The sequence below is a fragment of the Arachis stenosperma genome, chromosome 10, assembly GCF_014773155.1.
Source record: "Arachis stenosperma cultivar V10309 chromosome 10, arast.V10309.gnm1.PFL2, whole genome shotgun sequence".
Lineage (NCBI taxonomy): Eukaryota > Viridiplantae > Streptophyta > Magnoliopsida > Fabales > Fabaceae > Arachis > Arachis stenosperma.
Window position 1 is genome coordinate 28,845,977 of NC_080386.1, and position 72,089 is coordinate 28,918,065.

Here is a 72,089-nt window from a genome sequence, read left to right on the forward strand (position 1 = left end):
TATTCAAGAATCATCATACTTAACTAGGAGAATCAATAACACTATCTGGATTCTGAGTTCCTATAGAAGTCAATCATTCGGAATTTCAAAGGATAAAGTGAGATGCCAAAACTGTTCAGAGGCAAAAAGCTAAAAGCCCCGCTCATCTAATTAATACTGATCTTCATAGATGTTTTTGGAATTCATTGTATATTCTCTTCTTTTTATCTTATTTGATTTTCAGTTGCTTGAGGACAAGCAACAATTTAAGTTTGGTGTTGTGATGAGCGGATAATTTGTACACTTTTTGGCATTGTTTTTAGTATGTTTCTAGTAGGATTTAGTTAGTTTTTAGTATATTTTTATTAGTTTTTAGTTAAAATTCACTTTTCTGGACTTTACTATGAGTTTGTGTGTTTTTCTGTGATTTCAGGTATTTTCTGGCTGAAATTGAGGGACTTGAGCAAAAATCTGATTCAGAGGCTAAAAAGGACTGCAGATGCTGTTGGATTCTGACCTCCCTGCACTCGAAGTGGATTTTCTGGAGCTACAGAAGCCCAATTGGCGCGCTCTCAACTACGTTGGAAAGTAGACATCCTAGCCTTTCCAGCAATCTATAATAGTTCATACTTTGCCCAAGATTTGATGGCCCAAATCGGCGTTCCAAATCAGCTCAAAACTGCCCGGCGTTAAACGCCAGAACTGGCACAAGAATGGGAGTTAAACGCCCAAACTGGCATAAAAGCTGCCGTTTAACTCCAAGAAAAGTCTCTACACATGAAAGCTTCAATGCTCAGCCCAAGCACACACCAAGTGGGCCCGGAAGTGGATTTTTATGTCATTTACTCATCTTTGTAAACCCTAGGCTACTAGTTCTCTACAAATAGGACCTTTTACTATTGTATTTTCATCTTGGTAGCTATCTTTAGTCTTATGCTATCTTAGATCATTGGGAGGCTGGCCTGACGGCCATGCCTGAACCTTGTTCTTATGTATTTTCAACGGTGGAGTTTCTACACACCATAGATTAAGGTGTGGAGCTCTGCTGTACCTCGAGTATTAATGCAATTACTATTATTCTTCTATTCAATTCAACTCATTCTTGTTCTAAGATATCACTTGTTCCTCAACTTGATGAATGTGATGATCCGTGACACTCATCATCATTCTCACCTATGAACGTGTGCCTGACAACCACCTCCATTCTACCTTAGATTGAGTGGATATCTCTTGGATCCCTTAATCGGAATCTTCGTGGTATAAGCTAGAATTGATGGCGGCATTCAAGAGAATCCGGAAGGTCTAAACCTTGTCTGTGGTATTCTGAGTAGGATTCAAGGATTGAATGACTGTGACGAGCTTCAAACTCCTGAAGGCTGGGCGTTAGTGACAGACGCAAAAGAATCAATGGATTCTATTCCAACCTGATTGAGAACCGACAGATGATTAGCCGTGCCGTGACAGGGTACGTTGAACATTTTCACTGAGAGGACAGGATTGTAGCCACTGACAATGGTGATGCCCAACATACAGCTTGCCATGGAAAGGAGAAAGAAGGATTGGATGAAGACAGTAGGAAAGCAGAGAGATGGAAGGGACAAAGCATCTCCATTCGCTTGTCTGAAATTCTCACCAATGAATTACATAAGTATCTCTATCTTTATTTTATGTTTTATCCATAAATCATCCATAACCATTTGAATCTGCCTGACTGAGATTTACAAGGTGACCATAGCTTGCTTCATACCAACAATCTCCGTGGGATCGACCCTTACTCGCGTAAGGTTTATTACTTGGACAACCCAGTGCACTTGCTGGTTAGTTGTGCGAAGTTGTGATAAAGAGTTGAGATTACAATTGAACATACCATGTTGATGGCGCCATTGATGATCACAATTTTGTGCACCACCGAGCACTCATGAGACAGAGGTGCCAGCTGCTATGGTTACCTTCATCTGGTGTGTGATGATGGGTAAGGACCTATATCTACCCCGCTTCATTCGGCATTACATGGCCAGGGTCTATGTTAGGGGCACCCTCCCGTTTCCATTCCTGATTACTCAGTTGGGTCACCGAGCTGAGGTATCTTGGGAGGTTACTGATGAAAAGCCATCTGCCGCGGACTGCAGGAAGATCATCCCTCACAGTCGGAAATTTCAGGCTTTAGGCTACCGACCTCCGTTTCTCACTGACTCTGCTGAGGGAGCTACATCTTCAGCTGCTCATTCTGCTTCCACTGACCCAGCACCACCCACTGCACCTCCACCTGCTCCCGAGCCCATTTATCTTCTAGTGCACCGACTCTTTGACCGCTTAGACCAGATGGAGCACCGCCACCAGCAGCAATATGAAAAGTCTGAACGTTGCAACAGGTGACGTTATGAGAGGTCCGAGCGTCGCCACAAGCGACGCTATGAGCACCTCGAGCTGCTAATCCGATCCGGTGGTGACATCCCCTCCAAGCCAGACACACCATCAGACACATCTGAAGAGGAGGCGAGCAATCATAAGGAGGAGGTACCTACCCAGGCTGAGCAGGGAGGACCCGAGCACACTGTCCCACATCATGAGGAGCACCACCAGCTACAGACCGCTGATCCAGAGATTCCTCTACAGACAGAGCCTCCGCTTCAGCACACAGCTCCTCCTACACTCACAGAGACTGCAGACCTTCAGCCTACTACTGAGGCACCGGCAGCCCATCCTTCCAGAGATGACACTTCTTCACACCCAGTTTGAGTGAGCATTGATGAGCGGATAATTTGTACGCTTTTTGGCATTGTTTTTAGTATGTTTTTAGTATGATCTAGTTAGTTTTTAGTATATTTTTATTAGTTTTTAGTTAAAATTCACTTTTCTGGACTTTACTATGAGTTTGTGTGTTTTTCTGTGATTTCAGGTATTTTCTGGCTGAAATTGAGGGACCTGAGCAAAAATCTGATCCAGAGACTGAAAAGGACTGCAGATGCTGTTGGATTCTGACCTCCCTGCACTCGAAGTGGATTTTCTGGAGCTACAAAAGCCCAATTGGCGCGCTCTCAACGGCGTTGGAAAGTAGACATCCTGGGCTTTCCAACAATATATGATAGTCCATACTTTGCCCAAGATTTGATGGCCCAAACCGGCGTTCAAAGTCACCTTCAGATTTCCCAGCGTTAAACGCCGGAACTGGCACCTAAATGGGAGTTAAACGCCCAAACTGGCATAAAAGCTGGCGTTTAACTCCAAGAAGAGTCTCTACACGAAAATGCTTCATTGCTCAGCCCAAGCACACACCAAGTGGGCCCAGAAGTGGATTTTTATGTCATTTACTCATCTTTGTACACCTTAGGCTACTAGTTCTCTATATATAGGACCTTTTACTATTGTATTCTCATCTTCTAATATTTGGACATCTAGTTCTTAGATTATTGGGGGGGGCTGGCCTCATGGCCATGCCTAGACCTTGTTCTTATGTATTTTCAACGGTGGAGTTTCTACACACCATAGATTAAGGTGTGGAGCTCTGCTGTACCTCGAGTATTAATGCAATTACTATTGTTCTTCTATTCAATTCCGCTTGTTCTTTGTCCAAGATATCACTTGTTCTTCAACTTGATGAATGTGATGATCCGTGACACTCATCATCATTCTCACCTATGAACGTGTGACTGACAACCACCTCCGTTCTACCTTAGATTGGGTGAATATCTCTTGGATTCCTGATACACGATGCATGGTTGATCGCCTGACAACCGAGTGCTCGCCTGACAAACGAGCCAGCCATTCCGTGAGATCAGAGTCTTCGTGGTATAGGCAAGAACTGATGGCGGCATTCAAGAGAATCCGGAAGGTCTAACCTTGTCTGTGGTATTCTGAGTAGGATTCAATGATTGAATGACTGTGACGTGCTTCAAACTCCTGAGGGCGGGGCGTTAGTGACAGACGCAAAAGAATCACTGGATTCTATTCCGGCCTGATTGAGAACCGACAGATGGATAGCCGTGCCGTGACAGGGTGCGTTGAACATTTCCAATGAGAGGATGGGAGGTAGCCACTGACAACGGTGAAACCCTTGCATAAGCTTGCCATGGAAAGGAGTAAGAAGGATTGGATGAAGACAGTAGGAAAGCAGAGAGACGGAAGGGACAGCATCTTCATATGCTTATCTGAAGCTCTCACCAATGATATACATAAGTATCTCTATCTTTTTCTTTATGTTTTATTCATCATCTATATCCATTTGAGTCTGCCTGACTAAGATTTACAAGGTGACCATAGCTTGCTTCATACCAACAATCTCCGTGGGATCGACCCTTACTCGCGTAAGGTTTATTACTTGGACGACCCAGTGCACTTGCTGGTTAGTTGTGCAGAGTTGTGTAGTGATCACGATTTCGCGCACCAAGTTTTTGGCGCCGTTGCCGGGGATTGTTTTGAGTATGGACAACTGACGGTTTATCTTGTTGCTTAGATTAGGTATTTTACTTCAGAGTTCTTAAGAATAAATTCTAGTGTTTCATGATGATCTGTTGAAGTCTGGCTGGCTGAGAAGCCATGTCTAATCTTATTGGACCGAGGTTTCAACCTATCATCACAAGAGCTTGTTGATTTCTATCAATCCTGCTATTGGAGCAATGATCTGCTAAGGCTTGGCTGGCCATTGGCCATGTCTAGTGTTTTGGACCGAAGCTTTCTTTGAAAGCTTGGCTGGCTGTGAAGCCATGTCTAATTCCTGGACCGGAGTCTTAGACTAACATTGCAATGATTCCTGGAATCCAAATTGAGAATTCTGAAACCTTTATTTTCTATTTTCATATAATTTTCGAAAAAGCACAAAAAAAATTATAAAAATCATAAAAACCAAAAATATTTTAGGTTTCTTGTTTGAGTCTAGTGTCTGATTTTAAGTTTGGTGTCTTGCATGCATTGTTTAATTGATCTTGGTTCTATTTTCAAGTCAATAGTACAGGGAACTGAAGATTCAGAACATGCAGCAGAGGAATTACACAGAAAAAGCTGGGTGTTCAAAACGCCCAGTGAAGAAGGACAGACTGGCATTTAAACGCCAGCCAGGGTGCCTGGTTGGGCGTTTAACGCCCAAAAAGGTAGTGCATTGGGCGTTAAACGCCAGAATGTGCACCATTCTGGGCGTTTAACGCCAGGATGGCACAAGGGGGAGGATTTTGTTTTCAAAATCAATTTTTTTTTAAGTTTTCAAAGTTTTTCAAAATCAAATCATATCTTTTCAATCAAATGTTTTCAAAATCAATTTCTTTCCTTTTTCAAAGATACTTACTAACAATTAATGATTTGATTGAACATTTTAAGTATGTTGCCTTTTCTGTTGAGAAAGGTTTAATGTTTGAATCATATCTTTTCTTGTTAGGCAAGTCATTATTTTTTAAAATCAAATCTTTTTAAAATTGTTTTCAAATCATATCTTTTCAATCATATCTTTTTAAAAAAGCATAATTTTTTTTATCATATCTTTTTAATCACATATTTTTCAAAACAGTTTTTAATCATATCTTTTTTATTTCTAATTTCAAAATCTTTTTCAAAAAAATTACTTAATTTCTTTCCCACTCTTGATTTTCGAAAATCAATTAAAGTTTTTCAAAAATGTTTTCAAAATATTTCACTTGATTTTCGAAAATTTCTTCCTCTCTTCCCACATCCTTCTATTTATGGAGTACCACTCCTTCTCAATGCACAATTCGAACTCTATCTAATTAAGTTCGAATTCTTCTACCTCTTCTTTCTATTTTTCTGTTCCTCTGACACCTCAAGGAATCTCTATACTGTGACATAGAGGATTCCATATTTTCTTGTTCTCTTCTCTTTCATATGAGCAGGAACAAAGACAAAGGCATTCTTGTTAAAGCTGACCCTGAACCTGAAAGGACCTTAAAGCGAAAGCTAAGAGAAGCTAAGGCACAACTCTCTGTAGAGGACCTAACCGAATTCTTCAAAGAAGAAGAAACCATGGCAGCCGAAAACAACAACAATGCAAACAATGCAAGGAAGGTGCTGGGTGACTTTACTGCACCTACTCCCGACTTCTATGGGAGAAGCATCTCTATCCCTGCCATTGGAGCAAACAACTTTGAGCTTAAGCCTCAATTAGTTTCTCTAATGCAACAGAATTGCAAGTTCCATGGACTTCCATTGGAAGATCCTCATCAGTTCTTAGCTGAATTCTTGCAAATCTGTGACACTGTCAAGACTAATGGGGTTGACCCTGAGGTCTACAGACTTATGCTATTCCCTTTTGCTGTAAGAGACAGAGCTAGGACATGGTTGGACTCACAACCTAAAGAAAGCCTGGACTCATGGGAAAAGCTAGTCAATGCCTTCTTGGCAAAGTTCTTTCCACCTCAAAAATTGAGTAAGCTTAGAGTGGAAGTCCAAACCTTCAGACAGAAGGATGGAGAATCCCTCTATGAAGCTTGGGAAAGATACAAACAATTGATCAGAAAATGTCCATCTGACATGCTTTCTGAATGGAGCATCATAGGTATTTTCTATGATGGTCTCTCTGAACAATCCAAGATGTCTTTGGATAGCTCTGCTGGAGGATCTCTTCATCTGAAGAAGACGCCTACAGAAGCTCAAGAGCTAATTGAAATGGTTGCAAACAACCAATTCATGTACACTTCTGAAAGGAATCCTGTGAACAATGGGACAAGTCAGAAGAAAGGAGTTCTTGAGATTGATACTCTGAATGCCATTCTGGCTCAGAACAAGATATTGACTCAACAAGTCAATTTGATTTCTCAAAGTCTGTCTGGAATGCAAAATGCACCAAGCAGTACTAAGGATGCTTCATCTGAGGAAGAAGCTTATGATCCTGAGAACCCTTCAATGGAAGAGGTGAATTACCTGGGAGAACCCTATGGAAACACCTATAATTCTTCATGGAGAAATCATCCAAATTTCTCATGGAAGAATCAAGAGAGACCTCAACAAGGTTTCAATAACAATAATGGTGGAAGAAACAGGTTTAGCAATGGCAAGCCTTTTCCATCATCTTCTCAGCAACAGACAGAGAGTTCTAAGCAGAACACCTCTGACTTAGCAACCATGGTCTCTGATCTAATCAAAACCACTCAAAGTTTCATGACTGAAACAAGATCCTCCATTAGGAATTTGGAGGCACAAGTGGGACAGCTGAGCAAGAAAGTTACTGAACTCCCTCCTAGTACTCTCCCTAGCAATACAGAAGAAAATCCAAAAGGAGAGTGCAAGGCCATCAACATGGCCGAATTTGGAGAGGAGGGAGAGGAAGTGAACGCCACTGAGGAAGACCTCAATGGGCGTGCACTGACCTCCAATGAGTTCCCTAATGAGGAACCATGAGAATCTGAGGCTCAAAATGAGACCATAGAGATTCCATTGGACTTACTTCTGCCTTTCATGAGCTCTGATGAGTATTCTTCCTCTGAAGAGGATGAGTATGTCACTGAAGAGCAAGTTGCTAAATACCTTGGAGCAATCATGAAGCTAAATGACAAGTTATTTGGAAATGAGACTTGGGAGGATGAACCTCCTTTGCTCACCAAAGAACTGGATAACTTGTCTAGGCAGAAATTACCTCAAAAGAGACAAGATCCTGGGAAGTTTTCAATACCTTGTACCATAGGCACCATGACCTTCAAAAAGGCTCTGTGTGACTTAGGGTCAAGTGTAAACCTCATGCCCCTCTCTGTAATAGAGAAACTAGGGATCTTTGAGGTGCAAGCTGCAAGAATCTCACTAGAGATGGCAGACAATTCAAGAAAACAAGCTTATGGAGTTGTAGAGGATGTTCTGGTAAAAGTTGAAGACCATTACATCCCTACTGATTTCATAGTCCTAGAGACTGGGAAATGCATGGATGAATCTATCATCCTTGGCAGACCCTTCCTAGCCACAGCAAAGGCTGTGATTGATGTTGATGGAGGTGAACTGATCATTCAAGTGAATGAAGAATCCTTTGTGTTTAAGGCTCAAGGATACCCCTCTGTCACCATGGAGAGGAAGCATGAAGAGCTTCTCTCAAATCAGAGTCAAGCAGAGCCCCCACAGTCAAACTCTAAGTTTGGTGTTGGGAGGCCACAACCAAACTCTAAGTTTGGTGTTGGAGGTTCCAACTTTGCTCTGAGCATTTGTGAGGCTCCATGAGAGCCCTCTGTCAAGCTACTGACATTAAAGAAGCGCTTGTTGGGAGGCAACCCAATGTTATATTTTATCTACTTTCTTTTGTTATTTTATGTTTTTTGTAGGTTGATGATCATAAGAAGTCACAAAATCAATTGAAAAAGCAAAAACAGAATGAAAAACAGGAAGAAAAACAGCACACCCTGGAGGAAGAACCTACTGGCGTTTAAACGCCAGTAAGGCTAGCAGGTGGGCGTTTAACGCCCAGTCTGGCACCATTCTGGGCGTTTAACGCCAGAAAGGGGCACCAGACTGGCGTTAAACGCCAGGAAAGGGCAAGAACCTGGCGTTAAACGCCAGAAATGGGTACCAGCCCGGCGTTTAACGCCAGATTTGGCACAAAACGCAAATTTTCTTGCCACTTGGTGTAGGGATGACTTTTCCTTGACACCTCAGGATCTGTGGACCCCACAGGATCCCCACCAACCCCACCACTCTCTCTTCTTCTTCACCCATTCACCAATCACCTCAATACCTCTTCCTCAAAAAAAAAAAAAAACCTTCACCTATCAAATCCCATCTTTCTCTTCACCACTCACATCCATCCTTCATAAAACCCCACCTACCTCACCCTTCAAATTCAAACCACTTTCCTTCCCAAACCCACCCATACATGACCAAACCATGAGCCTCCCTCTCCTATATAAACCCTTCTTCTCCCCTTCATTTTTACACAACCTAAACACCACTTCTCCCCCTATTTGGCCGAAAACAAAGCCATTCCCTTCTTCCTCGTTTCTTCTTCTTCTACTCTCTTCTTTCTTCTTTTGCTCGAGGACGAGCAAACCTTTTAAGTTTGGTGTGGTAAAAGCATTGCTTTTTGTTTTTCCATAACCATTTATGGCATCCAAGGCCGGAGAAACCTCTAGAAAGAGGAAAGGGAAGGCAAAAGCTTCCACCTCCGAGTCATGGGAGATGGAGAAATTCATCTCAAGGGTGCATCAAGACCACTTCTATGAAGTTGTGGCCTTGAAGAAGGTGATCCCCGAGGTCCCTTTCTCACTCAAAAAGAGTGAATATCCGGAGATCCGACATGAGATTCGAAGAAGAGGTTGGGAAGTTCTCACCAACCCCATTCAACAAGTCGGAATCTTAATGGTTCAAGAGTTCTATGCCAATGCATGGATCACCAAGAACCATGATCAAAGTGTGAACCCGGATCCAAAGAATTGGCTTACTATGGTTCGGGGGAAATACTTGGATTTTAGTCCGGAAAATGTAAGGTTGGCATTCAACTTGCCCATGATGCAAGGAGATGAACATCCTTACACTAGAAGGGTCAACTTTAATCAAAGGTTGGACCAAGTCCTCACTGACATTTGTGAAGAGGGCGCCCAATGGAAGAGAGATTCAAGAGGGAAGCCGGTTCAATTAAGAAGGCATGACCTCAAGCCCGTGGCTAGAGGATGGTTGGAGTTTATTCAACGCTCAATCATTCCCACTAGTAACCGGTCCGAAGTTACTCTAGACCGGGCCATCATGATTCATAGCATCATGATTGGAGAAGAAGTGGAAGTTCATGAGGTTATAGCTCAAGAACTCTATAAGGTGGCGGACAAGTCCTCTACCTTGGCAAGGTTAGCCTTTCCTCACCTCATTTGTCACCTCTGTTATTCAGTTGGAGTTGACATAGAGGGAGACATCCCCATTGATGAGGACAAGCCCATTACTAAGAAGAGGATGGAGCAAACAAGAGACCCTTCTCATCATGAGATCCCTGAGATACCTCAAGGGATGCACTTTCCTCCACAAGACTATTGGGAGCAAATTAACACCTCCCTAGGAGAATTGAGTTCCAACATGGGACAACTAAGGGTGGAGCACCAAGAACATTCCATCCTCCTCCATGAAATTAGAGAAGATCAAAGAATCATGAGAGAGGAGCAACAAAGACAAGGAAGAGACATTGAGGAGCTCAAGCACTCCATAAGACCTTCAAGAGGAAGAACAAGCCGCCATCACTAAGGTGGACCCGTTCTTTAATCTCCTTGTTCTTTATTTTCTTGTTTTTCGAAATTTTCATGCTTATGTTTGTCTATGTTTGTGTCTTATGATCATTAGTGTCTTAGTGTCTATGCCTTAAAGTTATGAATGTCCTATGAATCCATCACCTCTCTTAAAAAAAAAAATTTATTCTTAATTGAAAAAGAAAAGAATTGCATGAATTTTGAATTTTATAACAGTTTAATTATTTTGATGTGGTGGCAACACTTTTGTTTTCTGAATGTATGCTTAAACAGTGCATATGTCTTTTGAATTTGTGGTTCATGAATGTTGGCTCTTGAAAGAATGATGAAAAAGGAGACATGTTACTGAGGATCTGAAAAATCATAAAAATGATTCTTGAAGCAAGAAAAAGCAGTGAATACAAAAAAAAACGAAAAAAAGGGAGAAAAAGAAAAAGAAAGAAAAAGAAAGAAATAAAGTTGTGATCCAAGGCAAAAAGAGTGTGCTTAAGAACCCTGGACACCTCTAATTGGGGACTTTAGCAAAGCTGAGTCATAATCTGAAAAGGTTCACCCAATTATGTGTCTGTGGCATGTATGTATCCGGTGGTAATACTGGAAGACAGAGTGCTTTGGGCCACGGCCAAGACTCAATAAGTAGCTGTGTTCAAGAATCATCATACTTAACTAGGAGAATCAATAACACTATCTGGATTCTGAGTTCCTAAAGAAGCCAATCATTCTGAACTTCAAAGGATAGAGTGAGATGCCAAAACTATTCAGAGGCAAAAAGCTAAAAGTCCCGCTCATCTAATTGATACTGATCTTCATAGATGTTTTTGGAATTCATTGCATATTCTCTTCTTTTTATCTTATTTGATTTTCAGTTGCTTGGGGACAAGCAACAATTTAAGTTTGGTGTTGTGATGAGTGGATAATTTGTACGCTTTTTGGCATTGTTTTTAGTATGTTTTTAGTATGATCTAGTTAGTTTTTAGTATATTTTTATTAGTTTTTAGTTAAAATTCACTTTTCTGGACTTTACTATGAGTTTGTGTGTTTTTCTGTGATTTCAGGTATTTTCTGGCTGAAATTGAGGGACCTGAGCAAAAATCTGATCCAGAGACTGAAAAGGACTGCAGATGCTGTTGGATTCTGACCTCCCTGCACTCGAAGTAGATTTTCTGGAGCTACAAAAGCCCAATTGGCGCGCTCTCAACGGCGTTGGAAAGTAGACATCCTGGGCTTTCCAGCAATATATGATAGTCTATACTTTGCCCAAGATTTGATGGCCCAAACCGGCGTTCAAAGTCACCTTCAGATTTCCCAGCGTTAAACGCCGGAACTGGCACCTAAATGGGAGTTAAACGCCCAAACTGGCATAAAAGCTGGCATTTAACTCCAAGAAGAGTCTCTACACGAAAATGCTTCATTGCTCAGCCCAAGCACACACCAAGTGGGCCCGAAAGTGGATTTTTATGTCATTTACTCATCATTGTACACCTTAGGCTACTAGTTCTCTATATATAGGACCTTTTACTATTGTATTCTCATCTTCTAATCTTTGGACATCTAGTTCTTAGATCATTGGGGGGGGGGGCTGGCCTCACGGCCATGCCTAGACCTTGTTCTTATGTATTTTCAACGGTGGAGTTTCTACACACCATAGATTAAGGTGTGGAGCTCTGCTGTACCTCGAGTATTAATGCAATTACTATTGTTCTTCTATTCAATTCCGCTTGTTCTTTGTCCAAGATATCACTTGTTCTTCAACTTGATGAATGTGATGATCCGTGACACTCATCATCATTCTCACCTATGAACGTGTGACTGACAACCACCTCCGTTCTACCTTAGATTGGGTGAATATCTCTTGGATTCCTGATACACGATGCATGGTTGATCGCCTGACAACCGAGTGCTCGCCTGACAAACGAGCCAGCCATTCCGTGAGATCAGAGTCTTCGTGGTATAGGCAAGAACTGATGGCGGCATTCAAGAGAATCCGGAAGGTCTAACCTTGTCTGTGGTATTCTGAGTAGGATTCAATGATTGAATGACTGTGACGTGCTTCAAACTCCTGAGGGCGGGGCGTTAGTGACAGACGCAAAAGAATCACTGGATTCTATTCCGGCCTGATTGAGAACCGACAGATGGATAGCCGTGCCGTGACAGGGTGCGTTGAACATTTCCAATGAGAGGATGGGAGGTAGCCACTGACAACGGTGAAACCCTTGCATAAGCTTGCCATGGAAAGGAGTAAGAAGGATTGGATGAAGACAGTAGGAAAGCAGAGAGACGGAAGGGACAGCATCTTCATACGCTTATCTGAAGCTCTCACCAATGATATACATAAGTATCTCTATCTTTTTCTTTATGTTTTATTCATCATCTATATCCATTTGAGTCTGCCTGACTAAGATTTACAAGGTGACCATAGCTTGCTTCATACCAACAATCTCCGTGGGATCGACCCTTACTCGCGTAAGGTTTATTACTTGGACGACCCAGTGCACTTGCTGGTTAGTTGTGCGGAGTTGTGTAGTGATCACGATTTCGCGCACCAAGCATCGAGGACAATGCTATTATTTAAGTGTGGGGAGGTCGCCATCTCTGGCATATATTTCTTTTGGTGAACCACTACAGACTCTTATCTTATTTTGTTCATTTTCTGTATTTTATTTGCACATTTTTCTCTTTTTTTTTTTGCTTTTGTTGTACTTTTGCATTCTGCACTTTGAGCTGTATATATCTTGGATATTTTAGCTTAATTTGCACCTCTAGTTTACTAGTTATATATTAAGTGGATTAATTAGTATAGTTTACCCTTTTTAGCATATGATAGTTTGGTTTAATTGAAAATAAAAGAGTAAGCTAGGAACTTTAGTAAGTTAAAACAATCCACACATCTTGTATATATAGCATTACATGTTAGTTAGTTAACAACATTTCTTCAAGGAGAAATACTAAGATTTTAAGGGGCACCTTAAGGTTTTACATTGAGTTGAATGGAAACTCTCAATTTCTACTTGCATGACATACATAACTGATATATGATTTATGAGCTTGAGAACACATAACCCGTGAGTTTTGAGCTTAATTGTATGGTTACATCAGACCATAAATTTCATTCCTGTGTGTTTCGCACTTCTTTTCTATGCTTGCAATCTTTATTTTGTTTTAATCTGTATGTCCAAATTATAGAATGTAGATACATACCAAGAGATGATTGAGGCCATTATTTATATTTTTGCTCACTTACCCCAAATAAACCTACCTTTTATGTCACCCTTACTAGCCCCCTTGAGCCTTTTAATCCCTTTTTTGTTTTATAACCGCATTACTAGCTTTAAGCAGAAAAATAAAATAAAAATCTCAAGTTGAATCCTTGGTTAGCTTAAGATAGATATTGTGTATAATTTAAAGTGAAGAGAATTTTATGGGAACATGGGTTGATAGAAAAAAGGTAAGGAAATTAAATTAAATAAGTTATTTGAAAAAAAATATTTTCTACCCCAATGCAAAAATTAAAGAATCAATGCACATGGGATAAAATCAAAAATAAAATTGGTGCATGAGTATGTAACACACAAGTGGGAAAATTGGGTAGCTAGGTGAAAAATTATGAAATTATATCAAATATGTATATGTTAGGTGAGATCTTAAATTAGTCAAGGATTCACTTTGTTAGCTCACTTAGCCTTATATATACATCCTTACCCTCACCTCAGCCCCATTACAACCTAAGAAAAGACCTCATGATTTTTGTATGTTTATATTCCATATTTGTTTATTGGTTAGATGAAAAACAAAGTTTAGAAAGCATGACTAGAAGAGAAAAGAGTGATTAACCCCAAACACTGAGTGATTAGAGAGTGAACACGAAATCTAGTGAGGGTTCAATAGCTCATTCTCATATGTCCATGTTTAATTATTAATTGTCTTGCAAGTTGTGAACTATCTTAACTCAACTCAATTGTAACTGTGCTTTAATATGATTTGGCCCTAATTGTACATATATGATTCCTTGAAGATATGAATTAATTTAACTACATGTATGCTTTATATATAGGTGAATAATAACTAGAGTTGCATGGCTCATTTAGGTAGTTGCATTTAGAATAGATTGCATTACATATGATTCCACCATTTTACCTTTACTCTTTTCTCTTGGATTTAGCATGAGGACATGCTATTGTTTAAGTGTGAGGAGGTTGATAAATCCCTATTTTATGATTCATCTTGTACTTAAATTGAGTGTTTTTATCAACTCTTCACCCACTTATTCATGTAAATTGTATGGTTTTACTATTCCTTCCTTGTTTTATGATATATGAGAAAACATGTTTCCTAGGCTTTAAAAATATTAAATTTAATTATCTTTGATTACCATTCGATGCCGTGATTTGTGTGTTGAGAACTTTCAGGTTTTATAGGGCAGGAATGACTTAAAGGATGGAAAGAAAACATACAAAAATGGAAGGAAAGCGCAAAACAGAGTTTTTGGAGAAACTGGCAGAGACGCGTCCGCATGGACGATGCGAATGCGTGCTCTGCGTAAATTGGCATCGACGCGAGCGCATAAATGACACAAACGCGTGACTCGCGAAACACAACTGACACGAACACATGACTGACGCGACCGCGTGGAAGAGCAACACTCCAGATGACGCGACCGCGTGACCCACGCGGACGCGTGACCCACGCAGACGCGTGACGAGCGCGATCTGCAGAATTTGCAGAAGTCGGCCCCAGCGACTTCTGGGCCCTTTTTGGTCCAGATCCAAGCCCAGAGAACACATATTAAAGGGCTATAAATGGAGGAATCCATCCATTCATCAAGACACACGACATACGAGGGGGGATACAACATACATTCAGAGAGAGTTTTAGGATTTAGATGTAGTTTTTAGAGAGAGATGTTCTCTCCTCTCTCTTAGGATTAGGATTTACTTTAGGCTTTAGGATTTCTTTTAGTCATTAGGATTGTTTCTTCATACCAGGTTCAATATTATATGTTTCTCTTCTATTTTTATTTACTCTGATGCTTTTATGTGTATTTGATTGATGTTGCCCAATTGGCTTATGAACCATTCATGTTAGGATTTTCTTAGTTGATATAATTTAAGGTATTGCAGACTCATGATTGTTTTGCTCTGTTTATGATTTATTTTCTTCTTTTGGCTTTGGTTAATTAATTTGTAATACTTGAGTTATCAAACTCAGCAGTGGTTGAAATTGGCAATTACTAATTAATTTGGATCGCTCTAAAATTTCACTGAAACTCGAGGATCAATTTAATTAGTCTACTTGACTTTCCTTTATTTAATAAAGGATAACTAAGTGAGATTAAAACCCAATTCTCACCACATCTGATAAGGATAACTAGGATAGGAATTCTAGTTTTCATAACTTGCCAAGAGCTTTTCTTAGTTATTAATCTATTAATTCCTACAATTTATTTTCTCTTATTCAAAACCCAAAATACTGTTTTCCATAACCAATAATAAATCATACTTCCCTGCAATTCCTTGAGAAGACAACGCGAGGTTTGAATACTTCGGTTTATAAATTTTATTGGGTTTGTTACTTGTGACAACCAAACGTTTGTAAAGAAGGATTTTCTGTTGGTTTAGAAGCTATACTTACAACGCAATCATATTTTTATATTTCTTTACCGATAGGAAATTCGTCCTTCAATGACATGAACAGTGCATATTTAAATTTGAATCAAAGAATGTTGATGTACAAGGAACAGAAATTTAGAGAATTATTATTTCTCTGAAATTAATGAAAGTTTAATCCTTGAAGCAAAAGAAATAGCAAAAGAAAAATAAAAGCAAGGTCCAAGGCTCTGAGCATCAATGACTAGGGAGGTCAGACATGATTAAAAGCTCAAAGAGTTGTTTCTCTAGTCACATACTTGTAGTGTTCTTGTGTCAAGTAATCCTTGAGACAAAACATTTAGAGTCGAGATCAATTGCAGAGTACGCCAAAGGCTTTGAGCACCACTGTTTGGGGATAAAAAAAAATAAAAAAATTAAACAAATTAATTAAAAAATAATAATATTTAGAACTTAAAGAGAGTTTCCCAATTAAGTGCTTGTGGTGTTTTTGTGTCAAGTAAAGTTTGAGACAAAATATTTAAAGTTACGGCTAGGCTCAAGGTGCAAAGCACCAAAGAAAAATTGTTGTGTTCAAGGATTAAATTGAGTTACAAAAGATCAGAAAATTCATAATATTATCCGGATTCTAATTCCAGATGACAGTGACATCCTTCTGATTTAAAGGAGAGTGGGATCCCAAAACTATTCAGGATTGCAGTTGTAAACCCCACTATAAGAAGAGACATGAGCTTAATCGAACTCTCATTCTCATGCAAATTCACACCCTAAGCCTATATTAGTTTTGGTTGCTTGAGGACAAGCAACAATTCAAGTTTGGTGTTGTGATGCGTGAGCATCTTTCCTATCTTTTCCTAATGAATTTGCATATAATTTGTTGAGTTTAATAAAGAATTAATTATCTTTTAGCTAATATGGATGCTACTTTGAGTCTTTTGCAATTTTGTTTATTTTAGGTAGCATTCGGCTGGATTTGATGGAGTTTCTGCAACACAAGAACAAAAGGAGATGGCAGTGAGGAGCGACGTGTATGCGTGACTGACGCGTACGCGTGATTTGGAGCTTTCCACGGCGACGCGTGCGCGTGACTGACGCGTACGCGTGCTTTGAAGAATTGCACAGCGACGCGTGCGCGTGACCGACGCGTCCGCGTAACTTGCGAAAAAGACCATCGACGCGTACGCGTGACTGACGCGTACATGTGACATGCGCCACGTGCAAAAAATGCAGAAATCACTGGGGGTGATTTCTGGGCCCCATTTTAGCACCCAAGTTAGGCGCGGATCCAGTGAAGCCAAGTGGTCCCCACGTTACAAGACGCGGAGTAGTTAGTTAATTCTGATTTAAATTCAAATTTGATTTTAAAATAGGAAAACATATTATCTTAATTTTAGATATTAGATTTTAAATTAATTAGGATTAGTTATAAAAAGAGGATACTTCTCTTCTATTGAGGAGGTTCCACCAGAGGGGGATTCCATTAGGGAATTCTATACAAATTTACATTCCACATTCCATGAGCAACTAATCCTCCACTGTTAAGGTTAGGAGCTCTGTCTATTTGTATGGATTGATTTTATTACTTTTTCTATTTTAATTTATGTATGAATTTATAATTTAAAAATTGTTTTCGCTCTTTATTTTATGAATTTGGGTGGAACGGAAGTATGACCCTCTTTCTATTTGAGTTCTTGTAAAACTTGGAAAAGCTCTTTACTTGAACAACAGCTTGAAAACATATTCTCCTAAATTTTAATTATCTGGATTTAACGGGATACGTGACATATAATCCTTTTATTTTTGGGTAATTAGAGTTTTTGTGGCATATAAACTGGAATTTGATCATGTAGCTTCTAATTGAAATTAATTGACTAAGGAATTGGTAATTAATGAATTTTAGAGGAGACTAGAGAGGTCTAAGGAATTAGGATCTAGTCACATATAGTTTGTCATAAATTAAATCCTACATAATTAAAATAGTTAGTAAGAAAAGTAAATCCGGAAAAATAGATAACTATGAAGCCTTAACTGCCTTCTCAATATTTTATTCCCAACTTATTTATTTGTCTATCCTTTTGATATTATGAGTTTGAACTTAAACCTTTTGAATATCTCAAAACCCTTTTCTACTTGCCTAACTAAGCCAATCAATCAATCATTATTGCTTGATCCATCAATCCTCCTGGGATCAACCCTTACTCACGTAAGGTATTACTTGGTACGATCCGGTGCACTTGCCGGTTAGTTTGTGGGTTATAAAATACCACATCAATCCTCAAATACAATTCCTACCCCTCTAAAACTTAAAATGACATGCGACGAGGGGAAAAATCTCAACTAAACTAAAAATAGAAAGTACAAATGTGTGTGTGTGTGTGTGTGTGTGTGTGTGAAAACTTAAAATGACATGCGACGAGGGGAAAAATCTCAACTAAACTAAAAATAGAAAGTACAAATGTGTGTGTGTGTGTGTCTCTCTCTCTCTCTCTGTGTCTGTGTGTGTGTGTGTGTGTGTGTGTGTATGTGTGAAGCGTTGTAGTTCAGTCACGGCTTCGCGCCAAAACTTCTTGAACTTGTCACTGAAATGTTGGATATAAAAAAGGATGAGAACAAACCACACATTCTCAGTAGGGAAGGAAATACCATCAAAGCAAAGAGATACCTGCAAATAGAAATAATTCTATTATAAAAATAGTTTATCTTTTAAATAACCCTTTGGAAAAATCCTGTGAAAAATATTACTTTGAAAATGTCGTTATGAATCTTCTTTAGTTTACAAATCCGTAAAGTAAATCATTTAACAAGGGAAAAGACCAAAGGCGTGCCTAATGGCTTCCTACCCAACAAACTTACATCGGTTATTCCTATCCATCCAATACATAAACTAGAGTAACAGGACAATACCAAATCCAATCGGCCTCAACCTCCATCACTACATCAGAAACAACCCCCAGCATTACCACCGCCAGCATGAAGGATCTCTCAGTTTCAAACACAGACAAAACAATACAAAGAATACACAAATAAAGAGTACAGACAGAGCAATTAGATCAAATAGCGGATAGATGCAATTATTCAAATAGGAAAACCAAATACAAGATGCACACCTAAATAATGCACACAAAGACAAATGATGCATGTCTGTCCTATGGCTAATGATCTCATCTGTCGGTTATACAGTCAAATCCGACATGTCCGGCAGCGAACCCTGGACAGTCCATCGATGCACGCATCCCCAAAAGGAATTCACATCTCAAGAAAGAATTATTCGGAAAGGTATAAGTGTCCAGCCATATCTTGCGACGGAGGGTCAACAATGTCTCAAGTCTCATCCTGGATCAAATGGGACGAACCACTGTATCTACCCAAGAAGACTCACGACTCAGATATCTCAATTACCAACCCAGAGCAAGTGAGACAAAACCACAATTCTTGCATCTACCCAGGTGATTTCAATCTCAATCAAATTTAATTCATTACGCAAGCGGGATAACACCCAAACTTTGCCAATTTAGCCATACTCAGTCATCATCAATCTCATCATCAGATTTATCATTTACCATAATCGTCACTAATCACATTATTAATGACATAATCATCATCCTCAATCACAATCTCTTGCACATATCTCAACTTAATTAAGTTTTCATTATAAACTTCATATTAATCTCACTTCTCATCAATGACCTCATACTAGACATAATTCTCATCATAATCATAAACTCCACTCTGCTTCCTACGCCGCACACTCCAATGCTTAACAGGTTAGGCTTAGACCGTTACATACAACTTGTGGGTATGAGGTCTCTAATACGACACCCTAGACTCGAAGTCAAGGTTGCATACCAACTCAAATAGAACATAATCATTCATAATCAACCTCATTTTAACTCAAACATGGTCTATTCCATTCAACTTCATTAAATCATTTTTCTAATTAATCACTTTATAGATTGACAAGCCAAACTTCTATAATCCTCAATTTCAATTTAATACTCCCAAAGTCCTCACATGTTATCTCATAACTCTAATAAATTAACATTTCATCTTTCTTCAAGTATCTCCCTTTTCTTCAACTCCATTACCTAATTCTATTAATATTATCTCCTTTCACACTTCCTAAATCAAACCCGTAGATTGATAAAGTAATTTACTTTTTAAAAACTTTAATTAAGTAAATAAATTTTTTTTGTTGTTATTCAAAATTAAATAAGTTAAATCATAAACCAATTTCACGATTTAACAAAATCATAGAACTCATTTTTCATTTAAAACAATTCATTTAAGCCAGATTTTTCAAACCAATTTCAAAACCATTTCTAGCTTTAAAACTTTTCAACAAGGTTCAAAGTCATACCAGTTAAAAATTGAAAATCCTAATTGAAAACCCTAAAAGCATTTATTCTCAAATCCAATATTTTAATTATTTTAAAATCCTTAAAGATTTTCAAGACATATCTCTTTTGAAAAAATTAATCAAACCAAACTCTTTCTTTTAACCAAGATTTTCAAAACTTTTCAATTTTTTACAAAAATTTTGGCAGAACCTTCTTTAAAAACTAGAGTTTACCACCATTTACAGATTTTTTCAATTCAACCTCAACTGGCTTCTATAGCCAACAATAACATTTAAAATCAATCCAACGCCATAATCGACATAGTCGAGCATTCTAAATTTCGTTCCAAATTCAAAATCATTGTCTAGTATAGTCATAATTATTGCAAACGTCATAACTTATTCAATCAGCTTCGCCAGAATTTAGAAATCAACCAATCAATAACACAAACAGTCATATATTCAAACCACAGCAGAAAATCATTTACATTGCAGGCATTCATTTATTTGCATTAATCTACTAAACTTGTTATACTAAACTTGTCAAGTATTCAAAGTTTAAAGCATATTTAATTAACCCCTACCTTAGTCAAAACCCAAAAATTAAACCCGACAATTCCTCTTTTATTGTTGATTTTTAACAGCGGTAACAACCTCGATGATCTCCAAACAAATTGATGAGATATATAAAAATTACATAGTTTCAACTTGATATAAAATAGGTGAAGAAGATATGATGAGGTGCTAAAAATTTTAAAACGGGCTTGATGGGTTCGTGTTAAGTTATTATGGTCGGCATTCACACGTCCTTATTCGTTTAACAAACCAAAAAAAAAACTTCATTGTTTTCCAAGTCACTTATCACTCCATTTCAAGTTCACTCGAATATCTAACATCATCCCCATCACTCTATCTTATATGAAAAACTCCTCAACTTTCATTCCTTTCAAACTCTCATCTTGATCTACGTCCAACCATTAACTTTGACTTCCAACTAACTCACTCAAGGCTTTAAACTCACTTGTTATCAAGCGGCAATTTGATTAATCGACTTTATTATTGCGAAAATCTTAATAATCTGACATGCATTTAAACACGTCAATACAATATTATTATCTCACGTTGTTCGATCACTTAACAACTTATTGCGAGTCTTTCTTAACAACTTATTGCTCTATCTTTCTCTCCTCTTCTCTCTTTCTCTGACAAGCTCATCCCTTCTCTCTCCTTGTCTCTACTTTATGTCTCCCTCACTTCGTCCCTCTTGACCAACAGTTTAACAGCAGTAATATCTTTCTTTATCTCTTTAATGGTATCCCTCCTCTAGACCGATAGTGAGGCTAATTTTGATTGTTATGAAGAAGAGAGATTAGGAATTCTTTTAATTAGCAAGGGTATTTTAATAATTTCACTTATTTAAGTCTCTATTTTTATCTAAATCAAACATGATACTAAGATATAATTCAATCTTATACACTTTACAATAACACAATACAAAAATTTAATTTAGTCTCAATTTCTCTCTCTATCAGTCTCAATATCTCCTCCAAATATATCCTAAAAGACTATCTTCTTATGTATTTAGCAACTAAAATAGAAAGTTCTTTGTTAGTTAAAAAAATAACTATAGAAGAACTAAATTTTGAGAAAAATGAGTTAAAACTTCAATTACATTGGTCTTTATAACACATCTAAGAAGAAAAAGCATACATTTAATAAACTTATTACGATTATATATTATGGAAAAGAGATTTTGGCTTTATTTATGATTATGGAATACAATATTTTTTTGGAACTTGATTTCAGTTGAATTTCACAGTAAAATGTAGTAAATTTTTATTCAAATGTCATTTCATATATAATAATTCATAATAGAAGAATGGAGTACATTTAAAGTTCAAAATACTATCAAATGTAATTGAGAATTTCATAATCAATATCTAACTCAATTACTTTCAAACAATATTGTTAGTAAGAACTAAACTCATAATTTGAAAAGACTTTTTGATTAGTACATACTATTATAAAACATTTGAAAAAATGCTTGAATCATATCTTGATTTTTTTTAACACAACTTTACCTTTTAGAGAAAAATTGGTTGTGCTAAACGAACAAATTAACTTTGTTCCTTGAATAATTAATATCACTTATATTTGTATTGTAACAAAAGTTTTTTTTTTATTTTGTGGAAAGGATCTGTATCAATAATTATTATTTTACGTATTGATAATTTAAGATTTTAGACATAAATCCTTTTTATCATTTTACAAAAATTAAGACAATATATTGTGCATCCAGTTATTTATTTATCTTATTTTTTAGCAATTTTGATAGGTGTTTAAACTACTAACAAAAAAATATAACATTGTTTCTAAATATAAATACAACTACTTCAATTCAAAAATAGACAAAAGATGTTGGTAAGTATCAACAAGTAACAATGTTAGTTATATTACTGATTCAAGAATAAATGATACTAAAATATAAAATAATTCTAAATAAATTTTAACAAAAATAAATTTTCATAATAATTTATTTTGCAATGATAATAAAAAAAGATAATTCAAAGACAAATTTTATCTCATGTTAGATTGTATTTGTCCAAATCAATTTTAACATAATAGTAAAAATTTGAAAGTTTCATTCATAAATCATAAAAAATATCTACAAATTTAACCACTAATATTATTTAAAGAAAAATCTTTAAAAATATAAATATTTCAATCACAAATTATATATTAAGATTAATGAGTAATTATTATACTTTAAAAACAAGTAAATTATTATTTATTGATTTTATTATTTTTAATATTAAAAATAGTTAAACTTTAAATTTAATTAACTTTATAAAATTTTCATAGCAAAAATTATTATGTATATTTTTATTTAAAAAATTAAAAAAAATACTTTATATATTTTGTATGTTATCCTATGTAGAACACAAATACATATACTAATTATGTTTTTAAAAAAAAAAATCGAAAGCGGAAGTATTTGGAGACAAATTAACATAAAAAAGAAGCATGAGTTGGAGACTTTACTAATGGCACATCTTATGCCTCTAAAAAGGCTACACCTGGGTTCGAGAGCTGGTTGAGTCTAATTGTGAACATGAACCCTTTATTGTTGTGTGTAGTGTGGGTAAGTATTATAATGACAAAAATACTAATAATAGAAGAGAAGTAAGGGTATTTCAGCATCTTTACCTTAGCAGAATACTTTAGTATACTCCCTAACTCCTATCATTGATGATAAACTGATAAACAAATTGTGTCGCTATGACTTTCTCTGGAATACTCAAAGCTTATTTCGCCATGACTTGACTCTGCTATTGAAGGCTTCTATTTCATTGCTCAAATTTGATGCATCCTTAGTTCTTACCATTAACCAATAATTTGACCATGACAACAAATTGTACATAGTGTGCATAGTGTTGTTAACATCAATAATTTAAGATTTCATTTGTCCATTAGACCATTACACATCTTGTAATAATCTGGATTTATATGAATCTGTCCAAAAGCATGAACTTAGAACTCAGAAAGCAACTAGTCAGTTGATTTTCTCTTTCTTGCCAGAATGGAAGCTATCTGGAATCTAGGTCCGCCCCTTCGCCACTTCTTGAAGGATACCATTGCAGCTTGAGCTGCCTCATACACTACAATAATAAAAAGAAAACAAGAAATAAATTTATAAAAAAAAAAAATCAATAGCTTCGAGCTAAAAGAATTTGACAACATATTGAATAGTGAAAGCATGATTCATTTAGCAGGCAGCACAAGTCTTACAACTGATCTCTTCTTTTGTCAAAATAGTCCAGAATTTGGAACCAGCTGCAAATGCTGTAGTATGTGCCTTGGTGAGAACTTCCTTGTACCTACTCTTGAATGCCGACAACAACAGAAACCCAATGGTTCTATCACTAACTCTGCCATAAATGAAAAATTACATTAACTTAGGAATAAAATTCAGAAGTGATTTGAATAGCTGCACGAAGTAGCACAAGACAAAAGCAAACTAAAGAAAAAGAACATAATTTGAAGATTTCAATTAATTTAAATTTTACCAGAAAGCAATTAAAAGGAAATTATGCACTTTCTATTTATTTTGATGTTAATCTCCTGTGTACACACTACTTAAAGGTTGCTTAGGCTTATAGACTGGAGCTACTTTTCACACATTTAAAATGCAATAAATTTCATGTTTGATGATAAACCAAACTGAAGATGACATATCTACAGACCATTCACTTTTTGAAAGAATTATCCAAAGCCTGTGAACAAATTTATGAGATTTTGTCATCTTATTGTCTTAACTTTTGCGGCAAAATTTTGGTAGTAAAAATCTGATTGAAGTGGTGCATGAACACTTAAGTAACCAAAAGGTGAGGTTCCCAGGCTTATACAAGATTTGAAGGATGTTGGCAACCATGTACTATCTTCCAAAGATAAAACCAAGGAGAAAAATGTCATAACATAAGAACATAACAGGTTAAAGCAAAAGAGAAATAAATAACAGTTTAGATAAAAACCAAGAGAGCATGAGCAATAGCAAGACTTACATGGGTGCTATCTTGCAACCAAATTCATAGAAGAATGGACATCTAGACCTCAAATCCACACTTGCAGAATCAGCCTGGATCTCTAACCTTGTTCTAAAATCAAGGACCACCAACACCAAATAAGAAAATATTGGTTAACACTTTTTAACTTAAAAGTCAAGCAATGTAACAATAATAGAATCAAGCTGTTATCATTCCTCATGTACATAAGTACATTTGACTGGGAATGCCAATTCACATTTTAAAATTTGTGTAGAAAACTGTTTTAGTACATAACATTTGGATCAAGTCTCAGTTTCATCTCTAACATTTGGAACGTCCTATTTTTGTCTTAGAAGGTTTCAAATGGACTCAATGTTGTCCCACCATTGAATATGCATGAAATACCTAACATCATTAGTGTGTGACTGCATGTTTAGTGAAAGGTTATTAATTAAACAATCGCCGCTCTTAATATGTATGAACATGTCAATGTTGTGATTGTAGAAGTAAAGGAAAAACTAATAATGATTATGTTAGAAGATATTAGGGTTTACTTGATCAATAAGTAGGTTGATAATGAGACCAACATGGTGGCAATAGCTACGTTGACAATAGATGTTGAGAATACTTGTTTAACTAATCACAGTTATTTGTACATATTACTAAGGGTGTTAAGTATTTTTTTCGGGATTTAACTGAGAGACAACATTGAATTGATTTGAATTCTTCTAGAACAAAAACAAGACAATACAAACCTTAGAGACAAAACTAAGATTTAGCCCAAACAACAAGAACTAAAATAGTACTTTATCCTTAAAATTTCTATGAAACCCATGTAAGCTTAATGTTGATAATTTTTCTGCATTGTTTCACACAACATAATGACAAACTAATGTAACTGCTATACTAAAAACAATGTAGGTAACATATATATGATATCAGAGGAGATACAGCAGAGGATCAATAGCAAGAACAAGAAGATGAAGTTTGTGTGTAAACAAATGTATTGGTATTATTCTCAATGAGTTCAATTGAACCCTTGATTACAAAACAGAGAGGCCACAAATTTTAATCTCCTAAACTTAGCACGGAAGGCTACATCTCAGCCACATGTCACAGATTAGAGAAAATATCCTAATCTGTTATGTTAGAATCATAACAAACTAATTAGGCTCATTAGGATTTAACTCTTCTAATTTCTGTTTTGGGGGTTTATCACTAACAATATATGTTTCATATCTAGTAGAAGCCCTAGAATGATCAGCAAAAGTATTAAGAACAATAAGAGTTCTTAAATTGCTTCCTCACTAAAGACATGTTCAATTATATGATAGAATGTGTTTTTAAGTTGTAAAGAAGGCATAAATGAGGTCATTACTTTTGATTGAAACAAGGAGGAACATGGACTGATACTGCTTGTCTCAACTGTAGTTCATGAGCAAGCCAAAAAGGCAGTTCAACTTTTGAACCTGTTTCAATCTGAAAATGAAATATTCTAACATCAAGTCACCAAGTCTGGTGCCACTACTGGTGATTATTTCATTCAGAAATACAAAAGGCAGTGTCAATGGCTCTTACAAAGTCTGTTTCAGAACTGGGATCTATCCCCACTCCAGATGCTGGCTTCTGAAATATAACTGACACAATCTGGAACCATATCACAAGAATTCACAAGCATTAACAATTTATTCTCAAAGCATGCCCTTTATTTTCAAAATTTATCGTCAAATCAAAACATTAACCTCTCATTCAACTTGAAATTTATTAGTTGGAAAATTAGAAGCATTAATTTGTTAATCAAGTTTGAGGGTATTAAGTGTACCTCTTCCTCTGTGATAATATCATCAATATCATAGTATTTTGCCATCCCACTCTAAAACTTTGCTGCTATTACCAGTTTCTCTTTAACCCATCAAAAAGAGACAACTGCATCGCACAAAGAAATTTCAAACTTAACACCTTTGTGTGTGTGACTGTGTGTGAAATTTAAAATCCCTAGCATTAGCATTTAAAAAACAAAATTAATACAATAGTTTGGGAGAAAACGACAAATTGAACGCAAATAGAGGGATGCAAGGAGTTTCTGATCATGTTGGAATGAAAATGATTACAGTCTGGTCTAGATCCTTTTTCGTGGCGCTGCATGCGCCCGCACGCATGGTGGGGGATTGTGTTGACCAACTCACCCAAAAAACTCAAGATCACAATTAACAAAACAATTAAGATATTTGTGAGTGAGAACATTCATCGAACAGTTGGTGTGCTGGTCCCAAATGTCGAAACAAAAAGCCAAAACAATTGCAGAGTGAACATGTACCCGAAGGAGAGAGAGGAAGCGGAAGAAATGGCGGAGCAGAAGCAGAGGTGAATGGCGGGGCAGTGGCAGACGCGAATGGCGGAGAAACACAGGTGAACGACGGAGCACCACCGACCACTAACTTAGCAAACACACGGCGAACGCGAGGGAAAGGAGCAAAAGCAGCAGCAGTGGCGGCGAGCACAGGAGGAGTGGAGGCCGGAGAGTGTCTCTAGTGAGATGTGTATTGTGTTGTGTTTATCTTCTCTTTCTTTCTTTCTTTCTTTCTTTCTTCTTCTGTGTGAAATTTATGATGATTCAAACTTTGGCGCCTTTTTGTAAGAGAATTTTCAATTTTGTGTGTTTATCCGTAATGGCGGGTTTTAAAATTTGTACTATTTTTAATTTGAACCCTGAAGAAGAAAGGTGACTGATGAGGTAGGGACTTGGTGCCTGTGCCAACTGCCAAGATTAATAATAAGGATTTAGTTAATATTAACCAACATTCAACTAGTCAACTATAAGTCAATTTGTTATTAATTAAAAATTATTTAAATTTTATTTTTTTTAAAATATAAAATCAATAAATATTAATTACAGTTGTTTAAAACTGATTAAAAATTATTTATCTATATTTTTTCTTTTAAAATATATGTAAAATTATTAAAAATACAAATAAAATTTTTATGTATTTAAGACAACAAAAAATTTAAAAATTTATATTTATTCATACCCTTATCCAAAATTCCTAACCAGACTCTGATCTCAACAATTTTATTAGAAAAAGGGAACGGTTATCTACTATCAAAGGTGAAACTACTCTAAAAGGTAATTATCTATTCTAATATAAATACACTAACACCCTCAGGTATATTCAGAACCCAATCTATTAAAAATATGCTTAAACTCTTGATAACTTAAGCATCGGAGTCTCTTGCAAGTACCATCCTCCCCCCAACCTCCTTACGAGGAACTCGGACGGTGGCACCAGTAGAAGTTGGACTCTGCCCTAAAAAGAATCTAGACCTCACGTTCAGGCCCAAAAGCAACCCAGTTTCAGGTAACTAACCCTTGAAACATTGGCGCCATTGCTGGGGACTTAGAAGTCTATATCCAATCATAGCAGACAATCAGTTTGAAGACGGACATACAGCATTCGAATCTGAACCAGAGCACCATAATGATGACTGAGCACTCGTGATACCTCCACGACCAAATAGAACAAGTAATCCTAATGGGGATAGAACATCAGGAAACCCTCATCCCAGGTAAATCAACTCAGAGGTACATCCACCCGAGAATGAGGAGTCTCTACACCCAACAGAAATCATGGGACTTGTACACGGGCATCATGGCTGACCGAAGTAACTCGAGCAGGAGATAGAGCGACAAAGAGAAGCTAAAAAAAAGACATGTGAAGAGAAGTACGACGTCGAAGAGAATTATAAGAAAAGCTTCTGAAGTTAGAAGCCGACTTACGAAACAAGAGCAATCATGCAGATCGAAAAGAAAGTCCTTTTGGTGGAGAAGGTCTATTCATAGAAGAGATCATGCGGGCTAGAATTTCAAGAAACTTTAAAAGCCCCGAAATGGACCTCTATGATGGAACAATTGACCCAAGACATCATCTCAGTAATTTTAAAAGTCAGATGTATTTGGCTAATGTGTCCGATGCAACCCGTTGCAAATCTTTGCCGACAACATTAACTAAAGCGGCAATAAAGTGGTTTGATATCTTATCACCTAGATCAGTGACTTATTTTGATGATCTCGCAAGGAAGTTTCTCACCTGATGTTTTATTCAGAAAGATAAATTCAAGCACGCTCCAAGTCTCCTAGGATTTAAACAAGAGGTCGGAAAAACACTCTGAGTTTATATGGAAAGATTCAACAAAGCTTGCTTGAAAATTTAGAATTTACCTCCAGAAACAGTAATAATGAGGTTAGTTAATGACCTTAAAGAAGGGTCATTCTCTCAATCTATATCAAAGCGACATCCTACCTCTTTGTACAAAGTACAAGAATGGGCAGAAAAGTACATCAACATGGAGAAAAATTTTCGACTTAGAAAACCAATTTCAAGGCAAAACCTTTCCTTATCAAGCTCGGGATAAAGATAAGGAAGCAAATAAAAATGATGAATACAACTCGGACAAGTCTCGAAGGTATCATAACTACATCCCGCTCCAAGTTTCTCTTGTTGACATCTACAAGAAAATTTGCCATAATGAAAAACTTCCACCCCCTCATCCCATCAAGAACAAGAAAGCCAGAAGTCGGACAAAATATTGTGAATATCACAAACTATATGGGTGTTTCATCAATGGTTGCTATGATATGAAAAACGTGATAGAAAAACTGGCCAGAGAAGGTCGGTTAGAAAGATACATCGCAGAAAGATCCGACAATTTGGGAAAAAAGAAGAAAGGTGATGAAGACAGGGGTTGACGAGATCGGGCACCACAAATTCCTGATAGGCACATCCACATGATAGTTGGAAGATTTGCAGGAGGAAGGGTAACCAAGTCTTCTCGCAAAAGACATCTAAAAGAAGTCTACCAAGTCGGTGAAGAATACGAAATTTTTAATTTATCCACAATCTCATTCACCAAATAAGACACTCAAGGAGTAAACCCTGACCATGACGATCTTGTTATGATTACAATGATACTTGCTAATGCAAACCTCCATAGAACTCTGGTAGATCAGGAGAGCTCGGACGACATATTATTCAAACCTACTTTTGACAAGCTCGAGTTAGAAGAGAAAGAGCTTATCCCGACAAGGAGACATGCCCATCCAACCTCTCGGCTTCATCACCTTGCATACCACTTTTGGTAGAGGTGTGAAGTCCAGAACTTTAAGTATATACTATATTGTGGTCGATGTGGCATCAGCCTACAGTATATTGATAGGTCGGACAACTTTGAACCGAATAGCTGCGGTCGTTTCCACTCCTCATCTCTGCATAAAATTTCCAACTTCAAAGGGAATCGCTACCATAAGAAGAGATCAGAGGTTGGCATGTAAATGTTATAATGAAAGCTTAAATCTACATGGAAGCATTAAGGGAAAAGAAGTCAACATCATTGAACTTGGAGGTGTCTGAGCACGAGAAGAATTACAACCACAACCTGGTAGAAAGACCGAGAGGTTTAAATCAGAGATCAAGTAGAGAAAACAACAAGCATAGGAGCTAACCCGGATAAAGAACTGAAATCAAATCTCGTTAATTTCTTACAACAAACTTCGATCTCTTTGCTTGGGATACACGTTGACCTCATGAGTCACAAGCTCATTGTCTACCCAAGCTTACGACTTGTTCAAAAAAAGCGATGAAAACTTGGTCTTGAAAGAGCACAAGTCAAGGAAGAGTAAGTGCAAGCTTTATTAGAGGCCAGATTCATAAGAGAGGTAAAATACCTTTTGGGGCTAGCTAATGTGGTACTCGTGAAAAAACTGAACGGAAAGTGGAGAATGTGTGTCGATTATACCGACCTGAATAAAGTCTATCCTAAAGACCCATACCCACTTCCCACCATTGATACCTTGGTAGATTCAGGTTCAGAGTATCGATACTTGTATTTTATGGACGCATACTCTTGGTGCAATCAAATTCCAATATACAAGTCGAACCAAAAGAAAACCTCCTTCATCACTCCAAATGCCAACTATTATTATGTGGTGATGCCTTTTGGATTAAAAAATGCTAGAGTCACCTATCAATGGCTAATGAATAAGGTGTTTTTATCCTACCTCGGTAAGTTACTGGAGGTCTACATTGATAACATGCTTGTCAAAACAAAGGAAGACACTAATCTCTTGTCCGACTTAGCTGAGGTATTGAACACAATAAAGAAACATGGGATGAGACTAAATTCTTTAAAGTGCATGTTTGCAGTGGAAGCCAGTAAGTTCTTAGGCTTCATGCTCACTCAAATGGGCATCGAAGCCAACTCGGACAAATGTAAAGCAATACTCAAGATTAAAATCCCGACTTATCTTAAGGAAGTCCAACAATTGAATGGAAGATTAGCAGCCTTATCCAGTTTCTTGGCGGAATCAGCCCTAAAGTCTCTACCCTTGTTCTTAATCCTGAAGAAAGGGTGCTAATTGGAATGGACTCGGGAATGTGAGCAAGCTTTTCAAGACTTCAAAAACTTCCTGAGTCAACCACCAATCCTCACCCAACCTATTCCAGGGGAAGAGCTCGTATTGTACTTAGCAGTTGCAAGTAGGGCCATAGCATCAGCTTTAGTCCGAGAAGATGAGAACGAACAATAACCAATTTATTTTGTTAGCAAGGCTCTACAGGGGGGTAGAACTAAACTATTAGAAAATAGAGAAGTTTGCATATGCCGTTGTGCTCACTTCAGAAGGCTTCGACCTTATTTTCAAACTCATACCATAAAAGTCTGAACTAATTAACCTATGAAGCATATCCTCCAAAAGACAGATAGTGCAGGTCGAATGCTACAATGAGCAATAGAGCTATCCAAATTTGACCTAAGGTATGAAACTCAATCAGCAATCAAATCCCAATATCTAGTCGACTTTGTGGCCAAGTACACCAAAATCTAGGGAAGTCCTACAACCTGGAATTTATATGTAAATGGATCATCCAATAAAGTTGGAAGTGGAGCAGAAGTCATTCTGAGAGTGAAAAAGAAACTCGTATAGAACTTTCATTGAGATTCGAGTTTTCGGCTTCTAATAATCAAATAGAGTACGAAGTATTACTTGCTGGTTTAAGGCTAGCTAAAGAGGTCGGGGAGGTAAGGTTGATCGTATTTAGCGATTCTCATGTAATAACCTCTCAAATAAATGGGATTTATCAGGCTAAAGATTCCAATATGAAGAAGTACTTGGAAGAAACATTGGAACAATTAGCTCAATTTCCTAAAGCAGAGGTCTGACAAATAGCTCGGGAATCAAATATCCAAGCTGACGTCCTCTCCAAGTTGGTCAACACCACGTCAGGGGACAATAATAAAAGCTTGATCCAAAAAAATTTTCACACACCATCAATGGCCAAAAAAGTTGACAAGTCGGACATAATGTCTATCTCCAATCTAGGTTTGGGTTGGATGACCCCCATTATCGAATACCTTAAATTTAATATCATCTCTAGAGAAGAAAGGGAAGCAAATAGGCTCATAAGGGAAGCACGAAAAACTACACCTTGGTTCACAATATTCTATCTAGAAGAGGAGTATCTACTCCTCTATTAAAGTGCGTTCTGATCTCCAAGATTAAAGAAGTCTTAGAGGAAGTCAACAACGGCATATGCGAAAACCACTTAAGAGCACCGTCACTAGCTAAGAAAGTGATATGAACTGGCTTCTTTTGGCTGACCTTCCAAAGAGAGACAGTTGACTTTGCAAAAAATGTCTCCCCTAGCAAAAGTATGCTAACTTCCATGTGGTACCTCCAGAAGAGCTCATTAGCATTACTTCACCTTGGCCATTTACAAAATAGGATTTAGACCTCCTCGATCCCTTTTCACAGACAACCGGGTAGGTAAAGTACCTCATAGTTGGAATTGATTATTTCACTAAGTGGATCAAGGCAGAACCTCTAGCAACCATCACAACTCAAAGAAGTCGAAAGTTTCTCTACAAGGACATTGTCACCCGGTTTGGAGTTCCGCACTCCATTACTACCGACAATGGAACTCAATTCACTGATTTAGCATTCAGAGGTTTGGTGGAAAGCCTCAAAATTAAGCACTAGTTCAGGTCGGTAGAATACTCCTAAACCAATGGATAAACAAAAGTTGCAAATAAAGTCGTACTGGCCAAGCTGAAGCACCAACTACAAGACGCAAAAGGAGCATAGGTTGACGAGCTCCCTCAAGTCTTGTAGGCATATCGGACAACCCCCTACTCAACATCTGGGGAATCTCCTTTCCGACTTGATTATGGCATAGAATCCATAATCTCCATAGAAGTCAATGAAGAATCCCCATGGGGTAGATTCTATGACAAAGTAGGAAACGTCCAAGCTCAAAAGGAAAAACTTGATCTTCTCCCAAAAATTCGAGAACAAGCTCAGATAAAAAAGGAAGCATTAAAATAAAGAATGACCTTAAGGTATAAGAAGAGAGTCATCAAAAGAAACTTGGCCACAAATGATCTTATACTAATCTGAAATGACATTAGAGCACAAAAGTCAGGCGAGGGAAAGTTGGTTGTGTAAACTTTGGGTAATTAATAAATAGTTAATCAATAAATTAATTTTTTATTTAAAAAATTAGGAAATTAAATTTGATAAGTTAGAAGGGTAGGCATAATTAAAATATGAATTTTGACATTAATTTTAAAGGTTGGGCCAAACAGACCGAACCGATTGGACCAGGCCCAAACCGGACTCGTGGCCCAATATATAAGCCTGAAGTTTAGCTCTTCTTCCGCCAAATCAAAAAGGAAACATGCTGAAACTTCATAAAAGGGAAGGGACAAGAGCTCAAACCCTAACCTCTCACTCAATCTTCCATAACTTTCAATCCGAAGCTCCGATTGACGAGCCGTTAGCGGTCATGTGTTTGTCTTGGAATCCTCTACAAAACCCATAGAAAAATTTGATAAGTACCTCACTATTTCTTTCTCAGCCACTCTATCCTAATTTCGAGTTTAATATTTTGATTTTGAGGGATTATGTGATTTTGGGTGTTTAGGATCAAATTAGCCTTGTGGACTTGTCGGGTCTTGTCCCAAATCTCCGTCGGTAAGGTGAGAAACCACTAGCTCTTGTAACTCATTTATGATTAGGAACCCTATTTTGATTCTTGTGGTATTTATGTGGAATTAGAGTGAGATATATGTTTTGGAAACAAATTTGGTGACGGTGACTAAAAAGCGAACCGTGGAGGCTAGATTTTCGTTCGGTGTGGATTCGAGGCTTTGTACACTTGAGGAGCGGAGATATTTGAGGTGCTTTGGCACTAGGGAGTAATCGGCCAAGGTATGATTTTGATTTTTCATAGATAACATGTAATGTTTTGTGAAAACTTAGGCTAGATGACTATAGGATAAGTTGTATGATATGAAAGTTTGAAGATTAGTGACTTGTTGTTAGAATTTGTTGATTGAGTAATTGAAATGTATGATGAATGATTGATGATAATCTGTGTTGAATAACGATGTTGATGAGAATGTGTGATGAATGATGATGATATTGAGTTTTGATGATGGGATTTGAAATGAATAATGATTATGTGTGGTTTGGGTTGAGAATGCTTAGAGGTATTAAGGAGAGTTATGTATTGATGATGAATAATATTTGTGAGAATTCGAGTTGTGATAGCTGTGAAATAATGGGATATGTATTGAGCACTGCCAGGTGTCCTGCGTACGTGGGGATTGGGCACTGCCCAGGTGTCCCACGTACGTGGAGGTCCTAATTTTGAAAGCTTACACGAGCACTTGCACGCGATGCGAGGAAGTATTGTTGTTTTCATGAATCGCATACGCAAGATGCCAGTTTTCACACTCCCGCATACGCAAGATGCCAGTTTTCACACTGTCGCATATGCGGGCACAATCTCGCGTACTTGGAACCCCTGTTTGGCAGAAATGTAATTTTTCAAAGTTTAACTAATCTTCTAGCTTTCCAAACCTCTGTAACCACTCTTTATGGTCCGATACCTAGTTTCTAAGCCTAGGAAAGAGAGTGAACCTATAGGGAATGTCAAGTGGCAGAGAATGGGATTATAGAGGATGGAGTTCTAACTGAGAAAATATATACGTGCTGGTTTTGAGGTGAATAAGAACTAAAAAGATGTTAGTTAATAGATAATGATGAAGTATTGATGAGATGTGTTTAATGATTAAGTTAACATGGATCATTGGAAAAGTGCGGAAATGTTATGAGCGCATAAATGAGGAATTATAATGATGTTAAAAATGAATTATTGGATGAGATACCTGGGTAGTAGTAAGGATTGTGGTTCATCCCGCTTGCTTCGAGCCAATGATTGAGATACCTGGGCAGTAACAAGGATTATGGTTCGCCCCGCTTGCTCCAGGTCATTGATTTGTGACGTTTGGGTAGTAGCAGCAGTAGTAGATTATTCCACTTGCTCCAGGTTGAGTCTTTAAACACCTGCCTGGGTAGTAGCAGCAGTAGTGGTTATTCCACTTGCCTGCACTGTTTGTCTGTGCAACTGAGATGCCCCTTGTCTGGTAGAGAAGTGACGAGGGCTGTTCCACTGATGTTTCAGAGGGCTGGAGGAAGTAGGATTCGAAGGTTTAAGTTAGGATTTGATTTATAAACTTGGAAACTTTAGATTATATACCCAAAATATGGTTTAGCTTATTCTTTAAGTTTAATTTTGAGTGTCGAAATTCTAGGATTGCCTCTGGTTTTTCCGGGACCTTATATATTATGTATGTGGGCACCATTACCATGCTGAGAACTCTCGATTCTCATGCCATACATATATTTGTGATTTTCAGATGCAGGATGTGATGCATCACATTGAGCATTTTGGAGACTCTTGGAAGCGAAGAACTATTTTGGGACTTGGTGTTTGTATTTTGTTTATATTTATATATGTAATAGATTTTCCACCTTGTATATTTTGTATTTTGTCCCTCCTAGAGGTATAATTTGGAGAAATACAAACTATGTAATACACACACACACACACACACACACACACACACACACACACACACACACACACACTATCCAGTCTTTGCTTCGCAAATCGAGTTTAGAGCTTGCTTATGTATCCATCTTTTGAGCCTCGGTTTATATACTTGTCTCTTTGGTTTTCTGTATAAGCCTTTTATCTAATTGCCTTTCGAGTGTGACATGTTTTTGGTCTTTTTTTATTGTCCTTTCTTCCAAGGCTCCTAGTTAAACTATTTTTCAAATATATCTATTTACATATTTTTATTTTAGTAGTCATAGCACCTCACCACCTTTGATTTACATCATAGGCATAAAGTTCTGTGTGGTAGAGTGTTACAGGCTGCAAACTGGAAAAGACCTTAGAAGATCACCAAAGTCTTAGGAAAAGGTTACTACAAAGTATCCGAGTTTAAGGAAAACAAGCTTCCGAGGTCATGGCATGCATATAAGATGAAGAGGTACTACAGTTAGAAGCGCACCTTGCTCCATAGTGTACTCTTTTTTCTGACTTTATGGTTTTTTTCGAGAAGGATTTTTTTTTTGGAGGGAATTTTAATGAGGCACCATAGCAAGGGCTAAGGGTTAATGATAAAGAAAACTCTTAGTAGCAAAGTAACTTATGTAAATCATTTTCTCATTAATGATAGTTTATTTTTCTACTAATTTTTTCACTAAAATGCACTAGTTTAAGCTAAAAAAACCGCAAAAATCATAGCCCAACCTAAGTAGTCGCCAAGTAAACGAACGAGATCCAAATTATCGTACACACGAGCACTTTTACTCGCTCTGTTCTGTGCACACGAACCATAGTGTGCATGGATACGCATACCATAAATTCTGGTTTGCTGCATAATCACAGAATTTAGATTTTTTTATCATTTTTCATTTGTTCATAACTTTCTCTACAAAATTTTCTTTTTCCTCATCCTTATATAGTTTTAAAGATCTTTCACATAGCTTTAATTTAAGACTAATTTTATTTGATTCCTAACTCCGAGCGTCGAGTTACAGCCCATCAATGTTGGCTAAAAAATAGGTTTTCACCAATTTCCACACAATTGCTCAATTTCACAAACTTTTTTTCCAAATCAATTCAAACTATACCAAAACCATTTACAAGCCTCATCTACTCTAAATTATCAATTTTCGATCAATTCAAGCCTAATCAAACCAATCATCCAATCAACCATTCATTTTCAACTATTTCACTCAACAATCCAAAACCAACACATTTCACATATTGAGTACCAAATTCAACATTACAACCAAATCACAAAACACACCAATTTATCTATTTTACACTTCATCAACTTATCCAGTAACGGCCTCTAGCCCAAGTTTCTCATCAATCATCAACATAATAAATAAATACCATTCATTTCTTAATATCACAATTAATCCCAATCATACATAGTTATATCCAATCTCAACAACATTAAATTCACAATTCTTAACAATTAACAACAACTAGCATTCACCTAACTAATCACAAGCACATGCAAATTCCATTCAATCCTATCTTAGGGCAATTAACCTAGGCATTCACATAACTTTACATAATGCCTACCCAAAACTTAAACATGTACCTCAATGTCGGCAGTTTTCAAACTCTTGAATCTCTTCCTCACCAATTTGAACCAAACTTCAACCCAAGCCTCCAAGCTTGATAAATTTTTCTCTAATTCAAAAGCTCAGCACCAATCCACACCAAAATTAATTCTAAACAAGCAACTAAACCATTTCACTCAAATCAACATAATCAATTTATCATTTATCTTAGGGTTCTTATTCAAAATTAGGGATAACAAGGGATTGGGCTTTCTTACCTTTTACCGCTCAACCTCAAGTTAAAATCTCACTTGAGATTGTACTTGAGCTTCCCCCAAAGCATCAAAATCATAATTTTTCAATACCCATATAACCAAAAATGCAAAATTGAATTTATTAATTATAATTTAACCGGATTTTACATATCATTGACTCATAATTAATTTATTAATTATAATTTAACCGGATTTTATATCTTACCCACCTAATTAGGAATTTTGCCCTCAAAATTTAATTACCTTTGAAGAGTTGTGGATAGTCTGCCCTCATATCCGACTCCAATTTCCAGGTATGCTCCTCTACTCCGGCTTGACTCCAAGCCACTTTTACTAATGAAACTTTCTTTTTGCACAGTTTTTTGTGCTGACATCATCAATTCTAATCGTAGTCACTTGAAAAGTCAGATTTATCTTCAGCTGAAACTATTCAGGGTCTATCATATAAGTTGCATCAAAAGTGTACTTCCAAAGTTGCAAAATATGGAATACATCATGCAGGTTTGAAAGATGAGGCGGCAAGGCCATCTAATACGCCATCAGCCCAATCCTCTTCAGAACTTGAAATGGATCAATATAATGGGAATTCAATTTCTTTGTTTTTATCGCTCTATCCACTTTCGTAGTCAGAGTAACCTTCAAGAATACGTGCTCACCCTTTTCAAATTCTAAAGGCTTTCGTCTTTGATCCACATAGTTTTTTTGACAACTTTAAGCGGTAAGAATTCTAGCTCGGATCCTCTTAATCTGTTTAGTCGTCCCATCCACTAAGTCAAGCCCCAATAAACTTGCCTCTCCAGTCCCATACCAACATAGTGGAGATTGATACTTTCTCCCATACAGAGCCTCATACGGAGCCATTCTGATGCTCGCATGGTAGCTGTTGTTGTATGCAAACTCCATTAGCGGCATATAATGATCCTAACTCATCGGTTGGTCCAGCACACAAGCTCTCAACATATCTTCCAAAGTTTGTATTGTCCTCTCCGATTGACCATCGGTTTGAAGATGATACGCCGTGCTTAGGCATAATTGAATCCTGAACGCTTTCTGAAAAACTCCCCAAAATCTTGAAATGAATTGGGGATCCCTATCCGACATTATGGTCATAGGCACACCAAGAAATCTTATAATCTCCTTAATATACAATCTTGCCAATTTCTCAAAAGAATAAGTTATACGGATAGGCAAGAAATGAGCAAACTTTTTCAACCGATCAACAATTGCCCACATCGCATCAAATCCTGCTCTAGTCCTTGGTAAACCCAACACAAAGTCCATGGCGATACCTTCCCACATTCATTATGGAATTTCAAGAGGTTACAAAATATCGGATGGCCTTTGGTGCTCAATCTTCACTTTCTGACACGTCAAACACTTAAACACGTGTTCTGCCACGTCATTCTTCATTCTGCGCCACTAGAACATTGCCTTCAAGTCGTGATACATCTTTGTTTTTCTAGGATGAATCGACAACATGCTCTTATGAGCTTTTATCAATACTTCCCGTCTCAAATCTCCCACATTTGGCACACAAATCCTCTCCTTGTATCTCCAAACTCCCTCTCTATCTTGGGGAATATCTCTTTGCTTATTTTGTTCAATAACTTGTAGCATTCTTTGCAACTCCTGGTCATCTTGCTGAGCCTTTCGAATCTCAGCCTTAAAGTTACTAGAGATATGCAGATGGTTCAAGCACATACTCCCAACCACTTTTCTAACACCCAAGTTTAAATCCACAAACTTACTCAACAACTCTTCTTCTTTAATCTTCATCCAAGCGATGGTTAGAGACTTTCTGCTCAATGCATCGACCACCACATTAGCTTTTTCCGGGTGATAATTCAGTTCAAAGTAATAATCCTTCAGCAGTTCCATCCACCTCCTTTGGTGCATATTTAGTTCTTTCTAATCAAAGAGGTATTTTAAGCTCTTATGATCAGAGAAGACTTGAAATTTCACTCTATACAGTAGTGTCTCCAATCCTTCAATGCAAACATAACCACAACAAGTTTCAGGTCGTGAGTCGGATAATTTACTTCGTGCGGCCTTAACTGTCGTGAAGCCTAAGCCACAACATTCCAGCATTGCATCAGCACACGCCCTAGACCTTGTAACAAAGCATCATAATAAACCTCAAATGGTTCGTGAGGTTCAGGCAACACAAGCACTGGCGCTGTAGTTAGCCTCTCCTTCAGAGTTTGAAAACTTTTCTCACATTCAGATGTCCACACAAACGGCACATCCTTACAAGTTAACTAAGTCATTGGCAATGCAATCTGCGAAACACCCTTAATGAATCTTCTGTAGTAACTGATGCATGTGCATCATGAGTAGTTTTTCTATATCATTTGATATAGAAAGTTAATGCATTATGCTCAATTATGAAGTGTTTTAGTACTTAATTTGAATACTACTTTGATTGCCTTAAGTTTATGAATTTTTGTAGGAAATAATAAAAATAGAAGCAACAAAAGCACTAATAGAGGAAGCACACTCCCAAGGAAGCAAGAGTTGGAAAAAGCCCAAGGAAGTTCAAAGAGAAATGTAACCCTGACCTCTCTATACTCCAACAAAAATAACTTGAGCTAGAGATGTCCAAATAAAGCGGTTTTAGTAGCATTAGAAAGTCAACTTCTAAAGCTTTTTAACAATATATAGTAGTTTATAGTGGATGATATATCTGAGGGTGCAAATTACCATTCTTTGTTGCACGATACTCTTGGCGTATTGTACGCTAAGACAATTACCCTCTCATATTCCAACAAGTATAACTTAAGTTATAGAGGTCCAAATGAAGCATTTTTAGCGACGTTAGGAAGTTAACATCCAAAACTTTCCAATGATAGATAATAGTTTATGGTGAACATTCATTTTGGGAAGTGTACACCTCCTAAGGACCTCAAATTGAGTTTTGTACACCACAACCTTGGCGTTTTGTATGCCAAATCATAGGCAACTCCCAGGGGCTTTAATCAAGCTCTAAATTAGCATCTTATACGCCTCACTTATGGAGTTTCATATGCCAAATGATGCACCCTCCAGGAAGCTCCATTTTAAGGACCGAAATGGCGCCTTAGATGCCATTCATTTTGGCGCCTCATACACCACAACAATGCACCTCCAAGCACTCAATTTTCCTCTCCATTTTGGCACCCCAAACGCCACTATTTTGGCATCTCATACGCCAAACCATGCAGGCAAGAAATGGTGCAAGAAGATGGCATTTTGTACGCCACTTTGTGAAGCATTTCTACTTAGCAATGCCTTCAACAATTCAAGGGGGTTTCAAGACAAGAAAATGGCATTTCATATGCCATATTTGGCACCTCAAACCCTGTCAAACAATGCCACCTTCTAGGACCAGACTTTGAGCTTCAATTTGGCTTCTAATGAGTACCTAAAATGCCAAACTTTGCACTCTCAAGCACATGAATTTTAAATCACATCTAATGTTCATAAAGCCCAACTAATCAAACACATAACCATCAACACAATAACTCCCAAGGCTCAAGATCCAAAAAACCTTTGTAAAAAAGACTTTTGGGAGGAAGGGTCTTCGGACTCTCTTCTTCTCTTCTCATTTCCTTTCACATTCTCATACCCATTTTATAATTCTTTGAGCTATTAGTAGCTAATCCTCTCTTCAAGGTTGTCAAACTCGCGAGTCTAGCTAAACTCGTGGAGTTGACCTAGACTCGACTCGTAGACTCGTACGAGTTTACCTGTTATACATTTTTTTAAAAAAATATATATATCATGTATAATATATATATTTACTCAGATATAGACATTCAAACCTAACAATTTCAACATGAAAACACATAATAAATTAACCTAATACTAAAATTACAAGTTACAACAAGTACTTTGGATCACACATTTAAATCTTTCACAAGTATCTATCTAGTTCAACATAAAACACACAATTACACAATCAAATGTTCATAAGACATAACCAAAACACAAAAGAAAACAACAAAGCAACAATTAAATTTCTAATAAACTCTAAAACTCAAATCCTCCAATATCTTCATCTTCCATGGCATCAACATCATCATCTTCACCATCTTCATCAGAAACATCATTTCTTTCAGCCTCAGGTTCAACACGGCCAACAAAATCATCATCATCATTCACATGTTCATCTTCTTCCTCTATTAAATTTTGTTGTGGATCCCCAATAAACTCATTCTCACCTCCCTCACCCATGTTGAATTCATTACTATTCATACCTGGAATAGCAAATTCATTACTATTTGGATCATCATTAGTATTATCATTCGTTGGCAAGTGAGAATGCTCAACACTTTCAGCAATATTTTCATTAACATCCTCAGTTGTCCACTCATCATCAGAATGCACTGCATCAAATTCAAGTTCTGGAGTTTTTCTAATTTACTTGCTCTTTAACTTCAAATTATACATCACATACACTAAATCACTCATTTTCTTTTGATGCAACCGATTTCTTCTCTTTGTATGAACCTACAAACATATAGTGCCAATAGTTAATAAAAATACAAAAATTAAAATTAAAATAAATAATGAATAGTTCTAAGGAAGTAAGGAATAAGGAATTACCATTTCAAATGCACTCTAAATACACTCACAACCAGATGAACTACAAGTTAAGCTTAGAACTCAGATAGCAAACTTCTTTAGTTCTGGACAACTATCTCTATAGAAGTCCACCACTCAGCAGGTAGCATGGTCTTCCTACTACTCTTTGCAGTTTCATTACCAAAGAGGCCTCTAGCATAATGAAAGTCAGGAAGCTGTAGACCAACCTTTTTCCTTTCTTCCTGGTTAGGAACCAGTTTTTTCAAACAACTATATAGACCAATCTTAATGTCAGCATCATCAACCATGAAATTTGGTTCATAGTGATAATGAGGATTAAGATAATACGCAGCTGCATGCAATGGTCTATGCAATTGACTTTCCCACCTTCCATCAATAATTTCCCATATAGGTTCATAACTAAAAATAACAATGCAAATGAATAAAAATAAGAAAATTAAATAAATAACTAAATATAAGAAGAAAACATGGTAACATAATACATTGATAATCAAATATTAAAGCTTTCAATTAGTCAAGACTCAAGATGATCTCTTTTTAACACAACCGAAGTTAGTCTTGATTGTTTCTTTGGCGTTTCTCATGCCTTCAAAGATGAAATCCATGGCTGGTTTTTCATCTGAATCAACCAAGCGAAGGACTGTAATGAGAGGAGCAGCAGCTTTGAGGCATATGACAATATTCTTCCATAGCCTACTATCCAAGGCCATGTTTTGGACTCTTATTCCTTCAGGCATTGATGCAACCTTAGTTGTCTTCCAATCAGCAGAAGTAAATATAGTCATCAACGGTCCTTTATTATCATGAAGACAAGTGAGAGTCAAATAGGCAGTGGCGAATCTTGTGGCACCTGGCCGAACCAAGTCCTTTCCCTTTGTAAAATTCCTCAACATGCTAATGAGCATACTCCGGGAGTAGATAAAAGTGGTGATTTTTCTTCCCTTTTTTATGGTTGTTTCATGCACCTTTAGCTTCTTTTCAAAATCCTCCAATATCAAATCTATGCAGTGTGCAGCACATGGTGTCCAGTACAAACTTTTTCTAGTCTCCATCATTCTTTCTCTAGCAGCCTTATAATTAGCAGCATTATCTGTAACAATTTGGACTACATTCTCTTCACCAACAAATTCTACGGCATCTTCTAGCATTTTGACAACTTTATTCGTTGTTTTCGAGATGTCAGAAGTGTCCAATGAATAAAGAAAAACTGTTCCTTTAAGGCTGTTCACCAAGAAATTACAAATACTACGCCTTTTTTTATCAGTCCATCCATCCGACATGATTGAACAACCAGTTCTCTTCCACTCTGCTTTAAATTCAGTAAGCATTTCATCAACATTGTTCACTGCTTTTTTTAATTGGGTTTCTCTTAACTCATGGTAAGAAGGGGTTTGTAGCCAATTCCATATCTCCCAACCATCTCACAAAACTTTAAAAATTCGGAATTCTTAATAACATTGAAAGGAATAGCACTTGTATAGAAAAATATGGCACATTGTTGATCACATTGTTCCTTTAGATCCTTCTTCATCATTTGATTTATTGTTGATTGAACTTGAGCCCCTTTTCCTTTTGTGACAAAGTTGCGAATATCTTTCCCCTTTTGTTGAGAATTGTCCTTCTCCTTTTCTGTTTGTTCAGGATAATCCTCATCATCACCGAATCTTCTCTTCTTCAATGATGCTTCTTTAGCTTCCACACAGACTTTCAACATCACAGCCTTCACTTCTTCAGGTACTGAAGCACAAGGCTCTGAATCCTCTTTAGTACCGGCAAGATGATGCTTGAATCTATAAATCCCTCCGCTTATAGTCTTTGAGCAATAATTATAATTCACTTTTTTACCATTGCCTTGAACATCAATCCCATGTTTCCATCCTATATCACTTCTATTTTCAGTTGCATTTTTCCTCCTAGAAACAGCAGGTGTAGGTCTAGGAATTCTAGGAAGCGAAGACCCTGTCCCTGAACCAACATTCTCAGACATTTTGTATTTTTATCCCTAAAAATCAGCAACCCAAACAACAAATTCAGATTCAGATTATCCACTAACTAAATTCAGATTCAGATTATCTACTAACTAAATTCATAACTAACACTAGTTTCAGCTACAATTACAACAATAATGTTCAAAAGATGAAAAATTTTCAGCATCATAAGACTTAATCAATAATCATCACTCCAAATGCAGTACAGCAAGCAATACTTTTGTGATTCGGAATAATATACCACCCAGTTAACCCAAAAGTCCATTCTCATTATCATATGAACCCCCTTTGAGGTCATCAATATGATCAAGCATAAACAAATTAAAACAATGGCAACCAGTCAACCACCAATACTCCAATACTCACTTTATCACACAACAGATACATTTTCATTTAAACTAACAATTCAGACTTCAGACTTTCAATTAAACAAACATAGTAAGTCAGTAACACTAACTAACAATTCAGACTTCAGAGTTTCAGTCAGATATTTTAGAGTTTTAATTCAGACTTCAGAGTTTCAATTCAGACTTCAGAGTTTTAATTAAGATATTTTAGAATTTCAATTCAGACTTCAGAGTTTCAATTCAGACTTCAGAATTTCAGTAAACTAAACATAACTACATAACAGAAGCAGAAAACAAAAGAAAAAAAATATATAAGCACTATCCACACATTTTAACCATGATTGAAGCATGAAGCATGAAGTACATATTACAGAAGCAGGCAAGCAGCATCAGTTTTTTTCACACATTAATTTTTTTTCAACAGATCAAACGCAGATCAGGGCCTTAATAAATTTGCACAATTGAATAATTGCAACCAAAATTGTTAGCATTTGAATTAGTTTAATAAAATTACCTTGGAGATGGGCAGACTTTATCACTTGAAGCAGATCGGCAGTGCTTCAGTGAAGAAAAACAGAACAAGGCCGACGAGGGCAGAACAGGGGAGGGGAGGCAAACGGCGTGGTGGTGGGCTCTGGCGCTGTGCGACTCTGCTTGGTGGTGGCTTGGTGGGCTCTACGAGACTGTGACTCTGCGTGGTGGTCCTTCACTGGGCTCTGCGACGCTGTGTGGGTGAGCGGTGGGGGATGAGGGATGAGGCGAGGGGAGGTGAGAAGGCGAGGGATCCGTCTGGACTCTGGCGTCCGGCCTCTGCGTGCCGGCGCAGACAACGCCGCCGTTAGATGGTGGAGGGAGTGAGGAGTGAGGCTGGCCGTGAGGGTTTGGTGGAGGGAGTCACTAGGGTTTCGAACTTCACTTCTTCATTAGTGGGTGTGGGTTTAGGTTACCGGGTTTGGGTTAGCCACTTAGCTGTAGGGTTTTTTTTTCTGGGCCAAAACGACGCCGTTTTGGCAGAAATGGGCAACGAAATTAAACTCGCTGACTCGCTAGCAAACTCGAGAGTTTGCACGATTTTATCCGAGTCTAGCCGAGTCAACCCGAGTCTATCCAGAAACGAGTTTATGTCCGAGTCAACTCGATTCCACTACCTAAACTCGTAAACTCGCGAGTTTGACAACCAGGCCTCTCTTCATTGGGGGAACAAGCTCTGTTGAATTTCAATCGATTAATGTGATTGATTCTTCAACTTCAATTCATCTTTCAATTGCTTCTTTAGAAAGAGTATTCGTTCTTTATCAAGGATCTAAATCTATCGAAAGATAATTTAGATCCAAATTGGATTTTATGATCACTTGGAAAAGTAGACTCATAAAATCAAGCTAGAAAACCTTTTCTCTTAGTTCTCATGATTATGGATGTAGATTTGATATGTAACATGAGTTAATCCTATCTAGATCTTGAAGAATTGTGTGGCAATAAGTCAGAGAATGTGCCTCATCTTTTCTCATGAGCAATTGATCAAGTCAAGAGAAATTGAATTAACAAGGAATTGGAATTCAATTACTTATGATTTACCAAGAGATCAATGATTGCATGATTGAAGTGGAGATGAGAGCTATTGATCCTGAGGACTCAACATCTCTCTACCCCAATGTTCTTCCGATCATTATCTTCTTATCTTGCTTTAGAGTTGTCTTTAATTGATGCATTCACATTGATTCTTTTCCTTGCACTTTACTATTGCTTATATTCACCTTAATTCTTGCCATTTACATTCCAGTTATTTATATTCTTGCAATTTAAATTCCAATCATTTACATTTAAGTCATTTATTGCTTTCATTTACTTCTTTATCAAGTCTTTTACATTCCAGCCTATATTACCAATTGTTCATCATCCAAATTTGAATCATCTAACTAGAATAATCAATTGATTATTTCTTGCTTCATTCATTAATCCTCGTGAGAATGATAACCCACTCACCATAGTATTCCTTGATCTGACTCAGTGCACTTGCCGATGAGTTAAGCATAGAAATCTAATTTCATGCAAGAAACTTCTCACTTTTGTCATAGTCATTGAGCACGACTTCAGCTCTAACTCCTTCGCCGCTCTAACCGAGTTTGGAAAGTATTTCTTGTAAATTTTGACTCGAAAAGCGTCTTAAGTTATCACAGCATCGGCTTGTAATAGTAAACGGTGAGCTCCCTGCCACCAGAACTGGGCTTCTTCCATTATTTGATATGTGGCAAACTCCACATACTGGTCTTCAAGCACGTGTTGAGCTTGTAGAGCTCTTTCTATAGTCTGAAACCAATTGTCTACCTCCATAGGGTTTGTACCCCTAAAGATTAGTGGATTTACTTTCAGGAAAGTGGCTAAGATCATCGGCCCTCTGTTGGGTCCATTTGCCCCATTATCATTTCCATTTCTGGCTTGTTGCTCTAAAATCTCAACTGTGACCTGCATAGCAGCAGCCATATTTTCTAACATAGCCATAAAGTTTACCAGGTTGTTGTTAGTTGGTTCAAGTTCCGCATTACCTCTCCGACCTCGATCATGTCCACGAGACGCCATTTGGGTCCTGTTCACTCCAAACAATTGATATCAAGGTGATTAGTCTCAATATCCCAAGTCTAGTGCATTAAAGCCCAAAAAGTATGCTCATGAACATGCTATGTTTATCAAGTATGCTCAAAAGCATAGTTAGTTCGTCCGTCAAGCTCTACGGGAATGAACTGCTCTGATACTATAATGTAACACCCTACCACATAGAGCTTTAGGACTAGGTTGTAAACCAGAGGTGATGAGATACTACGACCTCTAAAAGAAAAGTACATACAAATATATAGCAAGGATAATATATCTAGGAGTCTTGAAAGAAAGATACAAGCAAGAAAAACAAAACTGAAATCACTTCGCTCTCGAAAAGCGTTAAGATAGAAAGTTTATACAAAAACCAAAGAGACATATATATAGATATGGAATTCCAAAATAGAGGTGTGTAACAAGCTCTAGTCTCGACCTATGAAGCAATGGCCAGCTAGAAATATATATATATATATATACACATACGACCCAAAAGAAATATAACAAAAGTAAAATTCTGATTTCTCCAAATCAACCTCTAAAAGAGATATACAAGATAATAATGCAAAAGTAGAGAATGTAAATATACATATGCTAAATACAAAATAAAGTCCCCAGAAATAAATTTTCGCTTCCAAGAAAGCAATCCAGTACGCTCAACAAGGTGCGTCACGTCATGTATCTAAAAAGCAGAAATTCCCGAAACGGGTGAGAACACTTCTGGTTTTCAGCAGGGTAAAATTTCCAAACAAAGACGATGTAAAGGCCACACGAACCGTTTAGACAATCCTAAAACTTCAACAGACAAAAATCCAAGCCTGGAGTTATACTAATCCAAAACTCGATAAAACACTCTACATACTTCACTATGTTCATGGTCTAAATCTTAGTCTCATCCCACACTTCACTCATCCTATCTCTTTTCAATTTAATACGACAAAATTTTGGTCTTGATTTCAGTAATTGTAACTAGTAAATGCAAACACAAATAATAGGGTGCAAGCAAAATCAAGAACAGTTATAACATATATAGCAAATAACAATTAAGCAGAGATATATAAATAGGCAAACCAAAATAATGCACACTCAAACAATTTCATATAAATGCATATATGCATGCCTGTTCTACTGCTATGAGCTCATGTGTTGGTTACATTGCTAAACCCGACACATTCGGTAGCTAACTCGGACATTGTCTCTCTGTCGTGCATCTCCTTGAAGAATATAATAATCTCAGCTTCATCAAAAGTCGGTCCAAAAAGGGCAATGCACACCCTTGCATCTCTCACTGGAGGTAGTGCTATCTGGGATGCGTGCCCAGCTACCCTTATAACCAGACAGAGCCACAAAACAAGTGGGATCAACCACCATCCTTATTTTGGCATAACTCGACTTAGTGCAAGCAAAATTCACCACTGTCCTTGCCATGTCCTTGCCTAGAGTAACATCAGTCCACATGCAAGTGGGTTATACCATTGACCTTACCAGAATACATTTCACTTCAGTTCACAGCAAAAATTTTTACTCAGTAATTACATTAGCCACAAGCCTCCATCAATAATCATCCACTTTAGTTCACAACCTCTTCAAAAACATCAATTTAATCAACTCCATATGTTCACTGATGACTTACGTTATTTACCTCTTTCTCTTATTTAAAAGGATCATAGAATTGGTGAAATCTCATTTAAGGATGCAATTATATGAGCTATATGATTAATTTATGGAACATTGCTTTGAAATGAGTTTTGGCAGAAATTTCAGGTGAAAAAAAACAAAAAAAAAGGATGAAACAGGTGAACACAATTGGCGCTACGTTCTTGCAAGGAGCGCTACGCTCTCCTGTAGCTACATGAATCTTTGTGCTACGATCTCTGAAGAAAGCGTTGTGTTCTTTACTAAGAAATTTTTGCTAGCGACGCATACGCGTAGGTGACGCGTACACGTCGAAATGTGATTTTTGGAAGAACATGCATACGCGTGGATATGGGAGAGTGTTCTTCAACAACGAGCGCTACGTTATCAACAAAAGAGTGCTTGCGACACTTTCAAATTTGAGATTGAAGATTTGTCACCGATGCATACGCGTGCATTACGCGTACGCGTGGAAGTGACGTTTTTGAAGATCCACGCAAATGCGTGAACCAAGCAGAAGCATGGAAGTAGACTTTGGAAGGCCACGCGTATCCGTGGGGGACGCGTACGCGTGGTAGCGCGTTCGTTTCAAGAGCGCTACGTTCGCAAAGTGAGCACCCTAAAGAGGACGCATATGCGTAGGAGACGCATACGCGTGACTAGTGCTGAATAAAGAGATGACGTGCATGCGTAGGTCACGCGTACGCGTGGATGAGCAAATGCTGAGGGACGCGCATGCGTGTAAGATGCGTACGCGTGGATACCTGAGCACTCCGTTTTCTCAAAGAGCGCTACATTCTCCTGGAAGCACATTATTCAGCCAAAATGGGTCGTACTGATTGAAAATGAGAAAGGCCCACTTTGAGATCATGCAAGTACACCTGAAGACTCATAGAACACTTGTATAAATAGGAGGTGACTTGAATTAGAAAAGGACTTTTACAAACTGTACATTAGCTTCTGGAGACTTTGGAGCAATTTTACTTTTCTTTCCCTTTTGTACTTAACTTCAATTTCTGTTTGAATTTCCATTCTGTACTGAGCTATGAGTAGCTAACTTCCCTCTCATTGGGGGGAGGGAGCTCTATTGTATTTGATGGATTAATTGATAGTGAATTTCTTCTTCTTTTCATCTTCTCTTTGATTTGCTAGAAGGAATTTCATTTATCATTCTTAGTGTTCAATCATCTTGGAAAAGAGGTTGAATACAACTTGGGTTTTATGTGAGCCTTGGAAGAGGAATCATAAAATCAAGCTTGAAATCCCTTCTCACATTGAGTAGATCTGAGTTTTGGGATTGGATACAGTGACATGAAATCTACCCAAGTATTTGGATCTATGATGATGTGTGGTAAAATCAGGGACCAAGCCTATCTCTCTTCATGAGCAATTAGACCAAGGAATTGGCTGATTATCAAGATTTGAGAGATTGAATCACCAAGGATCAATCATGATTGCCAAGAGGTCAATGAATTGCATGATTGAAGATGAGATGATTTGATTTTAATCCAGAGAGAGCAATATCTTCCAACTCCAATGAATCTTCCATATTCTTATCTTACCCATTCTTTATAGCTTCTTTAATTTCTGTCATCAACCCATTCCCCATTTATAATTCAGTCATTTATGTTTCTGCCATTTACTTTCTTGCTCTTTATATTTCTGCACTTCATAGCTTTCTTTTATTTTTAAGTCATTTATCATTCTGCTTTTAGAATTCTGCACTCACAATCATTCTTGATTAGCTTGACTAATTGATCCATTAATTAAAATTGCTCAAATCTACCAATCTCTGTGGATTCGACCCCACTCCTAGTGGGTTATTACTTGACGATATTTGGTGCGTTTGCTAAGGAATGAATTCATTTATTAGTGAGTAAATTTCGGTCATTATTCACACACATTCCCAAGCCTAAAAACTAGGTATCGAACCATAATTGGGGGTTACATAAGTTTACAAGCTTGTCAAGAGAGCCAAACAATTAAAAACAAAGCTTAAGTGTGAAAACAGAGCTTGTGTGTATGCATCACTCTTGTGCGTACGCATCACCCCTGTGCGTACGCACAACTTGAAAATTCCTGGGCATGCGTACGCATGCCACTCGTGCATACGCACAAGCACTTTTACTCGCTTTGTTCCGTGCACACGAACCATAGTGTGTGTGGGCACGCATACTAGAAATTCTGGTTTGCTGCATAGTCACGGAATTAAGATTTTTTTACCGTTTTTTATTTGTTCATAACTTTCCTTAAAAAATTTCCTTTTTCCTTATCCTTATATAGTTTTAAAGATCTTTTACCTAGCTTTAATTTAAGACTAATTTCATTTGATTCCTAACACCGAGCACCGAGTTACGGCTCGTCGAAGTTGGCCAAAAACAGGTTTTCACCAATTTTCACACAATTGCTCAATTTTTCACAAACTTTTTTTTTTCAATTCAATCCAAACTATACCAAAACCATTTACAAGCCTCATCTACTCTAAATCATCAATTTTCAATCAATTCAAGCCTAATCAAACTAATCATCCAATCAACCATTTATTTTCAACTATTTAACTCAAAAATCCAAAACCAACACATTTCAAATATTGAGTACCAAATTCAACATTACCACCAAATCACAAAACACACTAATTTCTCTATTTTACACTTCATCAACTTATCCGGTCATGGCTTCCGACCCAAATTTCTCATCAATCATCAACATAATCAATAAATACCATTCATTTCTTAATATCACAATTAATCCCAATCATACATACTTATATCCAAGCTCAACAACATTAAATTCACAATTCTTAATAATTACAAACAACTAACATTCACCAAACAAATCACAAACACATGCAAATTTCATTCAATCCTATCCTAGGGCAATTAACCTAGGCATTCACCTAACTTTACATAATGCCTACCCAAAACTTAAACTCGTACCTCAATGTCGGCGATTTCCAAACTCTTGAACCCATTCCTTACCAATTTGAACCAAACTTCAACCCAAGCCTCCAAGCTTGATAAATTTTCCTTTAATTCAAAAGCTCCACATCAATCCACACCAAAATTAATTCCAAAAAAGCAACTAAAACATTTCACTCAAATCAACATAATCAATTTATCATTTATCTTAGGGTTCTTATTCAAAATTAGGGATAACAAGGGATTGGGTTTTCTTACCTTTTACGGCTCAACTTCGGCTCAATTTTGGGACAAAATATTTAAAATTAGCATTTTAAATCACATTCTAATTATTTTCACATTCCCAAATTATAAATTTTAATTTCTTAATCTCCTTGTCTCATAAGTAATTTATTAATTATAATTTAACTGGGTTTTACAAATGTCGTCTTTCTCTCTTCGTGTTTTAATATTTTGTGTTTTGTGTGAAGGAGGAAGAAATGTAGCGTTTGTTTTGTGATACATGTCCATCAAGACATAGGCACGGTAGTACATGTCTGCCATTTGATTTATAAGACACAATTTTTTTATGGATACGGCGGTACACAAGTATACACAAAATACGTGTCTTTAGTGTCTCTCCTTTATGCTGAGACACTGAGACATAACTCTTAAGACACAAAATTTTTCACTTTTGCCCCTTTATTTTTTATTAAATTCTAATTTTATCCTTGTGATAACCTTTAGCTTAATCCTCTTCTTCCTTCTCACCTTTCCCTTTCTCTAATATGTTCCACCATCACCTTCCATCTTTCTCCTTCGTCCTTCCTTCATCTACCTTACCCACTGTCTCCCTCCTTCACATGTTGCGACGCTGCCCTCCTGTAACAACCCCGTTTTTCAAGTACCCGAGATCTTTTTTGAAGGCACAGATTTCTCCGGAAGATCAGTAAAGGAAACACCTCTGCTATATCATCAAGCATCTTAATCCTCATTGTCATTATGTCATCTTTAAGCTAGAACCTTTTTTGAGGCAAGCTCGATAACGCAATCATGAAGAACCTAGTTTTTGAACCGTATCAGTTAGGAGTTTTAATCTAGTTTTCGTAAATAGTCTTTGTTTAGTGAACCGGACTCGATTCATGAAAGAAGAAAGATAATAGTATAATATTATCATTATATTAGTATTAGAAGATGATTGAATGATATTATAAGGTTACCTGGTCAATTTTAGTTAAAAATAGGAAATTGGTTTAATCGGATTCACAGTTTACTGGTGCAGCTTAGCACCAGCACTCTCTGATGATTTTAGCAATGCTAAGGCCTCATCATACATGTTCTATTCTCATAATAAATATGTTACTAGTGTCATTTATGCTAGTAGCTCAGAAAATCATTTTTAGAGATGTTTTTACAAGTGTTCTGATACATCTAGTTTTAGTAGTTATACACTTGAGATATTTTAAAGTTAGAGTGGTTAAAGTAGAAATATTAAAAGTTACGGGTGGTAAAAAGTAAATTTTAAAGGTTAAAATTTAAAGTAGAGTAATTTTCGAAAATTTAATGATAAAATAATAAATAATAATAAAATATTAAATAATAATATTTAATTAAAAATAATATTTTAATAAAAATAATAAAAAAATGCGAAAAACACAATTTTTCGTAAAGGGTTTAGAAAGACAACTTTAAGGTCATAATCTCATAATTACCTTCATAAAACACTTAGAGAGTGGTAATAACATATTAGTGAGGCAAAGATAAAGTAAAGATCAAAAGTTAAAGAAGAGATAAGAATCAAAGAAAAGGTCTGTAAAGTTTTAATGACAGAATCAAACAGAGATTAGCGAACGAACTAGGGCAACATAGTTAGTTCTTGGGTTACGTCTAAGGTTAGATATTATATGAAAAGTTAAAGTGTTTCAGTATAGGCTTAATAAACCTATACTTGGGACAGGCTAACTATTCATACCAAAATTTACATAAGCTTTAAATACATACGTTAAATAGAGAAATCAGAGCAGAGTAAAGAGACAAAGAGAAGAGAGTAATCAAAGTAGAGTAAAGAGACAAAGAGAAAAGAGTAGTATGATAAAAAGAACAGGACTTGTTGAAGGGTCATTTGTTGCTTGAAGCAACCCAAGAGATGCTTGTTTGTTCATTTGTTGCATTAAGGCAACTCCAGAGTTATTTGTTTGTTCATCTGCTGCATTGAGGCAGTCAGATAAATAGTGGTATGACCACATAACATTTTCCAGTGCTACACAACTATTGAGAGCTATACTTGCAACTGATAACCTGGGATCACTTACAGAGGATATTATTTCATACGTGGCTGGCATGCCACCACTTGTAAGGCAGAATTTGCTTACAGAGGATATGATGCATACGTCAGTTAGTGAGAACTGTACCTATGCTGACTGGAAAGCCATACCCATTTCAGCTGCTTCGGGTTACGTCGAGAGTGGGTAAAAATCGACAAATGAGCTCATTACCTGCACTAGGGCTAGACATGCATCATACTTGGTTGTGCATTTTCTCTGTTATGATTATTGTATGAATGTATGCTTTCTTTGTTCGTATTCTATTATCTATGTTTGTGTTATTTTCTTGTATTCTTCTGTTTGTGTTATGCTATCTGTTTTCTCTATCTTCTCTGTTTATCTATATCTTCTATTTACTGCTTTTTGTATTCTACTATTTGCCTGCTAAACAACACGGAATTAATGAACTTAACTAATAATCCTGGCCCTACTAAGAACTCCCCAGTTCTTACCCCTTCTCTCTCCCTTCCCCCTTCAGATGGAAGCATGAGTATCCTTCCGTAGTTCACTGATGACCGTTCGTAAAAAGGATTCCGCTCTTGGTAGTCTTCTGAGTCTAGGGTGAATCTCGTTCTTTGTTTATATGTTTATACTGTGAGACCAGCCAACATCTGCACCCTGTTTGTACGTGAACTTTAACCGAAATCCTGTGCATGAGACTCCTGTTATGTGGCTACTTGATGAGGTACCAGAGAGACGTCATATGGCAATGTCTGATCGTGCAGAGGAATAGTGAATGATGTTTCACTTTTTGATGACGTTCCACCTGACTTGAGTTTTGAAGACTTAGAACGTAATTTCCCTCACTTTAGTAGTTTAGAGGGACTAGGTGAGTATAGAGTCTAGGCTAGCCTGGGCGCCAGTTTAGGGACTTCTTGAACAGGTCAGGGCCTGGGATGTATATATATATATATATATATATATATATATATATATATGTAGTTATTACCTAGCTATTTGTAGGGGTGTTCTAACCAAGATCTATGTTCTAATAAAAGCTGGATAACTGAATGTTGTTAACTTCTTGAAATGTTTATGTGTATATAAGTGTTATTGTTTATAACTATTTTATCTTCTATTCTTTGTGAATTGATTATGAATGATTCTCTTTATTAACCCAAACTTAAAAAAAAAGTACCTCGCAAAATAACTACGCTCTTAACAACGATTCAGGCTCATATAATAAAAAATAGATAATAATTAGGAAGACAAGTTGGTAACGCTCAGTTTGCAGTTTTATCTAGACATACGAAAAATTGGGTCGTTACAATTTGGTATCAGAGCAGTTTATTCCCAGTAGAGCCTGGGGAGTTGACTGACTATGCTTTACTGCATACTCTGCTTGTGTGTCGCATGCTATTAGGGTATCTTTAAGATACATTTGGCATGAATGTCTATGAGTGCTCATTTTGAGAATCTTCATGCTTAACTTGAGATATTAACATTGATCACCTTAATGTTGATTGTTTGGTGCGGATAAGACCTCAATGACTGTGAATAAGCATGGTTTAATCAAGCTCCAAATGACGAATCGATGTGAGCCACATCTATCCACATAATTGTTATAATCTCTATGGCTATGACTATGTGAGATTTGGGTGCTGTAAGGAATGTACCGATCTCTTCGTCAGGATGGCTTGAAGGAAATAGATCGCCTGAAGATGGATTTTACACATGGCTGAAATTTTGAGGGCAAATTTTTCTTTTAGGATGGTAGAATGTAACAATCCCATTTTTCGAGTACCTGAGATCTTTTTTGAAGGCACGGATTTCTCCGGAAGATCAGTAAAAGGAACACCTCTGATATATCATCAAGCATCTTAATCCTCATTGTCATTATGTCATCTTTAAGCTAGAACCTTTTTTGAGGCAAACTCGATAACGCAATCACGAAGAACCTAGTTTTTTAACCGTATTGGTTATGAGTTTTTATTCTAGTTTTCGTAAATAGTCTCTGTTTAGTGAACCATACTCGATTCATAAAAGAAGAAAGATAATAGTATAATATTATTATTATATTAGTATTAGAAGATGCTTGAATGATATTATAAGGTTACCTAGTCAGTTTTAGTTAAAAACAGGAAATCGGTTTAACCGAGTTCACAGTTTACTAGTGCAGCTTAGCACTAGCATTCTCTGATGATTTTAGCAATGCTAAGGCCTCATCATACATGTTATATTCTCAAAATAAATATGTTACTAGTGTCATTTATACTAGTAGCTCAGAAAATAATTTTTAGAGATGTTTTTACAAGTGTTCTGATACATCTAGTTTTAGTAGTTATACACTTGAGATATTTTAATATTATTTTAACCCACCTCCAAGCCAACCAATCACAACCCACCCTACACCCCCAAAACCCCAAAGGCTGCCTCATTTGCTCAATGTGGCCGAAAATCATCAAGAGAAAAAGGAGAGAAAGTTCTTGGTTCATAAATCTTCAAAGCTTAATTTCTTATGAACTAAAACTCAAATCAAAACTTTGATTATACCAAAATGATCCTCTCTTCTTCCTCTACATAACCATGCAACTTATCAAGGCTGGAAATAAGGTTAGATGGCTGTCCCTTTCCCCTTTGAATTCGATTTTCAAGGAAGCATGCTTAAAACATGTGTTTTCTTGATGTTCTTCCTTAGATCTCTTGCTTAGCTTGACTTGTGAGTCAAGAATCTTCAATTCCCAGCACGTATAAGGTGAAGAATCCCTTCCTAACATGTTGATTAAGGTTTGGTCAGTTGAGGTTTTATGGATTCAAAGTTGTTCTTGATGTATTTTAGGAGGAAAAAGTGCTTTAAGACACTTCAAAGAGTAACCGGATTTGGAGCAGCCAATCAAGGTAGAGTTTGGTAAAATTAATATTGATTAATTGTGTTTGAGTTGTGTGATTATGATGTGGTTTGGTTATGCTTGAAATTGATTGTTTATATAAGTGATTCTTGTTGAAATTTTGGTGAAACTTTGATGAAATTCAAACTATGAACTTGTGTTCTTGTGGCTGCTGAAAAAACGAACCCTAATCCCTAAATTAGGGTTCGATTTGTGTTAAAATCATCTGGAAAAGATGGGGTTTTAGTGACTGGAAATTTATTATGAATTATGGTAAAAATCGGTTGCTAAAAAGACTGAAAAACGGGTAAAAACAGAGAAAGAATCTGAAGAATTTACGAAGAACATGAAGAACACTTTGAGTGTGATGAAGAATATTGAAGAACAGGCTTTAGATCTTTAAAAGGGCAAGGAAGTAAAATTTTTGGTGTTTGGGGGGTTATTTGGAAATTTCCAGAAGTTAGGGTGGTTAAAGTAGAAATATTAAAAGTTACAGTTAGTAAAAAGTAAATTTTAAAGGTTAAATGTTAAAGTGGGGTAATTTTCAAAAATTTGATGATAAAATAATAAATAATAATAAAATATTAAATAATAATATTTAATTGAAAATAATATTTTAATAAAAATAATAAAAAATGTGAAAAACAGTTTTTCGTAAAAGGTTTAGAAAGATAACTTTAAGGTCATAATCTCATAATTACCTTCATAAAACACTTAGAGAGTGGTAATAACATATTAGTGAGACAAAGATAAAAGAAAGATAAAAAGTTAAAGAAGAGATAAGAATCAAAGAAAAGGTCTGTAAAATTTTAATGACAGAATCAAATAGAGATTAGTGAACGAACTAGGGCAACACAGTTTGTTCTTGAGTTACTCCTAAAGTTAGGTATTATATGAAAAGTTAAAGTGTTTCAGTATAGACTTAATGAACCTATACTTGGGACAGGCTAACTATTCATACCGAAATTTACATAAGCTTTAAATACATACGTTAAATAGAGACTCTTGTACATATCAAAATTTGTACGTGAACTTTAACCTAAATCCTATGTACGAGACTCTTGTTATATGGATACTTGATGAGGTACCAGAGAGACGTCATATGGCAATGTCTGATCGTGCAGAGGAGCAGTAGATGATGTTCCACCTTTTGATGACGTTCCACCTTACTTGAGTTTTGAAGACTTAGAACGTACTTTCCCTCGCTTTAGTAGTTTAGAGGGACTAGGTAAGTATAGAGTCTAGGCTAGCCTGGGCACCAGCTTAGGGACTTCTTGAACAGGTCAGGGCCTTGGATGTTGTATGTATATATATATATATATATATATATATATATATATATATATATATATATATATATATATATATATATATATATATATTTATTACCTAGTTATTTGTAGGGGTGTTCTAACCAAGATCTATGTTCCAATAAAGGCTGGATAACTGAATGTTGTTAACTGCTTGAAATGTTTATATGTATATAAATGTGATTATTTATAACTATTTTATCTTCTATTCTTTGTGAATTGATTATGAATGATTCACTTTATTAACCCAAACGTTTAAGAAAAAGTATCTCGCAAAATAACTACGCTCTTAACAACGATTCATGCTCATATAATAATAATAGATAATAATTAGGAAGACAAGTTGGTAACGCTCAGTTTCCGGTATGATCTAGACATATTAAAAATTGGGTCGTTACACCTTCTCTCTTCTTCTTCCTCTTCTCCCACTCTTCCTTCCTCCCCTTCTCCCCTGCCCTTCTCCTATTTCATTCTCTCCTAGTTTCTCATTTTTAGAGCTTGATTTCCTTCATCTCTCCTTCTTCCAAATCAAGATCTTCTGTCGTAGCCATTGTCGTTGTCATCGCTATTTAACATTGCATCTACCCTTGTTTCCATATCTGTCGTTGTCTCTACTTCAAGTTGCGATTGTCATCATTTTTGGTGTTACTAGCTTCCGAATCTATTTTTCTCCCTCTCTTTCTCTAAATTTGCCTCTCTTCCATGCAATCACCTTTTTCTACCTCCAGATTTATTTTCACTATGTCTATTGCATTTGGGTTCTCTGCTTTTTTTAATTGTTTATTTAATTTTTTATTTATTTAAATTTTAATTAATATTTGTTAGATCTGATGATGATATTTTGTCTAATTGAATTTGTTAATTAGTTTAAGAGTTATAAATGGTGGTAGGAAAGTGGTGTTGGTAGTGGTAGAGAAGAAGTTGTGATAATGGTGGTGGTGGTTTCACAATACTAAGGACAATATTGACATTTACATTTTATTGTTCAATTTGTGTATATATGATGAGCGGATATTTTAAACGCTTTTTGGCATCATTTTCATATAGTTTTTGTTATGTTTTGTTTAAGTTTTATTATGTTTTTATAGGTTTTAGTGCAAATTTTATATTTTTGGATTCTACTTTGATTTTTTGTGTTTTATGATAATTTCAAGTAAATTTTGGCTGAAATTGAGGAGCTTTGGAAAAAGTATGATTTAGAGACAGAGAAATTAAAGGACTGCAGATGTTGTCAGATTCTAACCTCCATGCACTCGAAGGAGCATTTCTAGAGCTACAAAAGTCCAAATGGTTCGCTCTTAATGGATACGGAAAGCTAACATTCAGGGCTTTCCAGAAATATATAATAGTTTATACTTTTCTCTAGAAATGAAGGTCCAAAACTGGCGTTCAATGCCAGCACTTCACCCTCTTCCTCGCATTGGAGACCCAAAAGGGAGCAGCTGTCATCCAATGCCCAAAAAGGAGTCCAAAGCTGGCGTTCAATGCCCAAGAGGGAGCACCAACTCGTGGCTTCACTCAAGCTCAGCCCAAACACTCACCAAGTGGGCCCGAAAAGTTGATTTTCGTACTACAAGACTAGTTTATCTTATTTTTGTAATTCTGAGTTGTTAGATTAGTATATATAGGAGGAGATCACCCTTGTTTAAGATAATCTACCTCACCTTATGCCATATTTTCGAATACATTACTACTTTCTGTAAGCTATCAGTCACTAACCTCCTAGGTTAAGGTTAGGAGCTCTGCTGATTCTTATAGATTAATAATATCATTGTTCTATTTCAATCTATGCTTGATTCTATTCTAAGATGTATCTTCATTCTTCATCATTGCTCTAAATAAATAGGGAGTGTAACTTGACCGTCATCCTTATTCAACATGGGTTCGTGCGAGTCCTTGACGGGATAGTATTGAACCACAAGCTTGATTATACATCTCTTAGACGGCTAATCTATGACTTTGTTGGGGACTTCTCGAAACATCAATTCAGCCAAGGTACGAGGTGATTAGGGCCTTTGTGGTATAGGCTAGAATCAAGAAGTAGCATTCTCTGATCCAGAAGATCCGACCTTGTCTGTGGCATTTTGAATAGGATCACCAAGGGAATGGACTGCAGAAGCTTTACCCCCATTCAGATTGGATGACCACTGACCTAGCGTTTGATCTGAAGCAGAGGAGATTAATGACCACTGACCTGGTGCTAATCACTTACAGCCTACCATAGAATGAATCATCAGAAGTTGAAGTAGACAATGAGAAAAGTTGATCCAGAAGGAGGAAGCATCTCCGAAGCCTCAATCGTTCTCTTATCACTGATTTCACACCAATTAAGTAATTCTATCTTTATTCTGTTTTTATTCGTTTTCCACAACAACTATCTTTTCTAATCGCCTGACTAAGATCTACAAGATAGCCTTTGCTTGTTCAAACCAACAACCTCTGTGTGAATATTGCGGAGTCAATTTCGTGCACCAAGTTTTTAGCGCCGTTGCCGGGGATTGTTCGAGTTTGACAAACTACCGGATTTTTTTGTTCCTTAGATTAGGTACTTTTTACTATTTTGTTGTGTCTTTTATTTTCTTTTTCAAAAACTTTTTCAAAAATCCATCTTTTCTTTGTCTTTTGTTTGAGTCTAGTGTCAGTTCTCAAGTTTGGTGTCCTCTGTGTGTTCTTTATTTTCCTTAAATTTTCGAATTTGTTCTTGAGTGTTCTTCTTGGTATTCAAGTTGTTCTTGTTTCTTTTCTTGTTTTGATCTTAAAATTTGTAAGTTTGGTGTCTTTGGTATTTTCTTTTTAAATTTCAAAAAAGCTAGTGTCTTTGATCTAAAACTTTTAAGTTTGGTGTCTTTTGGTTATTTTTCTCTTTCCTCATTAATTCGAAAAAAAATAAATTTTTTTTCTTTTTATCTTTATTCAACATTTTCGAAAATTTTGCTTTCTTCTTTTATATTGATTTAAAAATTTTCAAGTTTAGTATTTTCTTGTTAGAAAAGTTTACATTTTGATTTCAAATCTTATCTTTTCAAATCTTTATCTTATCTTTGGTTTATCTTTTCTTTTAAAATTTCAAATCAATATCTTATCTTATCTTCATTTCAAATTTCAAAATCAAATCTTTTCAAAATTCAAAAACTTTTTAAATCTTCACCGTACCTTATCTTTTCAACTTGTTTTCAAATCTTTATCTTATCTTGTTTCAATTTTAAAATTTAAAATCAAATCTTTTTCAAGTCTTTTCAATTCTTATCTTATATTGTTGACTTTTCCTTTCCAATTTTAATTTTCAAAATTTTTTAAATTAAATCTTTTTCAAATCTCCTATCTTATATCTTAATTTCAAATCTTTCTTAATTAGTTACTTGTTTTCTCTTCCCTCTTTTTCAAAACTTCCTAACTAATTCCTCTCTCTTCTATTTTTGAAAACTTCTTACCTTTTTCTCTTTCTTCTTTTTTGAAAAGCACCTTTTAAATTTTCAAATCTTTTTACTTAATTAGCTTTTAATTTTCTTGTTTTTCTAATTTAATTAATAAATAAAAAATAAAAGCAAAAATATTTTAATTCTAGTTTCCATTTTTACTTCTTAATATCCAAATTCTCCTACCTTTCTTCACCATGAACCCAAATGGGAATGAACAGTTCAGAAGAACTTTGGGGTCTTATACGGCCCCTACTCCTGATTCCTATGAGAGAAGTATCAATATACCCTCCATTGGAGCATGTAATTTTGAGCTAAACCGTCAGCTCATTACTCTGGTGCAGCAAAACTGCCAGTACTCTAGACTTTCACAGGAAGAGCCTACTGAGTTCCTGGTAAATTTCTTACAAATTGCTAACATAGTACACACTGAGGGAGTGGATCAGGATGTTTACAGACTGCTACTCTTTCCCTTTGCAGTAAGAGACCAAGCGAAGAGCTGCTTAGATAACCAACCCAAATCTAGCTTGAAAACATAGAAGCAGCTAGTAGACAAGTTTTTGAAAGGAGAGACTTCCATGAAAAGAGATGTTAAGGCAATATCTACTGAGTCTAACTCTCCAGAACAAAATGGCCCATTGACTCAGCAGCTACACACCCTTGCACAGCAGTTGCTGGAATTGGAAGAGGCTTTGCGAGAAACTCGAACTTTCAACAGGAATGTGGAAGCACAGCTAAGTCAAACTAGGCAGCAATTATCTAAGCAGATAAAAAAAGAGTGTCAAGCTATTCAACTGAGGAGTGGGAAAGCATTAGACACCCAACCTCAGTACAATAGAAAACCAGGAGAGGAACAACTGACAGAGGATAATCAACTTGCAGCTCAAGACACCTCTGAGGGCGTTAAACGCCCATGAAAGAAAGTCATTGGCGTTCAAAACCAAGAAGGGGGCAGCACCCCTGGCATTGAACGCCCAAGAAGGGACAATATTCCTCGGTTGAACGCCAGGAAGGGGGCAGCACCCCTGGCATTGAACGCCCAAAAGAGGACAGTGTTGCTGAAATTGAACGCCAGGAAGGGGGTAACAAGGGCATTAAATGCCCAAATAGGGATAGTCAGACACATACAAGTGCTGATAAGACCCCTCCTAAGCAGGCCAATAAACCCCCTTCCATTTCTGTGGGCATTCAACCTACATCAATTAAGGTTGACGAGTACAAGGCCAAGATGTCATTTTCTCAGGAACTCCGTCAAGCAAAAAAGATAAACAGTTTGCCCGCTTTACAGATTATCTCAAGACACTTGAGATCAAGATCCCTTTTGCAGAGGCTCTTGAGCAGATACCTTCTTATGCTAAGTTCATGAAAGATATATTAAGTCATAGGAAGGATTGGAGAGAGGCAGAAACGGTCCTCATCACTGAAGAGTGTAGTGCAGTAATTCAAAAAAACTTACCAGAGAAACTCAAAGACCCTGGGAGTTTTATGATACCCTGCACCTTAGCGAATACTTGCACAAAGACAGCCCTATGTGATCTTGGAGCAAGTATTAACCTAAGACCTGCATCACTAATAAAGAGGCTCTGTTTAACTCACAAAGTTAAACTAACCCGTATATGTCTTCAACTTGCTGATGGCTCTGTTAAGCTTCCATCAGGCGTGATTGAGGACATGATTGTTAGGGTTGGACCTTTTGCTTTCCCCACAGATTTTGCGGTGCCGAAAATGGACGAGCATAAGAGTGCGTCCCTTATCCTAGGAAGACCCTTCCTAGCTACAGGACGGACCCTCATTGACGTTCAGAAAGGGAAAGTAACCCTGAGAGTCAATGATGAGTTCGTGCTAAATGCTGTCAAAGCTATGCAGCACCCAGATACCCCAGAGGAGTGCATGAGTATTGATATCATTGATTCCTTGGTGGAAAAAATGAACATGGTTGAGAAACTCAAAGAAGAACTGAACGACATCTTTTATGATGCCTAGCCTGATTTAGAGGAGCCAGAAGAAATGAAGGAGCCTTTGAAAACTCATAAGGAGGAGGATAAGCCTCCTAAACTCAAGCTTAAGCCATTACCATCATTCTTAAAATATGCATTTCTAGGAGATGGGGATACTTATCCTGTGATTATAAGCTCTGCCTTAGAACCACAGGAAGAAAAGGCACTAATCCAAGTGCTAAAGACACACAAGACAGCTCTTGGGTGGACCATAAGTGACCTTAAAGGCATTAGCCCTACCCGATGCATGCACAAGATCCTGCTGGAGGATGACGCCAAACTAGTGGTGCAACCACAAAGGCGACTGAATCCAGCCATGAAAGAAGTGGTGCAGAAGGAAGTCACAAAATTATGGGAGGTTGTGATTATTTATCCCATTTCTGACAATCCCTGAGTGAGCCCTGTCCAAGTTGTTCCCAGAAAGGTAGGCATGACAGTGGTTCATAATGAAAAGAACAAACTGATTCCCACAAGAACAGTTACAGGGTGGCGTATGTGTATTGACTACAGGAGGCTCATTAACGCCACCAGAAAGGATCATTTTTCTTTACCATTTATAGACCAAATGCTGGAGAGACTGGCGGGTCATGCATTCTACTGCTTTTTGGATGGCTATTCAGGCTATAATCAAATTGTAGTAGATCCTCAAGACCAAGAAAAAATAGCATTTACATGCCCATATGGCATGTTTGCTTATAGGCAGATGCCATTTGGCCTGTGCAATGCACCTGCAACCTTTCAGAGGTCTATGCTCTCCATTTTCTCTAACATGGTGGAGAAATTCCTTGAAATTTTCATGGATGACTTCTCCGTCTTTGGGGACTCATTTGACTCCTGCCTTGACCATCTGGCCCTAGTTCTCAAACAATGCCCAGAGACAAACCTGGTTTTAAACTACGAAAAATGCCACTTCATGGTGACTGAAGGAATTGTTCTTAGGCATCGAATTTGAAACAAAGGGATAGAAGTAGATCAAGCTAAGGTGGAAGTAATTGAGCGACTACCTCCACTAACTAATGTTAAGGCAATCAGAAGTTTTTTGCGCCATGTAGGATTCTACAGGAGGTTTATAAAAGATTTTTCTAAAATTGCAAAATCCCTGTGCAACTTACTAGCTACTGACACTCCATTTGTCTTTGACCAAGAGTGTCTGCAGGCCTTTGAAACTCTGAAAGCTAAGCTTATCACTGCGCCTATCATTTCTGCACCCAACTAGGACTTACCGTTCAAACTAATGTGTGATGCCAGTGACCATGCCATTGGCGCAGTTCTGGGGCAGAGACAGGACAAGCTTCTGCATGTCATTTTTTATGCCAGTCATGTTCTAAATGATGCATAGAAGAACTACACTACCATAGAGAAGGAATTGCTTGCAGTGGTTTATGCCATTGACAAGTTCAGATCATATTTAATAGGATCTAAGGTCATTATCTACACTGACCATACTGCTCTTAAATATCTCCTCACCAAGCAGGATTTTAAGTCCAGGCTGATAAGATGGGTACTACTCCTGCAAGAGTTTGATATAGAAATCAGAGACAGAAAAGGATCAGAAAACCAAGTAGCTGAGCACTTGTCTCGGATTGAACCAGTAGAAGGGACATCTCCTCCCTCTACTGAGGTGTCTAAAACCTTCCTGGATGTGCAACTCTTTGCTATACGGACGACACCCTGGTTCGCAGACATTACAAATTACAAGGCTATAAGGTTCATCTCCAAGGAATACAGTAGGCAGCAAGCTCGAAAACTCATTCATGATGCGAGATACTACTTTTGTGATGAATCATATCTCTTTAAGAGATGCTCAGATGGTATAATCCGCCGCTGTGTGTCTGAGAAAGAGGCGCAGAAAATCCCATGGCATTGCCATGGCTCCGATTATGGAGGACACTTTGGAGGTGAGCGAACAGCTACAAAGATTCTCCAAAGTGGTTTCTACTGGCCCACACTCTTTAAAGATTCCCGAGAGTTTGTCTGTCGTTGTGACAGTTGCCAAAGGGCTGGCAATCTCCCTCATGGTCACGACATGCCTTGGTAAGGAAGCCTAGAGATTGAGCTATTTGATGTATGGGGTATAGACTTCATGGGTCATTTTCCAGCCTCATACTTAAACACCTATATCCTCGTGGTAGTGGATTATGTGTCTAAATGGGTTGAGGCAATCGCATCACCCACAAATGATACTAGAGTAGTGATGAAGCTCCTCTAGAAGAACATTTTCAGTAGGTTTGGTGTCCTTCGGATACTAATCAGTGATGGAAGAACTAATGTCTGCAACAAATAGTTTGACTCTGTGCTGAACTGATATTGAGTTTGCCATAAAGTAGCCACCCCCATATCATCCACAGACAAATAGGCAAGCTGAAGTATCAAATAGAGAACTGAAGAGAATCCTAGAAAGGATGGTGAAGACCTCTAGAAAGGATTAGACAAGAAAGCTTGATAATGCTCTCTAGGCATATAGAACAACTTTCAAGACCCCTATAGGAATGTCACCATATCAATTGGTGTATGGGAAGGCGTGCCACCTGCTAGTGAAGCTAGAGCACAAGGCTTACTGGGAAACCAAACTCCTAAACCTTGATGCAAAGGCAGCAGGAGAGAAAAGGTTGCTCCAGCTAAATGAGTTGGATGAATTCCGACTTGCTGCATTTGAAAATACAAAAATTTATAAAGAAAGGGCCAAGAAGTGGCATGACAGAAAGATATCTTCTAGAGTCTTTAAACCTAGACAGAGGGTTCTGCTCTTCAATTCTAGATTGAAACTCTTCCCTGGAAAGCTCATGTCGCGTTGGACTGGACCTTTCCTGATCACTAATGTATCACCCTATGGTCATATAAAACTCCAGAGTAATTACTCTGATAAAAGATTTACTATTAATGGCCAGAGAGTGAAACATTAATTGGGGGGTAAAGTTGAGCAAGAGAAATCCACCATGTTGCTGACATGAGCGCAGTAAAGTCTAACTAAACGACAGTAAAGAAGCTCTTGTTGGGAGGCAACCCAACCATAATTAAAGTTATTTTTGTTTTTTTTTAGTTTATTTCAATTATATTAGTTTAATTTTCATATTTATTTCTTTAGATTTGTGATCATGTGCAGTAGTTAAAACAGAAACAGAGACAGTCAGAGCTAAAAATAGAGCACTCTAGGGAGAGCCCCTGCTGGCGTTAAACGCCCGACAAAAGGGAAGTATGGGCATTGAACGCCATTAAGAAGCAGCAAAACTGGCATTGAACGCCAGCCAGGGGACACTGGTTGGGCGTTCAACGCCCTCAAGGAATAACAAGTCTGGCGTTGAACGCCAACCAAGGAGCACTGGCTGGGTGTTCAATGCCCAAAGAGGAGTAGCAAGCTGGCGTTGAACGCCATCAGGAGGGACTATTTAGGCGTTCAACGCCCAGTAGGAGCACAAAGCTGGCGTTAAACGCCAGAATAGGGGTATTCTGGGCGTTCAACGCCCAACACAGGTTGGGAAGATTTTTGACTTTTTCAAAACATATCTTTTCCAAATCTTATCTTTTTAATCATATCTTTTAAACTAGATTCTTCCAACTATCATCTTTCAATTTCAAATTCCTTTCAAATTTAAAATCTTTTCAAATCTTTCTTAATTCTTTCTTCAAATCTTTTTCAAAAGTTCATATCTTTTGCAATTCTTTTTCAAATCTTTTAGTACACTTTCAAATAATTTTCATAACTTTAATAACTTATATCTTATATTTCTTTATCTTTTTCACATATTTAACACTCTAAAAATTTTAAAAACCTATCTTTCTTATCTTTTACAAAAGTTTGAATCATATCTTTATTATCTTTTATCTAATTTTCGAAAACCCACCCTATCCCTCCCTATATATACCAACCGAATCCCCCTTGCTCTTCCATCTCCCTTTTAAATCCCTCTCCCCTTCTTCGTCTTCTTTCTTTTCTTTTACTCGAGGACAAGCAAATCTTTTAAGTTTGGTGTAGAAAAAGCCTTGCTTTCTCACTCCATTCGAATTCCATGGCTCCAAAAATTGGAAAACCCATTTTAAGAAGCAAAGAAGGCAACCCAACAGTTGTTTTCAAACCTTTTAGATTTTATACCAAGCAGCATGAAGAACATTATTACAAAATAATGTGCAAAAGAAGATGAATACCCGGAGATCCAAGAGCAGATTCAAAAGAGAGGCTGGGAAGCCCTGGCCGACCCTGTGACCAATGTTGGATTAACAATAGTCCATGAATTCTATGCAAATCTGTGGATGACAGATAAGCAAAATAAAGATGGACAAGGGTTCCATACTTTTCGCACCATGTTCAGGGGAAAGACTCTCTATTTTCATCTTGACAAGGTAAGAGAGATCTGTAAATTACCTCTATAAAGGGATGATCCAGAATACTTTAATAGGAGGGTGGTAGCTAATCCCAAGCTGGATCAGATTCTAAAAGACATATGTCTACCTGGCACTCAGTGGATCAATAACACAAAAGGTAAACTAAACCAACTGAGAAGAATGGATCTCAAACTAGTTGCTAGGGGTTGGTTGGATTTCATTGGGAGTTCCATACTCTCCATTAGCAATCGTTTTGAAGTCACCATTAGAAGGGCTGTGATGATTCACTGCATCATGATGGGAAATGAGGTGGAAGTCCACCAATTAATCCCCTTTGAGTTGTACAAGGTTTCAAACAGGATGTCAACTTAAGCCAAATTGGCCTATCCAAACCTCATTTTTCACTTGTGCAAAGAGGTTGGAGTCCTAATTAACAGAGACTCATAGATCCCAGCAGATGGCCTAATCACCAAGCAAGTAATGGAAAGCGCCAGACTACCAGATGATCATCCCAAAAGGAAGACACCTAAGCCTCTTCAAACACAAAAAGATCCCTCCCATTGAATATTGGACCCAACTGGAAGCATCTGTTGCACAATTGCAAACTACCTTGGATTAATTAAGAGAGGAGCAAAAAGACCATACTAGCATGCTTTGTAAACTGGTCAAGGAACAAGAGAAGCAGGGGCGTGAACTAGAAGAATTGAAGCATCAAAAATTGTCCCCTAAAGAGCCTAACATCAACCATGATTAATTTGGTTGAGTTCCACCTCCCTATTTCTGTGCTTTATTTTAATTGCTGTTTCTTATGTTTAGATTTACATGATCACTAGTAGCATTTAAGTTTTTATTTATGTTTCTGTCTTTTAATTTAAGAATTTCATAAGCATTATTAGGATTTAAGTTTCTATTTTCCCTACTTTTTTTTTCCATTAGGTATAAAATGTTTCTTTTATCATCTCATTGAACTTGAAATAAAATTTTGATTTTTTTAGAAGCAATAAAGATACTTGAATTTTGAGTTATATCATAAGAATAGTCCAATTATCTTGATGTGGTGGCATTGCTTTTACTTTCTAAATGCATGAATGAATAGTACATATTTGATGTTGGAGTTAAGAATGTTGGCTCCTGAAAGAATGATGAAAAAGGAGAAGTATTATTGGTACTCTGAAAAATCAAAAAATTGATTCTTGAAGCAAGAAAAAGCAGCAAAAAGAAAAAGAAAGAAAAAATATATTTCAAAAAAAAAACCAATAGCTCTTTAAACCAAAAGGCAAGAGCAAGGATCCAAGGCTTTGAGCATCAATGGTTAGGAGGACCTAAAAGAGACAAAATTTTGGCCTAAACAGTTCAAATAAGCTGCTTCCCTAACTATATGCTTGTGGTGTGAAGGTGTCAAGTGAAAAGTTTGAGACTGAGCAGTTAAAGTCGTGATCCAAAGCAAAAGAGTGTGCTTAAGAACTCTGGACACCACTGGATAGGGATTCTAGCAAAGTTGAATCACAATCCAATTGGGTTCACCAGTTAAGTGTCTGTGGCATTTATGTATCCGGTGGTAATACTGGAAAACAAAGCGCTTAGGGTCACGACCAAGACTCAAAAGAAGCTGTGTTCATGAATAAAAAAGAACTAAACTAGGAGAATCAATAATATCATCTGGATTATAAGTTTCTAAAGATGCCAATTATTCTGAGCTTCAAAGGAAAGTGAGATGCCAAAACTATTCAGAAGTAAGTAGCCACTAGTCCCGCTCATCTAATTGAAATTGAGCTTCATTGAAAACTCTGAGATTTATTGTATCCTTCTCTTCTTTTAATCCTATTTTGTTTTTAGTTTTTTGGGAACAAGCAACAGTTTAAGTTTGGTATTCTGATGAGCGAATATTTTATACGCTTTTTGGCATCATTTTCATATAGTTTTTGTTATGTTTTGTTTAAGATTTATTATGTTTTTATAGGTTTTAGTGCAAAATTCATATTTTTGGATTCTACTTTGAGTTTTTGTATTTTATGATGATTTCAGGTAAATTCTGGCTAAAATTGAGGAGCTTTGAAAAAAGTCTGATTCAAAGACAGAGAAAGGACTGTAGATGCTGTCAGATTCTGACCTCCATGTACTTGAAGGAGTATTTCTGGAGATGCAGATGTCGAAATGGCGCGCCCTCAACTGCTATGGAAAGCTAACATCCAGGGCTTTCCAGAAATATATAATAGTTTATACTTTGCTCTAGAAATGAAGGTTCAAAACTGGCGTTCAACGCCAGCACTTCACCCTCTTCCTGGCGTTGGACGCCCAAAAGGGAGCAGTTGGCATCCAACGCCCAAAAAGGAGTCCAAAGCTGGCGTTCAACGCCCAAGAGGGAGCACCAACTCGTGACTTCACTCGAGCTCAGCCCAAATACTCACCAAGTGGGCTCGGAAGGTAGATTTTTGCACTACAAGACTAGTTTATCTTATTTCTGTAATTCTGAGTTGTTAGACTAGTATATATAGGAGGAGATCACCCTTATTTAGGAGAATCTACCTCACCTTTTGCCACATTTTCGAATACATTACTACTTTCTGTAAGCTATGAGTCACTAACTTCCTAGGTTAAGGTTAGGAGCTCTGCTGATTCTTATGGATTAATAATATCATTGTTCTATTTCATTCTATGCTTGATTCTATTCTAAGATGTATCTTCGTTCTTCATCCTAAATGAATTGGGAGTGTAACTTGACCGTCATCCCTATTCAACATGTGTTCGTGCGAGTCCTTGACGGGATAGTACTGAACCACAAGCTTGATTATACATCTCTTAGACGGCTAATTCACGACTTCGTTGGGGACTTCTTGAGACATTAGTTCAGCCGAGGTACAAGGCGATTATGGCATTTGTGGTATAGGCTAGAATCAAGAAGCAGCGTTCTCTGATCCAGAAGATCCGACCTTGTTTGTGGCGTTTTGAGTAGGATCACCAAGGGAATGGACTGCAGGAGCTTCACCCCCGTTTAGATTGGATAACCACTGACTTGGCGTTTGATCTGAAGCAGAGGAGATTAATGACCATTGACCTGGCGTTAATCACTTACAGCCTGCCATGGAATTAATCATCAGAAGTTGAAGTAGACAGTGAGAAAAGTTGATCCAGAAGGAGGAAGCATCTCCGAAGTCTCAACCGTTCTCTCATCACTGATTTCACACTAATTAAGTAATTCTATCTTTATTATGTTTTTATGCATTTTTCCACAACAACTATCTTTTCTAATCGTCTGACTAAGATCTACAAGATAGCCATTACTTGTTCAAACCAACAATCTCCGTGGGATCGACCTTTACTCACCTGAGGTATTACTTGGACGACCCGTTGCACTTGCCAGTCTATCTGTGCGAATATTGCGGAGTCAATTTCGTGCACCAATATAGTTCCCAAACAAATTGAAAAAATTGTGTCTCGTTATGTTTATATCTTCAGTGTCTACATTCTTATGTCTCTGTCTCAATCAATACATCAACAAAATGTAGCCAAAGAGTGACTGAGCAGTGACTAGTGACAGCTACAAATGGGGGGAGATAAAGAAAAACAACGTCGTTTTGAGTTAAGCCCTACTTGATGAGTTTGGAAAACTCCTAATTGAATTGATGATGATTAAACATTATTAATATAATTGATTACAAAAATTATTAATTTAAATTCTATTTCATATTTGCTAATTAATAATTTTTGTTACCTACAGGTTATGGGAATTGGGCACAAAAGCAAAACAAAGCCCAAATTGTGTTAAAATAATTTATTCAGCCTTGTGTGATACGATATACAACATATGGGTTGAATGTTATATTGGGCCAGTAAAACAGATTTGATGCCCAACAAGGTGGTTGGTCTAAAATTAAAAGGGAATTGGGATACTATGATTAGCTTGTTCTTTTAATATATGATGAAACCCAATTTCTTTGATACTTTGCTGCATGCTTCCACGGACACCACCCTTTCTCTCAATGGATTTCAAAATTTAATTTGCTAGCATTGGAAACATAAAAAAGGAGAGAGAAATTGATTTGATTGCTTTAATGACACTACACGCTACTCAACAAAGGAAAGTGGGAAACTTGAATTCACTTTTATTCTCTCTTTTTGTTCATTGATTATTGTTTAAATCCATTGAATATTTTCTCTCTTCTCTTTCTACTTGCTTCTTACTTTCGGTCACTTCCATCACAGCAACCATGGAAGCTTTTGCAAGCTATCAAGATGAAGCTAGAAGCAAGCTAAAGACCATAACCATGATGGCAAGAAAAAGAAAACAAAAAGTATGTTGTGGCTAAGATTCTCATTCACTTATGGGAAGACTCTTGGAGGGATGGTGGTGCACGAAATTGTGATCAATACTTTTCACAGCTCAAGAACAATCCCCGGTAATGAATCCAAAAACTTGGTGCTCAATACCATGGCATAAACACAACTTCGCACAACTAACCAGCAAGTGCACTGGGTCGTCCAAGTAAT

At 37.1% G+C, this 72,089-nt stretch overlaps 2 protein-coding genes and 1 non-coding gene across 3 annotated transcripts; all 3 read right to left on the minus strand.

Moving 5' to 3' along the window:
- Positions 1 to 6,351: 6,351 nt before the first annotated feature.
- Positions 6,352 to 6,455, minus strand: LOC130958394 (small nucleolar RNA R71). Its single transcript, XR_009077518.1, has one exon. It is a non-coding gene; the product is annotated as a small nucleolar RNA R71 (small nucleolar RNA).
- A 16,670-nt stretch (positions 6,456 to 23,125) lies between these two features.
- Positions 23,126 to 27,344, minus strand: LOC130956954 (DNA replication complex GINS protein PSF3-like). Its single transcript, XM_057883878.1, has 7 exons — positions 26,928 to 27,344; positions 26,433 to 26,536; positions 26,189 to 26,257; positions 25,989 to 26,089; positions 24,629 to 24,721; positions 23,856 to 23,995; positions 23,126 to 23,725 (listed from the first exon to the last, which is right to left on the minus strand). Exons 2-7 carry the CDS (start codon positions 26,475 to 26,477, stop codon positions 23,616 to 23,618), a joined length of 558 nt encoding a protein of 185 aa, XP_057739861.1. The 5' UTR covers positions 26,478 to 26,536; positions 26,928 to 27,344; the 3' UTR covers positions 23,126 to 23,615.
- A 15,127-nt stretch (positions 27,345 to 42,471) lies between these two features.
- LOC130956934 (uncharacterized) lies at positions 42,472 to 43,230 on the minus strand. The gene has a single exon (XM_057883863.1). The coding sequence runs from the start codon at positions 43,228 to 43,230 to the stop codon at positions 42,472 to 42,474; it is 759 nt and encodes a 252-aa protein (XP_057739846.1).
- Positions 43,231 to 72,089: the final 28,859 nt, after the last annotated feature.

What these genes read in the sequence shown, in the direction of transcription:
- LOC130956954 (XM_057883878.1), bottom strand. Translation starts at nt 26,477, where the DNA reads ATGGCAAAATACTATGATATTGATGATATTATCACAGAGGAAGAG. An exon ending in ATATTATCACAGAGGAAGAG is followed by an intron (nt 26,258 to 26,432) that starts GTACACTTAATA and finishes ATATGGTTCCAG; the next exon opens with ATTGTGTCAGTTATATTTCA. An exon ending in CCAGTTCTGAAACAGACTTT is followed by an intron (nt 26,090 to 26,188) that starts GTAAGAGCCATT and finishes TTTCATTTTCAG; the next exon opens with ATTGAAACAGGTTCAAAAGT.
- LOC130956934 (XM_057883863.1), bottom strand. Translation starts at nt 43,230, where the DNA reads ATGTCGGATGGATGGACTGATAAAAAAAGGCGTAGTATTTGTAATTTC.